This window comes from Rana temporaria, chromosome 1, assembly GCF_905171775.1.
Source record: "Rana temporaria chromosome 1, aRanTem1.1, whole genome shotgun sequence".
NCBI classification, from domain to species: domain Eukaryota; kingdom Metazoa; phylum Chordata; class Amphibia; order Anura; family Ranidae; genus Rana; species Rana temporaria.
This window is the reverse complement of record NC_053489.1, coordinates 471,501,840-471,573,928: the sequence shown is the minus strand read 5'-3', so window position 1 is coordinate 471,573,928 and position 72,089 is coordinate 471,501,840. Positions and strand designations below refer to the sequence as shown.

The window sequence follows — 72,089 nt, the reverse complement described above, 5'->3', positions numbered from 1 at the left end:
AGGTTTTGTTCTGCCCTAGGCCTGACTACATATCTGCACCTCCTAATAGAAAAATGACCCACCCCTTCCTGTCAAGGTCACACCCTGTTTTTGTATGACCCGCCCAGTAATTTTCAGGGGACCCACACACTAGTTCTGGGGGGGAGGGGGGCACTGGATTCCCTTAACCACTTCCATACCAGGCACTTACGCACCTTCCCGCCCAAGCCAATTTTCAGCTTTCAGCACTGTCGCACTTTGAATGGCAATTGCGCGGTCATACAACACTGTACCCAAACAAAATTGGCGTCCTTTTTCCCCAACAAATAGAGCTTTCTTTTGTTGGTATTTGATCACCTCTGCGATTTTTTTTTTTGCGTAACAACTAAAAAAAGACTGCACATTTTGAAAAAAAAAAACGTTTTTTTTTTGTCTGTTAATTTTTTTGTAAATACGTTTTTCTCTTTCAATTACGGGCACTGATATGGCGGCACTGATGGGCACCGATGAGATGGCACTGATGGACATCGATGAGGTAGTACTGACGGGCACAGATGAGGTGGCATTGATTGGCGGCGCTGGTATGCGGCACTGATGGGCACTCATGGGCGGCACAGATGGGCACTCATGGGCGGCACTTATGGGTGGCACTGATGGATACTTATGGGTGGCACAGGTGGGCACTGATAGGTGGGCACTGTGCATGGATGGGCACTGTGGGGTGGCACTGATGGACACTGTGGGGTGGCACTGATTTTCCCAGGTTGCCAGTCAGTGCCCATTTGTGGGCATTTGTGTGCACTACCTCCTGGCGTGGTGGCCATCTGTAAGCCAGAGGGGCCCCATACTCTTCTATTGCCCGGGGGCCCCATGAGTTGTCAGTCCGCCCCTGGTTCTAGTTTAAGCACAAATTTCATAGAGTTTCATTGAGAGGCCTAAGAAAATATAACCATGCCAATAGGCCAGGATACAGCGTGGCTAATATGTATGAATGTGTGCGTTAGAGCACCCCACCCAATGTTAACTAAAAAATTATTTATTTGCAAATAAGTATTATCTGCTTATTTTTTGGGGATGTCTGCACCCCTGATAGTGAGAACATTTGTGAGGTGTCTTCACCCTTTCTAATTCAAATTCATTCACTTCCTGTCACATAGCCAAACAGGAAGTGAGGGTAAAACCTTACTAATATCTTTTCTTGGGGACACAGAGATCAATCTAAATAGCTTCCCATTATGTAAATTGCACTCTAGTATTTTGCTGTGTACACCCCAAATTATTAGGGATCTTGGACTTTGGGGTCCATTTACTAAAGGCAAATCCACTCCTACAAGTGCAAAGCAAGGAAGAAAACAAAACAACTTTGCTTCTACAGGATTGGATGTTAAAACCATCAGTGCTTCCTCTCTGATTTTCAGCAACTATGCTTGTACTGCAGAGTGGCTTTGCCTTTACTAAACCCCAAACTAAATAATCATTTGGGGCAGGGATCCTCAAACTACGGCCCTCCAGCTGTTGTAGAACTACACATCCCATGATGCCTTGTAATGCACTGACATTCACAGACATGACTAGGCATGATGGGAATTGTAGTTCCTGAACAACTGGAGGGCCGTAGTTTGAAGACCCATGATTTGGGGTGTACACAGCAGTGCTGGAGTGCAATTTGCTTAATGGGGACACTAGTTAGATTGACCTGTGTCCAAGAAAAGACACTGGTAGGGTTTTAACCTCACTTCCTGTTCAGCTGTGTGACAGGAAGTGAAGCCAATTTTAAGAAAAGGGACACAAAGCTCAACACCAAAAAAAAAAAAAACACAAGCAGGGGTTCTAACACTCACTTGGCTTCCCTCAAACACCCACAATTAGAATAGGATTGCCTTGCGCTAGATTTAAGCACAGTGCTGTAAATCAGCACTTCAAGCCTGTCCACCAATAGCAACCCCCCCCAGGCCATGTTTGCAGGTTTTCCTTCATCTTGCACATGTGCTTTAAAAGACAGTCTGGACAGCAATTCTTGATAAGAGAAATCCACAAAACATGTCCTGTCGGGGGTACTTGAGGGTTGAGGACCACTACAGTTAAAAGAAAATACTTACCAGTTTTTGTCTTTAAAGTCATGGGGAATAAACATGGCAAACATTTCATGATTACACACCAGGAAAGAAGCTTAGACAAAAATCACACCTAATTTGTTAGGCCCTAACCTAGTTCAGCTGCAGCTGTCAAAATATGTTGCATGAAAAAGTTACAAAAAACAAACTTCAAAATTTTAAAGTAATTTTTATTGGTCAACAAAACAAGGAAAGAAAAAAAAAACAAACAAACACACAAACAAAAATACATTTCAAAACTCAAAATAAACAGATTTAAAGTCGCAACATCTTCACAATTTTTTCATAAAATAAGGCAGCAGAGACAAATACATCAAAGTGAACATCATTTAAAAATAAACAAAAACCATTGGCAAAATAAAAACCCATGCAACAAACCACATTTGTGTTCCACAACAGCATTTCTGCCTGCCCCTATGAGGGCAGCTGAGGACTGATCGATGCACGGTTTTTATAACATGTGCTAGTAATGAAGCAATTGAAATCACATGAACAAATTGCAGTCTCTAGTGTGGGTGAGCTTACACCTGGTTAATTAACCCAACCCACGCTCTATGACCATCCAAGGGATTTTCACCTTTTAAAAAGAAAGGATTTTTTCTAAGTGTTTGAGCATGCTCAGTTCATCACACATGTAGGAACCAAGCTGCAATGGCATGAGAGTTTTTTTTTTTTTTTTCCCCTGATCTCATGCTTTCCAGCCTGGCCTGGTCATTGACCAGCAATATGGTCCAGGGCTCAAGTGGTTAAAAATTAACAAAACACAAAAGTTAGCCCAATTTTTGGGGATAATGTGAAAGATGATGTTACACCGAGTAAATAGATACCTTACATGTCACGCTTTACTATTGGAAACACTCCTGCAATGGGGCCAAAATTAATTCCGTGAATATCCCCATAGGCGACCTTTTTCTTTTTTTTCCAGGTTACCAGTTTATAGTTACAAAGAAGGTCTAGTGGTAAAAGTATTGCTTTCGCTCTAACGCACGCGTCAATACCTCACATGTGTGGTTTGAACGATGTTTATATATGTGGGCGGGACTTGCGTAAGTCCCGCCCACATATGTAAAAATTATTTTTACTTTTTGCTATAATAAATATCCCCAAAAATATATATTCTAAAAAATAAAAAAAAACTCAGTTTAGGCCGATACGTATTCTACATCTTTTTGGTTCCAAAAAATCGCAAATAGCGTTTAGTGTTTGGTTTTGGCAAAAGTTATAGCGTCTCCAAAATATGGCTTTTTTTTGTTTTAACTAGTTATTGCGGCGATCAGCGATTTTTATCGGTACTGCGACATTATGGCGGACACATCGAACACTTTTTTGGAACCATTGGCATTTTTCTAGCGATCAGTGCTGTAAAAATGCATTGCTTACTATAAAAATGCCACTGGCAGGGAAGGGGTTAACACTAGGTGCGAGGGAGGGGTTAAATATGTTCCCTGGGTGTGTTCTAACTGTAGGGGGGGTGGGACTGACATGTGTAAATGACAGATCGCTGTTCATGAAGGGGAACTCCAGACCCCAAAAAAAAAAATTAAGGTGGGTTCCCTCCAGGTGCATACCAGGCTCTTAGGCTTGGTCTGGAACATAAGGGGTTAAACCCGCGCAAAAAAAAACAGCGTGGGGTCCCCCCCAAGATCCAAACCAAGCCCTTATCCCAGGCACGCAGTCTGGTCAGACAGGAATGGGGGTGGGGACGAGCGAGCGCCCCCCCCCCCTCCTGAGCCATACCAGACCACATGCCCTCAACATGGGGGAGTGTGTGCTGTGGGAGAGGGGGGCACTGCCCCCCCACCCCAAAGCACTCTTGTCCCCATGTCGATAGGGACAAGAGCCTCTTCCCGACAGCCCTGGCCGTTGGTTGTCGGGGTATGCGGGCGGAGGGCTTATCAGAATCTGAGAGGCCCCTTTAATAAAGGGGCCCCCAGATTCCGGCCCCCCACCCTATGTGAATGAGTATGGGGTACATTGTACCCCTACCCATTCACCTGGGGGAAAAAATTGAAAAAAATAATACACCACACACATTTAAAAATTAATTCATTAGTCAGCCGGGGGTCTTCTGCCGGGGCCCCCCACCACCACCCCATTAGGCCCCGGGCTTCGCCATCTTCTGCCGGAACCCCCTTCACCAGTGAGGCTCCTGCCTTTGGGGGAGGGTCTCGGGCTTCTACGACGGTTTCTGCGGGGGGGGGGGGTGCACTGGCACCCCACCCCCGTCTTCAGCGACGTAATTCACCGGGACCCCCTTCACCAGTGAGGCTCCTGCCTTTGGGGGAGGGTCCCGGGCTTCTACGATGGTTTCTGCGGGGGGGGTGCACTGGCACCCCACCCCCGTAATTCACCGGGACCCCCTTCACCAGTGAGGCTCCTGCCTTTGGGGGAGGGTCCCGGGCTTCTACGACGGTTTCTGCGGGGGGGGGGGGTGCACTGGCACCCCACCCCCGTCTTCAGCGACGTAATTCACCGGGACCCCCTTCACCAGTGAGGCTCCTGCCTTTGGGGGAGGGTCCCGGGCTTCTACGACGGTTTCTGCGGGGGGGGGTGCACTGGCACCCCACCCCCCGTCTTCAGCGACGTAATTCACCGGGACCCCCTTCACCAGTGAGGCTTGTACGGTGTCTTCCGCCGGGGGGCGACACCCGCGGGCTTCTGCGATGCCTTCCGCTTCTGCCTGTCTCCTCCGCGGAGCACAGGGCTTGTCTCCGCTGTCTTCTCCCTTCTCTTCCATTCGATGTTGACACGACGAGGTCTGGCGCTGGAATGCCGTCTGAGCAGCGGGCATGGACTTATATAGGGCAATGCCACCATGTGACCTCAATCCATGTGACATCACATTCCCATCATGCCCAGGGAATGTGATGTCACATGGGTTGAGGTCACATGGTGGCATTGCCCTATATAAGTCCATGCCCGCCGCTGACACGGCATGTCAGCGCGGAACCTCGTCGTGTCAACATCCTATGGAAGAGAAGGGAGAGGACAGCGCAGACAAGCCCTGTGCTCCCGGAGGAGACAGGCAGAAGAAGGAAGAGAGAAGAAAGAAGACGGAAGAAAGCCCTGGCTCCGCGGGGGAGCCAGGCAGAAGAGGGAGCAGAGAAGACAGAAGAGAAAAGACCAGGGAGTTGGCGCACCCCCGGCAGAAGACCAGGAAGACCGGAACCCTGGTGGAAGGCACCGGAAAGACCGGGGGATAGGCGCCATCCCCCGGCAGAAGACCCCGAAGTCCGGATGCCCCTCCCTAATGTAAAAAAGCTTAAATGGGGTGGGGGCATCCGGCGGAAGGCTCCGGAGAGGACCGAGGGATGGCGCCCTCCCCCGGCAGAAATCACCGAAGCCCAGGGTCCCGGCGGAAGATCGGGAGAGAAGAAACCCCCCCTTGTAAGAGAGCTAAAGAAGAAAGGGGGGGCTCCGGAGCTGATTAATAAAATATTTTATTCTGTGTGGTGTTTTATTTTACTTTACATTTCCCCCATGTGAATGGGTAGAGGTACGATGTACCCGGTGGGGGGTACGATGCCCCCCAGAGGTACGATGTACCCGGTGGGGGGCCGGCATCTGGGGGCCCCCTTATTAAAGGGAGCTTGCAGATTCCGATGTGGGGGAGGGGGGCACACACTCCCCCATGTTGAGGGCATGCGGTCTGGTACGGCTCAGGAGAGGGGGGCCGCTCGCTCGTCCCCACCCCCATTCCTGTCCGTGCCAGACTGCGTGCTTGGGATGAGGGCTTGGTTTGGATCTGGGGGGGGACCCCCGCGCCGAATTGGCGCGGGTTTAACCCCTCACGTTCCGGACCAAGCCTAAGAGCCTAATGTAGCCCTGAATGGGGACCCGCGCCGATTTCAAGTTTGAAATTTGGCGCGGAGTTCCCCTTCATGGCTGAAAACAGCTCGGAGATTCCCGTGCGCTGCGTCACGCAGCGCATTCACGGGTACGCCGCTTGGTATTTACCAAGATTTTCACGGCGTACTGACAAGGCGCACGGGAAGCGCCGAAATTTCTCTCTGCGCATGCCCAGTATGCAAATGAACCTCCCGAGGTTCAGGCGCACTGTGCAAGCGTACGGGGATCTGTTTTCAAAAAACACTTTCCCTTTCAATTCGGCCCGCCAAACACTTTCAAACACATGTCACTTCACTTCCCCTGCATCCCCCCACCTCCCCCCTAATAAACTCCTGCCCAAACCCCCGCAATTTACATTTCAATGTGCCGTGCGCCAGGTCTGTACTGGTGCACAATGCACCCTCTCCTGGGCGCACGGAGCACATTAGTAACTAGGGAAATACACTGCACTAGCAGCGTATTTCTTTAGTAAATGGCAAAACGGCTGCTACTCCTGCTTTTACTCCATGAGTCATGGAGTAAAGGCTTGGTAAATGTGTCTCTGTACATCACAGAAGCAGAAAACAGCATGCAAAAACGAAACTAAAACTGTAGGTACATTATATGATTGATTTTTAATCATTTTTAAAAGGAATCAGTTAACTATTATGTCTCTATACCCTGTAAACCAGGGGTCTCAAACTCAAATTACCTGAGGGCCACAAGACAAGTTTTCATATGCCATGGGGGGCCGCATGCAAACTTTCAAACTTCAAAAACAACAGTACTGGTGTCAGCGAACACATTATTAACCCCCAGCACTGGTGTCAGCGAGCGCATTATTACCACCAGCACTGGTGTAAGTCAGGGTTTGACAAATTTGCTTGGAATCTAGGAGCCAGCTAAAAAAGTTAGGAGCCAGAAAACGCGCCCCGTCCCGACGAGCTTGCGCGCAGAAGCGAACACATACGTGAGCAGCGCCCGCATATGTAAACGGTGTTCAAACCACACATGTGAGGTATCGCCGCGATTGGTAGAGTGAGAGCAATAATTCTAGCTCCTCTGTAACTTAAAACATGCAACCTGTAGATTTTTTTAAACGTCGCCTATGAAGATTTTAAAGGGTAAAAAAGTTTGTCGGCATTCCACAAGCGGACACAATTTTGAAGCGTGACATGAATTTGGGTATGAATTTACTCGGCGTAACATTATCTTTCATAATATAAAAAAAAAATGGGGATAACTTTACTGTTGTCTTATTTTTTAATTAAAAAAAGTGTAATTTTTTCCCAAAAAAGTGCGCTTGTAAGACCGCTGCGCAAATACGGCGTAACAGAAAGTATTGCAACGATCGCTATTTTATTCTCTAGGGTGTTAGGATAAAAAATATATATAATGTTTGGGGGTTCTAATTAGAGGGAAGAAAATGGCAGTGAAAATAGTGTAAAATGACATTAGAATTGCTGTTTAACTTGTAATGCTTAACTTGTAATACCAACGGCCACCACCAGATGGCGCCAGCTCACATCTGGTGGTAATAACTTGTAATACCAACGGCTCACCACCAGATGGCTCCAGCTCAAAAAAAAAAATTTTTTTTTTTTTTTTTTTTTTTTTGCTCCCCTCACTTCCACCCTGCCTGTGGGCCATTTATAACTGGTCCGCGGGCCGCAAATGGCCCGCGGGCCGGTACTTTGAGACCACTGCTGTAAACAGTCATTTCACCTTTACAACTCCTTTAAGCTAATATAACATAATGAAAAGTACAATTTCTTTTTCACAGGGGCAATAAAGCTGCAGCAGCTTAGGGAATTTTATATGTGTTCTTTTAAAGGATAAATTCTCCTGGGCCTCGCTGTGGTTTAGCACCTATCATCTTCAGTGGTCACATTGAGGCTTGGAACACATGCCATATACCAAGTTGTGTGTGGCTGTGCAGTTAAGTGATGTCTGGAACTTGACTCTATCCAAGCCTCACTGCGGTTTAGCCCCTATCATCATTTGTGGTCACATTGAGGCTTGGCTCTATCCAGGCCTCACTGTGGTTTAGCACCTATCATCATCGGTGGTCACATTGAGGCTTGGAACATACGCCGTATACCATGTTGTGTGTGGCTGTGCAGTTAAGTGATGTCTGGAGCTTGGCTCTATCCAAGCCTTGGGGGTGGTTTAGCACCCATCATGGTGGGTGGTCACATTGTGGCTTGGATTTATCCGGGCCTCGTTGTGGTTTAGCACCCAGCTTCATTGGGGGCCACATTGAGGGTTGGAACATGTGCCGTATACCAGGGCTCAAAATTTCAAGTCCTGAGCTACTAGCCAGGCCTCAAGAGTTACTCGCCACCAGTCGCCACCATTCACTGCCCTGCGCCTAATTGCACCCGTAAACACGCCCTCGTAGATTATCTCATGGAATGACAATGTTTTATGCAGAAGTTGCAAAATTAAATATTACCAACAACAACTTTAACAAAATGGGACAGGGCACTGGGGGCAGACCAGAGGGACAGGGCACTGGGGGCAGACCAGAGGGAAAGGGCACTGGGGCAGACCAGAGGGACAGGGCACTAGAACTGGGTCTCTTCCCCATTCTCTTGCTGTCTCCTCTGCAACTCCCATCCATCCTCTCTCTCCCTCCCATTCATCTCATCATCAGGAGCCTGTGTGTGTGGCTCCCCACTTCCCCCTTTTATTCAGGCTGGCAGAGAGGAGCTGCAGCACAGCGGGAGGGAGTACAATCCAGCGCTGCGATCCACACAACTGCACAGCCATTGACACCATAGCACAGCGCACACTGACAGCGCACAGCACACATTGAGACCAGTCTGTTCACAGTGCTCAGGCTAAACTGTTGGACACTTACATAGAGCACAAGGAGAAGAAAACTGCACAAACTAGAAGGCTGCCGCTCTCATGTCAGGGCAACTTTCAGTGAGCGCTGCACCGGAGTGGTAATTTTTGCAATCCTCCACCTCACTCATTACTTTCTGCTCTCCAGCTACATTGGTCGGGGCCCGGGGGAGGGGGGCAGGCTCAGAGAGGTCATACTGTTGGGTCCCATGGCTTAATGAGAATTGTAAGGAGAGCACCTGTGTACTGCTCTGCCTGTGCGCGGCTCACCAGACTACTTTTCCCGAGCATGCACCTTTCCTCTTTGGCCGCTAATCTCATCAGGACTCTAAGTGTAGGCACAGATTGAAGGGAGATTGGTCATGCAGCCCTGTCATCACTCGCCCCCAGCTTAAATCCACTCGCCAAATGCTAGTAGGCGAGTGGAAATTTTGAGGGCTGCCGTATACCATGTTGTGTGTGTCTGTGCAGTTGAGTGACGTCTGGAGCTTGGCTCTATCCAAGCTTGGTGTGGTTTAGCCACTATCATTGCTGGTGGTCACAATGAGGCTTCGCTCTATCCAGTGCCTCGCTGTGGTTTAGCACCTATCATCATTGGTGGTCACATTGAGGCTTAGAACACACGCCGGATACCATGTTGAATATGGCCACATGTCAATATGTTATATACAGGTTTGTTTAATTATTATTGATTGAGTGAGTGTATATTATTGTGCAGTACATGGGTGTGGACTCATACCCCAGTTTAAGCCTTTGTAGATGAAACGCGTCGGATTTGATTAGTCCTTTCTATGCCATTGCACCCTTTTTGAATTTTATGCTTTTGTAATCACAGAGGAGATTTTTTTACCTGATGCAATACATCTTGGAAAATATATAAAGCTTTTTTATTCCAAATAAACCAGTAACCATAAGTTTTTTCACTATGTGGTGGCTTTCTGTTGTTTTTTATGGATGCTGTTAACCACAAACCTACCAAACGGTTCTGTGGGGGAAGGAGGTTTTCCTGGATCAAGGTTGCCTGAGGTGGCTCAGCTGAGGAGGAGGAGTTGCTTAGATATCACATGCCTGATTGATGCTACCTTCTGGTGAACATATTTAATCTTCTCCCCTGGGGGGTGGATGCATACACACTGCGGTGACACTTTTAGTCCTACACTTTGCACAGTGCACTGTCAATCAGATGATGGTGTTACAGTTTTTCGTAAATGCGAATCACAATTTATTTTGTATATCACAGCATGTTGATATGTCAATACTCAACATTTAATTCTTAGCACTGCACTGTTTTCACTTTAAACAATCAATTTACCTTTTGAAGAAAAAATTTGCATTAATTCATTTTTTTTTCTGCAGGAGCCTGGAAAGCATTTCACCCGTGATCTGTGGATCAGGAGTGCAATGTCAGGCCTCTGCAGACAAGCCCTGCAGCTTTCTGCCCCTACCTTCATATGGACTGTCTGTTTGCAATGCTGGTGAATGAACTACAAGAGCGTTCTTCAGAGCCCTTGCAGCTCATTCAGAACTACAAGCCATCAGATGTGGTACCTGTAGTTCATTCATTCACAAAAACTGTGAAAGAATGAAGCGGCACAGAGAATACATTGCACAGAGCAGGTAAGTATAACATCTTTTTTAATTAAATGGAATAAAGATAACTTTGGTATCACTTGAAGCACCGATAATGCCACTGGCTCTGTGAAACTTGTCCCTCTTTTGTGAAAGTGTAATGTGGATTTGTCCAGCAGCTCCTCACTAACCAGGTGGTCTCCCTCTATATCCTGGTTGAAGCACAGCCAGTCTGTGTCTGCAGCATCCTTCCCGCTCCATTAGGCAGCAAGCACTATCAGCATCCATGGCTCTCCTTGATGTCCCAGAATGTTTCCCACTGTGCCTCTTTCCCTCTTAGGTGCAGTGGTGAGTGGTCTGTTAGCAGCCCGATGTGGATGTACTGTAGATGTTCCTATTCAAATGTCTCCTCTGCCAGACACATTATCCCTGTAACAACCTATCAAGGACCAGTTGTGGAGGAGCCACCTCCGGGGATTCCAACCAACACTGCCATATGTTATCAAATTTTCGTGATGCTTTCCTGAGGGAGTATGTATTCTTTTCCCTTATAAGAATCCTATCAACCTCCTGGATCCACTGCCGGCTTATCGGAACCCGGGTAGACAACCAATATCTAAGCCTGCCCTTTAGTTACACAAAGCCATGGGTTTTATCATGCACCATTATGACTAGACACGGCATCCTAACAACCAATGACGTTATCAGTTGATAAGGAGGATGTCTGTTGCCTCCACAGCATCCTTGTTTAACCCTCCTGTTCCCCTCCCTCAGTACTGGGGTCACATTAGCTGACTGATGGAAAGAAATTGAAGGAGAAGAGAAACATTGGAATACTGCTCAGTACCAGTGTGCAAACGCATATTTGCTTTGGAAGAATAAATCCCCTCTAACATGTTGCTGCATTATGTAAAACTATTATGCCTCGTACACACGATCGGGGAAAACCAAGGGGAAAACCGAGAACCTGCTCTGTTGCTTTTCCCCATGTACATACGCCCAGTTTTCCCGACAGGAAAACTGCCATGACAGCTTTGGTCGGGAAAACCGACCGTGGGTATGCTCCACTGCAGTGTTTCCCATAGAAAAACTGCAGAGCAAAAAAACGCCAAGAATCGCGGCGGGAAAAAAGAGAACAGGTTCTCATTTTTTTGCTCACAGTTTTCCTATCGGGAAAACTGCTATGGAGCATACACACGGCCGGTTTTCCCGACCAAAAGCTAACATGGCAGTTTTCCCGTCGGGAAAACCGGTCATATGTCCGAGGCATTAGAACAGTTTTTTACATTTAAGAATGGAGTGCCTCGAGACTGTCCATAATTTTAAAGAGTGCCTTGACTGAAAAAAGGTCGAGAAACACTGCTGTAGACTGAGCTACACAGGTATGTCCTATTTTTCTGTGTGATTTATTTATTTTTCCCCATAAAGAGAAAGTCAAAATCAAAGTGGATATCATGTCAAAAGAATAGATGTCTATATTTTTCTATTCTGAAGTTGCTCTGGTTCGGTCCCATAACCTTTCCAGTGGCCGGCTTTAGTAAAGAGGAGAGATTTCCAACAACGGCTGCTCAAATCACCCATAGGCTTATTATGGGGCCTCTGATGTTGGCAGTCCCTCCTCTACACTGAAGCTGGACTGGAGCACCTTCAGAATAGGAAAGTATAGACATCCTTTCTTTTACAGGATAGATAGAATAGGTTTAAAATGGGGGTGGGAAGAGATTTCAGCTTAATTAGGTTTTGACTTTCCTTTTACTTTATGTCAGACTAATTACAGATGCAAGCATTTTTTTTCCATGAAAGCACCTGAACACATGCTGTGTCTGACTTAGTTTTCTGAGTCTGATGCTATGTGTGCTAACCCTAAGGCCCCGTACACACGAGAGGATCCATCCGCTGGAATTGATCCGCGGACCGGCTCCAGCGGATAGATCCCCTGGTGTGTACAATCCAGCGGATCTGTTTCCGCGGATTTTTATCCCCTGGGATGGATTTCCAGCGGATGAAAATTTTAAGACATGCTTTAAAATCTATCCGCTTGAATCCATCCCAACGGATTGATCCGCTGGTCTGTACAGACTCACCGGATCAATCCGTCCGAAAGAATCCCCCGCATGCGTCGTAATGATTCGACGCATGCGTGGAATTCCTTATATGACAGCGTCGCGCACGATGCCGCGTCATCATCGCGGCGACGGCGCGACACGTCATCGCGATGGGATTTCTGCGCGGATTTCGATCCGATGGTGAGTACACTCCATCGGATCAAAATCCTCGGAAATCCTCGAGAGGATTTATCCACGGAAACGGTCCGGTGGACCGTATCTGCGGATAAATCCTCTCGTGTGTACTAGGCCTAACAGTGCCCTGAATGTAAGCAACGACAAGGCTGTTGAAAAGCAGTGTGTAGAACCAGGCAGGTGGCCTGGCAGAAAGTGTCAGACTTCAGATGACCCCACTAACCTTCATGTTGAAGTGCCAGGCTCAAAATAGCTAAAGCTCAATAGTAGGGAAAGCCTGGTATAATCTATGACTGGCATTGGGGTATGTGTGGCATGCTAGGGTACAACTGCCAGTAGCGGGTTGAAAACATCTTACTGCCTTGTGCAGGCCACAGTAGTATAGACCAGTGGTCTCCAAACTGCGGCCCGAGGGCCAGATGCGGCCCTTTGCTTGCCTTTATCCGGCCCTTGGAGCGCTATCCCTCCCAATGATATGAGACACTATTCTGCCATCTGACACCGACAATGGAGCACCATTTCTCCCACTGACACCACTAATGGGGCACTATTCCTCCCTATGATACCATCAATGGGGCACTATTCCTCCCTATGATACCAGCAATGGGACACTATTCCTCCCTATGATACCAGCAATGGGGCACTATTCCCCCCACTAATACCAGATGTTTACTCCCACTGATGCCAGGAAAATTTTCACTCCCGCTGGCCAAAGTCCGGCCCTCCAAGAGTCTGAAGGACAATAAACCGGCCCTTTGTTTAGAATGTTTGGAGACCCCTGGTATAGACAGTTCTTTGCATTAACATATTAAAGCCCCCTTCACTAGTGAATTGTGGTAACGTGCAGTAAAACATGTGTGGTGGTGCACTGAATATTATTCTGAATAATCCCTGTGACAAATGAGATGTCCAACCACTGCCCTCCTCACCAACTTGTGATAAATGTCTGGTCAACTTACACAGGGCTGTCACCTATACACAACAATGACACTCTTAGGCCGCGTACACACGATCGGTCAAAACTGATCGTGTGTGGGCCCCATCGGTCAGTTAACCTTCGGTCAAAAAAATGAGAACTTGCTTTAAAATTTTACCGATGGACGCCTAACCGATAGGTCAAAACCGATGGTTAGTATGCAAAAGCATCGGTTAAAAACCCGCGAATGCTCAGAATCAAGTCGACGCATGCTTGGAAGCATTGCACTTCGTTTTTTTCAGCACGTCGTGTTTTACATCACTGCGTTCTGACACGATCGTTTTTTTAACCGATGGTGTGTAGGCGCGACGGACCATCAGTCAGGTTCGGACCGTTCTCATCGGATGGACTGATCGTGTGTATACGGCCTTAGCCTCACCCTGTACAAAGTGAAAAAATAAAATAACAAATAAAATGTCATAGCTAACTTCTTGGGGTGCTGAAGAACATGGTTCCCTGTTTGGGGTTGCCCAGTCCTCATTATCATTACACTACCCAATGCATGATTACAGAAGCAGGATATTCACCAGAACTAAACAAATTAGACAAGCGTAATTCTTCCTTTCTTTCCTTTGTTTTATCTTGTGTATCTTGTGTTTCCTTTGTACAGCACTTTGAGAAGCTACCTTTAAAGGTGCTATATAAATTAAAGGTTTATTATTATATTATTATTATTATTACTACAGGACTAGTGCATTTTGTTATAAAAGTGTCTTTTCTTGTTTTGCACATTGGCAGCCCTTTCCTAAAGAATGGGCTGCCTTTAACCTCAATGTGCATTAACAGCCCAAAAAGATGTAAATAGGTTTCTAAGGTTTTGAAGAGATGGAATGGTGTAGGGCAGTGATGGCAAACCTTGGCACCCCAGATGCTTTGGAACTACATTTCCCATAATGCTCAACTACACTGCAGAGTGCATGAGCATCATGGGAAATGTAGTGGCAAAACATCTGGGGTGCCAAGGTTCGCCATCACTGGTGTAGGGGCACTTTATTTTGAAGTACATGTAAAACCCAACTGAATGACATTTAGTTTGTTAAAAGGACTGTAGATCATAAACAATTGGCATATTTGCTTTTTAATTAAAATATACGTTTTTACCTTTTTTTGCACCATTTGTTGTATGGCAGTGCTGATGTTCTCATGCAGCCTCTTTGAGCCACTTAATTTCTACATACTTTTGCGCAAGCAATGACTGCATGGGATTTCTCAGGGCAAGTTTATCGATCGGGGGGGCAACAGTGGAGAATGCCTGTGCACAGTGCATCCACTGCAATTTGTAGTCTTCCTAGGGTGATCATGTAACAGAGTGACAAATAAGAGAGAACAATTGGAAAACAGGGACAGTGTTGTCACCCTGTAACAGGAAGTGCCTGAAAAAGGACCTTCATGACCATGCATTATTTTATTGAAAGCTGCAGATTTAAAATTATAAAAAATACTGTTGAAATTGTTTTAACATGTTTAAGCTTCCATTTGATTTTAGTGATTCTGTTTAAATACACTTCAAGAGAACATATCCATTAAAGATACCATTGCTTGACTTTCATATTATGAAACTGTGGCAGGTAAATATGTAATGTTGTGCTAACAGCAAAAATGAGTTTGTAAATTTCTTACCTATAGTGAAGGGAGATATATAACCTTAAACTGCACAGGGCATTTGTCACTGTCAGGGCAATAACGCTGTGGAACTCTCTTTCACAATTGGTAGTGGCAGTGGGGAGTATTGATATTTTTAAAAGACTCTTGGATGTGCAACACAACATACGTGGATATGGGAAATAAGTATAGATGCACACCTACAGAGGTTGAACTGGATGAACTATTGTCTTTAGTGCCGGTTCACACTGGGGCGACACGACAGGCGGCTCAGCCGCCTGACTCGTCGCGTCCCATTCACTGCAATGGAACCGTTCTAATAGGAGCGACGCAAGTCGCTCCGACTTAGAAAAAAGGTTCCTGTAGTATTTCGGGGGCGGCTCGGGGCGATCTGCATTGACTTCTATACAGAAGTCGTTTTGCGACTTGCAGAGTTGCCCCCGAAGTCGTGCCGCCTATGTGTGAACCGGCTCTTATTCAACCTTACCTACCTACTATGTAACTATATTGTTGAGTAAATATAGAAAGGTAGAATAATAAAAAAGGAATGGTGTGTCATTACAGAGTTCAAGGGGGCATGCTTTACATCTGGAGGAAAGGCAATTTACCCTCCACTTACAGAAAGGCTTCTTCACGGTAAGAGCTGTGAAAATCTGCAATAGACTCCCTCAAAAACTTAGGGCCAGATTCACGTAGGTGAGCGGCAGCATAACGTATCGTAGATACGTTACACCGCCGCAAGTTTTCATCGCAAGTGCCTGATTCACAGAGCACTTGCAATGAAAACCTACGCCGGCGGCCTCCGGCACAAGGTGGGCCAATTCAAATGGGCGTGTGCCATTTAAAATAGGCGCGCTCCCACGCCGGACCTAATACGCATGCTCAGTTTCGCAATTCCCGTCGTGCTTTGCGCGCCGTGACGTCATTTTTTCGAACGGCGACGCGCGTAGCGTACTTCCGTATTCCCGGACGTGTTACGCAAACGACGTTCATTTTTAAATTTCGACGCGGGAACGATGGCTATACTTTAAACAGCAATACGTTTGCTGAGTAAAGTTAGGGCAGGTCAAACGACGACTAACTTTGCGACAGGAAACTAGACTAGCAGCGACGTATTGAACGCGAAAATCCGTTGTGAATCGCCGTAACTACTAATTTGCATACCCGACGCTGGTTTACGACGCAAACTCCCCCCAGCGGCGGCCGCGGTACTGCATCCTAAGACCCGACAGTGTAAAACAATTACACCTGTCGGATCTTATGGATATCTATGCGTAACTGATTCTATGAATCAGTCGCATAGATAAAAACAGAGATACGACGGAGTATCAGGAGATACGCCGTCGTATCTCTTTTGTGAATCTGGCCCTTAGCTCATAAATTTTTGTTTTTAAAAAGAGCTGGGTGCATTCCTAAATGTATAAAATATAATTGGATACTAATTTATAGGTCATAAAACCAAGGGTAGTTGATTCAGGGAATGTCTGATTGCCTCATGGGGGGATCGGGAAGGATTTCCCTCCTTTTTTTTTTTACTTCTTTTTAATCTGACTGTAATTATATAACATTTATTTTACAAAAAAAAAAGACTCCAAATTTAAAATGTCGTTTATTAAAATCCAGAAAAATATAGCAATTAACAGTTGTAGAACAAGACAGAATGGTGTAAAATGTAGCATAAACATTAGCAGTAGTATTCAGGCCTTGATCCCTCACTTTTAAAAGTTCCTTGTGAGTCTATACTTGACCTAGAGCATAAAAGAAGCCTTTCCGATTCAGTTGTGTCTCTACGTGTCCATAGTTCACCTCCAGCGTGTATGGATCGTGGCCTGAGCGACAAAGTCTCAAACTTGACATAAGTCTCTTTTAAAAGATCCTCTGCATTAGTAGACAGGGGTTTACGTTGCAGTTTCAGAACTTTGTAAAGCAAAAAGAAGATGACGGGCAGAATAAAGACACAAGCTATACTGCCGCCCACTATTAAGATGGTCATCTGAAAACTGCTCTCTTCTTCATTCTTAAGCAAGGAGTCTGTAGAAAACACAATACATTGTTCTTTCTTTGGCGGTGCTGCTTTCGGGCATACACAGGCCATGTATTTTGTTCCAGGCTGTAAACCATCAATTGTTACTTTATTTTTACTAGGATCTGTACTCAATCTCAGCATTTCTTCTTCACCATATTTGGAATAAAGCACAGTCAAACTTGAGCTGTTGGTGGTGTTGAGTGTTTTCCATGTTAATGTGACTCTATCCTCTGTCTCACTAGTCACTTTCAGATTACGAACAACAGTGTTTGGTTGTAGAAGTGCTTCTTTGCCATCTGAAATGTTTTTAAGTACGTCTCCTTCCTTGTTGGCAGAATTTAGAACCTGAGACTTTTTGTTTGCAGCTTGGCTTTGCACTTTGGTCTTCTGTGGTTTCCTTTCTAGAACTCTTACTGTGGTTGATGTAACAGTAGTTGGCGCTATGGTAGGTTCCACTGTTGTGTCTATTACCGGTAATGTGGATGTTAATGTTTCTGGAGACCAGATTGTGCTTATTGTAACTGTTTCTTCCTTTTCCTCTGCTTGCATATTATTTACTTGGTCTGCTTCTGGTCTCCTTCCAAAACGTTGTGGGGTTAATGTTGTAGTGACAACACCAACTACTATGACAGTTATTGATGCTTCAGATATGCCTGCCAGATTTTTAGCCTTGCATCGATATTCTCCTGCATCTTTATATGAAATGCCATTCATGCTTAGAATTGACCATCTCACTCCATCTGTGGGGGACTCTTGGATAACTGTAAAGTTAAGAAAAAAATCCAAGTCAAATTCAAATGCAAATTATATTATGATTTAGTACCTCATTTGGCATAGGACTTCTGCACCCTTGAATAAAAATAGTCCACATCCAGCAATTTAACACTGGGGAAAACAGCATCTGTACCCTTTTAATATACTGTAAAATATTAATTACAGGTTAGTGCAGGCACCCACATATCCTTGGTTATCTTCAAGAGTGTCTCAAAAACTCAGGGTGCTCTAATAAGAAAATTTTACTAGGAAGTTGATGCATGGCCTTGCAGATTTATATGCATGGCTTTTTTTTTTTTTTATCAAATCATTTTTTTATTTATTTTATATACAAACATTAAAAAAAAAGAAAAAAAACATAACAATAATAGCATACAACCCTAGCCTGTATATATATAAAAAATACACTCCCTTGATCCCCATGCTCCCCCTTCCCCCTCCCCAGTGGCGTCACTAGGGTTGGTGTCACCCGGTGCGGTGAAAAATTGTGTCACCCCCCCCCCCCAGCAGGACAGGCAGTAGGGCATTATGCGCCTCTCACGTCGTCGTCCCCCCCCCCCCAGCCTGCCACAGTGCTAATTGATAGTGTCACCCAGGGCATTCTTCTCAGGGAAAAGGTGCAGGAACTCAAGCTCGCACCACACCTTCCCCCAAAGTAGGGGGGTGGGGGCTTGAGCGTGCCACAGCAACTGGGTGTGGGAGGGTCCTAAATGGTCATTAAATACCATGAGGGTGCTACATACAGAGTGCAGAGTTCAGGTGGGTGCAGGTGGGTGCAGAGTGCAGGTTGCAGGTAGGTGGTGGGTGCAGGGTGCAAGTGGGTGCAGGTTGGTACAGAGTGCAGGGTGCAGGGTGCAGGTAGGTGGTGGGTGCAGAGTGCAGGGTGCAAGTTGGTGGTGGGTGCAGGGTGCAAGTGGGTGCAGGTGGGTACAGGGTGCAGGTGGGTGCAGGGTACAGAGTGCAGGGTGGAGAATGCAGGTGGGCACTGAGTGCAGGTGGGTGCAGGGTGCACAGGGTGCAGAGTGCAGGGAGGTGCAGGGTGCAGAGTGCAGGTGGGTACAGAGTGCAGGTGGGTGCAGGGTGCAGAGTGGGTACAGAATGCAGGGTGGAGAGTGCAGGTGGGTGCAGGGTACAGAGTGCAGGTGGGTGCAGGGTGCAGGTATGTGCAGGTGGGTACAGAGTGCCGGGTGCAGAGTGCAGGTGGGTACAGAGTGCAGGTTGGTGCAGGGGGGTACAGAGGGCAGGGTTTAGGTAAGTTCAGAGTGCAGGTGGGTACAGAGTGCAGGTGGGTAATGGGTGCAGGGTGCAGGTGGGAACAGAGTGCAGGGTGCAGGTGGGTGGTGGGTGCAGGGTACAGAGTGCAGGTGAGTGCAGGGTTGCAGGTGGGTGCAGAGTGCAGGTGGGTACAGAGTGCAGGGTGCAGGTGGGTGCAGAGTGGGTACAGAGTGCAGGGTGCAGGTTGGTATATTATCTATGTTTAGCTGTGACTGTCACCTTGCACACACACCCCCCCCACACCTCACCTTGTGCCGGCGGTGGACTCTGTGGACACCCCTTACACTAAGTATAGACACCCCTCCCTCACTCCACACTCTATGCCCTCTGTGCCCCTCCTCCATCTACGAAAGTACAGTACAAACCTTAGCTCAGCTTACACAGCAGTGTCCCTGCTCTGGTCTATGTACACCTCACACCAGGCTCAGGCTCGGGCCGGCAGTGGACATCCCATCGTAAGCTGTACCCTTTCCTCCCTCCTCCCTCCTACCTGTTGCAGCACTCACTTGCAGCTGGAGAGGAGACTCGGACGAGGATAGCGTGCAGCCGCACCGCCCGGGTGGAGATCGTGACATCATCATGTCTGTGAGATGTCACTGGCTCAGCAGGGAAGTAGGGAGGAGGAAGCTCTGAAACCACATGAGGCGGTTTTTCACCAAATTGTGACCCTTTCTCCCACTCTCTGATATGGTTCCCCCTTATTCCTGATATCCTACTAAATACGTTAGTTTAGCGATATGCTCGATACGATTGCCATGTGTTCCGGCTCTCCCCCTTCCCTACCCTTCCCTGCTTTTCCATCCTCTATCCCCTTTAATATGTTTTTCTCCATCTTTTTTTATGCCCTCTTGTCTCTTTTCTTTTTCTCTATTAATAGACAATTGAAATGCTTGTGCTCTCTATGATGCATCATTTGTTATATTCCCCAAGTTATTACTCTGTATTGATGCTTCTTTAAAGAGTTGATTTACTCTTATTGTACTGTCTATTTCTATCAATAAAAAAAATATATTAAACAAAAAAGTAGGGAGGAGGAAGGAGGACACACGCCAGGCATGGCTGCGGCGCTGGAGGTGTTATTCCAGCAGGGTCAGCGGCAAAAAAAAAAATGCCAGGGCATTCCAGCCATTCCTCACCCTAGGGAGAGTCAGGATGGTGTCATCCCTCTAGCGGGTGTCACCCGGGTGCGGACCACACCCCCCGCACCCGTCTAGCAACGCCATTGCCCCTCCCTACCCCTCCCTCGGTCCTTTCATCTCTCTTGTCATTCCTACAGAATAACAAACCACCTACTCCATATGTTTTCAAATTTCTCTAAACCATCTCTATGTAAGAAAATATACTTTTCCCTAAAAGTTTGCCTTACTTGTATTTTCCATTCCGCTACAGTGGGAGGAAATGTGATACCCATTTTTGTGCTATAAGGTTTCGATCCTGGAATAGACCTCTATTTATTGAAACAGTATATTCCGCCGGAATTCTTGATTCATCCAGTATATCCAGAAGACATCCCCCAGGTTCAATAGGCATCCCAATCTCAAATACATTATTAATCGTAGATACCACCACAGCCCAATACCGATAAAGTTTAGGGCATCTCCATAGCAAATGTATTAGATTAGCTGCACTCCCTTTACATCTAGGACATTGGTCTGTTTCTCTGCATTCCCATTTAATTTCTCTGGTGTATAGTGAGCCCTATGCAGAATAAATAATTGTGTTAAATTTTGTGTTGGAGATAAAGAGGCCTGATGTATTGCTGATAGTGCCAGTGCCCACTGTTCATCTGAAATTGGCCCTATATCACCGGACCAAGCTAGTCTAGCTGGTATATCCACAGTTCCTTTAAATTTATAGAAAAATATATCATAAAATTGTGATATCAAACCCTTTTTTTTCCTATCTTATCCAACAAGGCTGCTACAACTGACTTACTATGCTTCAATTCATGCTTTCAACCCTGTATTTTTAATGCATGCCGGAGCTGTAAATATTGAAAAAAAAAATGATTTGGGATATTATATTCTATTCTTAATTCACTAAAGGTTTTCATCACATCTTCCTGAAATAGCTGATTTAGGTATCTTTTGCAGCGTACACACGATCATTTTTCGGCATTAAAAAAGGTTGTTTTTAAAAAATGTAATTTAAAATGATCGTATGTGGGCTTCACATCATTTTTCGGGTTCTGAAAAATGTCAATTTTTTTTTTCGAACATGCTGCATTTTTTAACGACGTTTTAAATTATGTCGTTTTTCCGGTTGTAAAAAATTATCGTGTGTGGGCTAAAACGACATTAAAAACCTGCGCATGCTCAGAAGCAAGTTATGAGACGGGAGCGCTCGTTCTGGTAAAACTACCATTCGGAATGGAGTAAGCACATTCATCACGCTGTAACAGACAGAAAAGCGCAAATCGTCTTTTACTAACAGGAATTCAGATAAAGTAGCCCAAAGGGTGGCGTCATCCGCATGGAACTTCCCCTTTATAGTGCTGGCGTACGTGTTGCACTTGCAAACTAAAACTTACGGCGACAAAACGAAGCGTAATAGCTTCGTGGATCGCCGTAAGTCCTAATTTGCATACCCGAAGCGGCATTTCGACGCGAAATGCCCCCAGCGGCGGATGCGGTACTGCATCCTAAGATCCGGCAGTGTAATTCAATTACACATGCCAGATCTTCGTCCTAACTATGGAAAACTGATTCTGTGGATCAGTTCCATAGTTAGGACAAGGGATACGATGGAGTAACAGCAGTTACTCCGTCGTATCTCTTTTGAGGATCTGGCCCGATCTTTCCTTTTCAAACTGCAGCTGTGTAATTCTCTGTAAAATGCAATATGGCTACCTGGAGGTGTTCTGTACACAGATTGTGTACGGAACCTTCCCCAAGATACTCCCAAAGGAAATCATGTGTAATGGGATGCAGACCCTGCAATTTTCAACATTAGAGCCCTTCAGAAGCAGCAGCTGATTGATAATTAGAAAACCACTCCCATACAGATGCACTCATCACATGGACACAGACAAACAGACATCTCCAGAATAGGGATGAGCTTTGTGTTCGCCGAAATACGAACGTTACAGGCCGTTCGTAATGTAATGCATGGCAGTGCATTGCAGGCTGATGATTGGCGAAGCATGCACTATGACCCGCATGCTTGGCAAATCACAGCTTGCAAAAAACGGAGAGCCATAATTGGCCAAAGCCAGGGTGTCTTTGGCCAATTATGGCTCAGGGGGTTTAGTACACGCCCCACGCTATAAAAGGCCGCCTGCAGGTTGGTCTTGTGTAGTGTGTTGCAGTGGTTAAGAGAGAACAGAGAGAGACAGAGAGAGAGTGTCATTTATTGCAGGAAGATAGAGCAGGCAGGCAGGCAGGCTAGTCAGTTAGAATTACAGTGTGTAGAGGATATATATGCATCCCAGGTGTTGTATATATATTTATACACTGTATAGTTTAGCTAGATCCGCTCTTCCTAATTTACTGACAGGCAGGCAGGTGATTGTGCTAGCTGCAGTATTCACATGGTGTACTGTCTGTGTCCTCTGCAGTGTGCACCTAAAGCTACGTGGTGTGTGTACTGTCCATGTCCTCTGCACATTGTGCACCTAACGTAAAGCTGGTGTTTCTCATATTTACTCCTAAAAGCAGGGATCTGCTCATATTAATACTACAGGCAGGGTATATTGCTGCAAGTACTTTCACGTGGTGTACTGTCTGTGTCCTCTGCAGTGTGCACCTAAAGCTACGTGGTGTGTGTACTGTCTGTTTCTGTTTGGACAGAAAGTGAGGTGCAATCTTCCGAACAGATGCACACAGACAGCAAAACAAATGTCACAGGGGTGATAATCCTTCTCTATGTTTTCAGAAAAGCTTAAAAATAGATTTTATGGCTGGAGCTACACTTTAAAGAAGTACCAGTTCAAAATGACAAACAGATTCTACTTAACAACAAACCTACAGTCCCTGTCTTGTTTGCACCGCCTGTATACTGCTATTCAAAGTATATAGGGCCAACAGGGCTAGTAAAGACCTGGGGGGAGGGGGGCGGGGAAACCCATGCTATTTTTCTCAATGATTTTCATCCATATTGCAGGGACCAGACATTACATTAAAGCCACAAGCAGTTTTAAATAACTTTTTTCTTATTTTGTGCAGAGACAGTTGAAAACACGTGCCACTTCACAGGCATACTATAGACATCCAGCAGGTACGATATTTAAAGGAATTTTTCAATTATTTTTTTTTTCACTCTAAGCATCATTAAAATCACTGCTCCAGGAAAAAAGACCGTTTTTAAAACTTTTTTTTACATTGATACATGTTCCCTGGGGCAAGACCCGGGTTCTCAAAGACGTTTTACGACAATAACTTGCATATTAGGCTTTAAAATTAGCACTTTTGAATTCGAACGTTCGAGTCCCATAGACTTCAATGGGGTTCTAAATGTAGGAATCTGCAACAAATTTTGTTAAAATCTTTGCAATGTACAGAGAGATCACCCAGAGGGAAATCTTTTTTTCTGAACAAAATTGGAGTTATTTTTTAAGCTGAATACATTGGATATGTTGCTGTGAGAAATATTAATAGGAGGGTTCCACCAAATAATATATTCTGTGGTTTTAACCTGCCTTGTCAAATGACTGCCCTGAATTACTCTTGTCCGGGAATATTTCTCTGGATTATGATGTAATATATTGACTATTTATTGCCTTTTCCCGAACCTAACCTTTGGAATCTCTAAACATCTTGTGATGACTTCTGATAGCTGTCTCGCCCTTTACCAGTCACAGATTCTTCAGTCGTACTTTGCTTTGTTTATTTTGTCATAAACCTCTTGTTAAGTATACAAAGTATATTGCTAAAGAGATACTGTCACAAAATTGCAGGTAAAAGCACAGAAAAATCAAATGTTTTAGACCCCTTTCACACTGAGGTGGTTTTCAGGCGCTTTAGCGCTGGAAATAGCCTCTGCTAAGCCTCTGAAGACCACCTCCCATTTATTTCTGTGTGATTTTTCACACTCGGGCAGTGCGATTGCTTGACTTTCCCACAAGTCCTGCAAGCAGCATCTTTGGGGCAGGTTGGGAGCGCTGTATTTAGCACTCCAAAAATGCCCTGCCCATTGGAATGAATGGGCAGTGTTTTCAAAGCAAATGAAAAGCGTTTTGAACGCGCTGCCAAACAGGAGTTTTTAACCATTTTTTGGGGTTAAAAACACCTGCTAGCGGCTCAAAAAAATGAGCTGCGCTTTAGCGCTAATGGCACGGGCGCTCAGTGTGAAAGAAGTCTTAAATGTTCCTTGCAGGGTGTCATGCACACAACCAATCGGTGGCATACACTGCCCAGATCAGCATTTCTGAAGTGGGCATAGCCAGGTGTTTCCAATCAGCTGTTCCCATGTAACTGCAAATGGGGAGATCACCTGCGGTTAGGATCAGACTCAAACTGTCTGCATCAAGGGGCGCACATTTATTTTGAAATCTAAGTTCACTACTTTTAACTCAGAACTATTGACAACTGCCCTTATCCAAGAATCTGAAAAGTAGGTTTAAAGTTATACAGTACATTATTGTGCAGCCTTACTTATGAATAATTTAAATTTACCCATGTATTTGCCATTGTTTACGTAAGTGTAGCGCACACCCTAAGGAGCCACAATTAGAAAGGGATTCCCACCCTGCACAGCCAGACACACCGCATCTTCACAGCACACTTGAGTCAAAAGAACAGTCCAGTGCTTTGTTTTATGTTTTATTGCGGGGAACAAACTTGGATAGGGATATTATGGGATGCACATTATGGGATTGATCAAAGCAGTAGGGACACAACTATATACAGTCCGTATATACACTTCTCCTCTGCCTCCTGCACACAACTTGATTGCAGAACTACAACTTCCAAGACCAGCTGGCACTGTTTGGATGATCTGACAAAGGTTTTGTCAGACAAATAGCAAACGCCCTTTACAGGCAGGCACAGCGAGCACATTGTTTGTGTAGCAAAGTCCTAGTGCCCAGTTGTCCTCCTCCTGTGGCTACTGATCCCAGCACCACATTTTTAGGCACTGCCAGCCCACCTGGCTGCAGCTGCCCCTTTCTCTAGTCCTCCTGGCCTTAAACTCCACAGTTCTTTCAGACTGACTCTGCATCCATCCCGGACTGCTCTCTCCCAGTCCTCTCAGGCATACCTCTCAGTCTTCTCCTGACTGTAACACTGACTAGCCCACCTGGCTGTCTTCCTCCCTAGAGATTTGCCCGGCAGTTTTCTCTGCTGTCCTTCCCCTGCGCCTCTGGTCAGAACACCTCTGTGTGTTGTGAAGAGGGTCCTTTCCGCACCTGAGCCCAGGCCCGAGGTCAACCCCCGGAAACATGAGACTATTGCCTAGTACACACGAGAGGATTTATCCGCGGATACGGTCCTCCGGACCGTTTCCGCGGATAAATCCTCTGATGATTTTGATCCGATGGAGTGTACACACCATCGGATCGAAATCCGCACCGAATTCCCATCGCGATGACGTGTCGCGCCGTCGTCGCGATGATGACGCGGCGACGTGCGCGACGCTGTCATATAAGGAATTCCACGCATGCGTCGAATCATTACGACGCATGCGAGGGATGGGTTCGGACGGATCGATCCGGTGAGTCTGTACAGACCACCGGATCGATCCGCTGGAGCCGATTCCAGTGGATAGATTTCTTAGCATGCAAAGAAATTTTTATCCGCTGGAAATCGGTCGGCCCGAAATATATCCGCAGATAAATATCCGCTGGATCGTACACACCAGCGGATCTATCCGCTGAAACCGATCCGCGGATCAATTTCAGCGGATCGATCCTCTCGTGTGTACGGGGCCTAACATGCAACAAAAAAATCTGATGGTGTGTATGAGACTTTAAAGTGATACTAAAGGCTTGTTTTTTGTTTTTTTTTAAATAATGTCATACTTACCTCCACTATGCAGCTCGTTTTGCACAGAGTGGCCCCGAACACCCTTTTCTGGGGTCCATCGGCGGCTCTCGCGGCTCCTCCCCACATTAGATAACCCGTAGGAGAAACGTTCTCCCGAGGGAGTTATCTTGCGGGCACGCTCCATAGACGCCGAGTGCATGACTTGTCCCCGTCCCCCGGTGCCCGCATCATTGGATTTGATTGACAGCAGCAGAAACCAATGGCTGCGCTGCTATCAATCTATCCAATCAAAGCTGGGACTCCGTGGAGAGGAGGATGGCGGGGACGCACCGAGAAGATGAAGGAAGTAAAACAGGGGGTGGGGGCGGTGACTGCCAGCTGTTTCTTCACCTTAATGCATAGGATGCATTAAGGCGAAAAACACAAGCCTTTACACCCGCTTTAATCAAGTTGTTTCAGCACAAGATTAAGATTAAAAACACTCACGTGATATGTTAATTCAGCGCATAAAACATGTACTTCAATGTGGCCACAGACCACACAGATATGAGCGAACAGCTCACCGTTCACTAGGCATGTCATCGATGTTTCTGAAGAAATTTAGGTTTGGAAAACACGCGTAAAACAGGCAAAGCCTTCACACTGATAGCATTATCATGCTCAAATCGAGTCTTAAAGAGATGGGTGATATCTGGAAATGTTTGGAGGAGACAGGACCATCATTCCAATCCCATTTTGACCTCATTATAAGTTGTTTTGAGGTGAGCAGTTTGGAGTATCACAGTATACCCCGAAGATTGCACATTTAAACCGTTGGGCCCAGATTCACGTAGGGAGCGCGTATTTGTGAGCGGGCATAACGTATCCTATTTACGTTACACCTCCGCAACTTTGACAGGCAAGTGCAGTATTCTCAAAGCAAAGTTGCGGCGGCGTAGCGTAAATAGGCCGGCGTAAACCCGCCTAATTCAAATGTGGAACATGTGGGCGTGTTTTATGTTAATTTATTGTGACCCCACGAAAATTACGCTTTTTACGAACGGCGCATGCGCCGTCCGTGAAAGTATCCCAGTGCGCATTCTCCAAATTTACCTCCCCAAAAGCCAATGCTTTCGACGTAAACATAAATGACGCACAGCCCTATTCACGAACGACTTATGCAATTGACATAATCAACGGAAAATTCAACGCTGGCCCGACGTCCATACTTAACATTGGCTGAGCCTCATATAGCAGGGGTAACTTTACGCCGAAAAAAGCCTAACGTAAACGGCGTATCTGTACTGCGACGGCCGAGCGTATGTTTGTGAATTGGCGTATCTAGCTGATTTACATATTCTAGGCGTAAAAATCAGCGTACACGCCCCTAGCGGCCAGCATAAATATGCAGTTAAGATACGACGGCGTAGGCGACTTACGCTGGTCGTATCTTATACAAATTCTGGCGTATCTGATTCTTTGAATCAGGTGCCAATATACGATGCCTCAGACTGAGAGATACAACGGCGTATCTGGAGATACGCCGTCGTATCTCCTATGTGAATCTGGGCCTTGGAGTTTTGCAGGAAGAGTTGTCATCACTATTTGTAACTTGCATTGGGACTTTACTACGTTATCAAGATATAATTTTTGATGTGGCATTCACCATTGTTGTGATTTTTGGGACTTTTATGTTTAGTTATATAACATTATACAACTTTATTAAAAAAATAAAATGTGTTTGTTTTTTTCACAGAATGTATGCCTTGTATATAGCATAGATTGCACTTTAGCACATATTTTTATTGTGGCACTGCATTATTTGGTTATTTGACCTCATTGTATTTGCCCTTAGTAAATCAACACCAAGGTGTCCAAGCCCAAGCCTCAAAGGGGAGGTAATAGTGGATTTTAGAAAATCGTCACTCTCAAGTGAATTTGTCCAAATTAGGAATTCCTATTTTAGTAATATGCACATATAACTGCCTCCAACATAGCTTTGGAAATCACTAAGATTGTAAAATAGGCTCAAAGAAATTTGCCCCATATCAAAGCTTCCTATTATGAAACTGTACTTATAAAATGTAAGTATGGTAAAACATATGACACGTTGTTAAGGAGAGGAGTCGAAGATGGTTAGTTAGTCCTCATGCCCACCTCAGTAGTAAATTCTACAGTGTAACTGCCAGCAAGAGTATTGGAGTCACACATGGGGGGAAGATACAGGCACGCCTAATGTTTTACACAGCCTCTAGGACTCAATAGTAACATAAAATGAGTGAACCACCCTTACCTGTGTAATTAGTATTTGTGTTGTTTACTCTGCTCCATAATAACTGTGGCGTGGGATAACCAGTGGCATCACACCTTAAAAGAACATTGCTGCCCAATGGTGATGATATTTTAGTAGCTGATGTCATGACAGAAGGTTTGAGACATTGCTCAAGTTCAGCCTTTTGAAATAAAATTCCAGTCAAAGATTCAGGCCCACTACATACAACTAAAGGGTCCAGGAATATCACATGTGGATCCACGACCTTTGAAAGTTCAATCAGCTTTGAAATCCGACAGTCACAAAACCAAGGATTATCTTGTAGACCTTTAAAATAAAACAAAGAAAGAAAAACAATTGAATTTTCCAACTAGAACAATTAGGTGCCAATCTGTACAATTGCACAAGTCTAAACATACACTATAATATTTAATGCAAAAACCACACATAATAAATGTTGCAATGGTAAGCTAGACAAACATATAGTTATATTGTAGAATTACCAGTTTAATAGTCATTATTTGATTTTTTAGGTAAAGCGGGCAGTTGCTAATACCCCACAGTACTTTACATCTGACCAAGATCTTGGCAGGAAGATCTCTCTCCCACAACCTGGCATGTCATAGTATTAGTTGGGTTTCAGCCATAATACTTGAATTTTCTATGGAATAAGCTGGAATCTACTTTCATGTACATAAAAAGTATGCAAGGCATTTAATATATAGCAAAACCTTGAATTGTGAGCATAATTCGTTCTGGAAACATGCTTGTAATCCAAAGCACTTGTATATAAAAGCAAATTTCCCCATAACAAATAATGGAAACTCAGATGATTCGTTCCATAACCATTTATTCATAGACCCTTCAATTTATAGTCCATATAAAAAGGCTATAACAATGTGATAGGTTGTGTAACCATAAAATGTCCATCTACAAATGGCAGCCTCCACAGAGGCGCCTCTAAGGCCCCGTACACACGAGGAGACATGTCCGATGAAAACGGTCCGCGGACCGTTTTCCTGGGAGCTTTTGGTCTGATGTGTGTACACACCATCAGACCAAAATCCCTGCGGACAGAGAACGCGGTGACGTAGAAGACACCGACGTTCTCAAACACGGAAGTGCAATGCTTCCACGCATGCGTCAAATCAATTCGACGCATGCGCGGGATTTCTGGACGCTGGTTACACGTCATAACCAGCGGACATGTCCGATTAGGTGTACTAACCATCGGACATGTCCCACGGACATGTTTCCAGCGGACAAGTTTCTTAGCTTGCTAAGAAACTTTTGTCCGCTGGAAACCTGTCCGCTAGGCCGTACACACAGTCGGACATGTCCGCTAGGCCGTACACACGGTCGGACGTACACACGGTCGGACATGTCGGACACGGTAGGCCGCGTACACACGGTCGAACATGTCCGCTGAAACTGGTCCGCGGACCACTTTCCGTGGACATGTCCGACCGTGTGTATGGTAGTAGTCACAATAGCTACTGTATAGCATGTTTAATGCTCCAAATTTGGATCAACCCTAACCCTATGTATTGACTCCAACCTTACCTCACACCACTCCTTAGATAAAATGGCCAAATCCCTACTGTCATCCCCCATCTATAAAAATGCTTCTTCCAAATGCTTCTGCACACTTTTATCTCAGATATATCAGACATCTTTTTTTATTATCAAAATTTGTATTAATTTTTTAAGCTTTCCGTTTAACATTATCCACTTAAGGACCGGACCTTTAGGCAGCTAAATGACCCAAGGGGTTTTTACAATTCGGCACTGCGTCGCTTTAACAGACAATTGCGCGGTCGTGCGACGTGGCTCCCAAACAAAATTGGCGTCCTTTTTTCCCCACAAATAGAGCTTTCTTTTGGTGGTATTTGATCACCTCTGCGGTTTTTATTTTTTGCGCTATAAACAAAAATAGAGCGACAATTTTGAAAAAAATTCAATATTTTTTACATTTTGCTATAATAAATATCCCCCAAAAACATATCTAAAAATGTTTTTTTCCTCAGTTTAGGCCGATACGTATTCGTCTACCTATTTTTGGTAAAAAAATCGCAATAAGCGTTTATCGATTGGTTTGCGCAAAATTTATAGCGTTTACAAAATTCCGTGACTGCGACATTATGGCGGACACTTCGGACAATTTTGACACATTTTTGGGACCATTGTCATTTTCACAGCAAAAAATGCATTTAAATTGCATTGTTTATTGTGAAAATAACAGTTGCAGTTTGGGAGTTAACCACAGGTAGCGCTGTAGGAGTTAGTGTTCACTTAGTGTGTGTTTACAACTGTAGGGGGGTGTGGCTGTAGGACTGACGTCATCGATCGGGTCTCCCTATAAAAGGGATCACTCGATCGATACGCCGCCACAGTGAAGCACGGGGAAGCCGTGTTTACATACGGCTCTCCCCGGTCTTCAGCTCCGGGGAGCGATCGCGACGGAGCGGCTATAAACGAATAGCCGCGCCGTCGTCCCGGATCGCTCCCCGAGGGAATCCGACCGCCGCAAGTACCGGGGGGGGTCCCGATCGGACCCCCGACCCACGTCTAGGCAGGCACGTACAGGTACGTTGATGTGCCTGTCCGTGCCATTCTGCCGACGTAAATGTACATGAGGCGGTCGGGAAGTGGTTAAATTACAATGTTTCACACCATTATACAATAAACCTCCCTATCTGTATCCCATACCCCCCCCCCCCCCCCGGGGAAATAAAATAAAAAAAAAGAGAAGAAGAGAGAAGAAAGAAAAAAAAAAAGGAGAAAAATCGTCCCCCTCCACCCTCACTTATTCCCCGCGTCTCTCTCCCCTCCCCCCCCCTATAATAAACAAAAAAATATATATATTTGGTGACCCCTTAGATATGAAGCTTCTAAAAAGCCATTAACCCCTCTAAAGCTCATCACTCATTATTCCTTATAACCCCATCACCTTCCCCTTAAAACACTTTTACCAAGTGTTCAAAATCTGAGGCCTCTAAAAAGCCGTAAAACCACTAATAACTTACCCCCCCTTTTTTTATCCTCCCATCCCCATTACACACTCATAACCCCCCCCCCCCCCCAAAAAAAAGAAAATATATAAAACAAAAATTATTTTCCCCTATCTTTCCCTTTTTTTCCCTTCTCCCCTTCCCCCCATAATAAATCCCCCCCCCCCCCCTCAGTGCCCCCCTCTCTTAAACCTATACAGGTGGGGGTTAGGGGCAGAATTCACATTAAGAGCCAAGAGAGAGAAAAAGAAAAAAAAAGACAGAAACTCACAAACACCCCCCCCCCCCTCCCCCACAGGCTTTCCACTTACATTTTCCTGCAGCTCCTTAAATTATTCAATCTCTAGTGAGCGTTGTTCCCATTCTGACCATATTTCTCTAAACTTTTCGTTCCTATCTTTAACCCTGGAAATCCATCTTTCTGCCTCCATAATTAAATTCACTTCTCTCTTCCATTCAAGAATAGTTGGCCTTTTATCCTGTTTCCATAATCTAGGTATTAATAATTTTGCCGCATTTAATAAGTGGGGCGTAATACTCTCCTTATATAATCCCATGGACCTTGCTGACCCGTGAAATAAAAAGTTTAGAGGTGTCAATTCTATTTCTTCGGGAGATAGCCTTCCAACCCAAGGGGCAATCTCTTGCCAAAATCCTTTGATCTTTGAGCATGACCACCACAGGTGGAGTAGGGTACCCTCCTGTCCACATCCCCTCCAACACCTATTGTCCGCATTCCTATACATCTGTGCCAGTCTTACTGGGGTTCTATACCACCTAGATAGAAATTTATAAGACATCTCTTGAATCTGTGAACTTACAGATGTATAGTGTGCGGAATCAATACGTTTTTTAATTTGTAGCGTGGTGAACCTGTGGATTAGCTCTTCTTCCCATTCTCTAATATAGTAAGGTGTTGTTTTTATCCGTGTCCCTAGGATTAATCTGTACATTTGAGACAGTAAGTGTTTGGCCCTTATTATCTTTGCACATCTAGTTTCAAATATGGTAAGTGAATTAAGAGGCCTTATCCTAGTTTTCCACTTTTGAAAGAAACCCCTTAATTGATGATACCTCCATTCCACCATTGGGACTGTTCCCAAGCTCCGCCTCAATTCTAGTAAGGAAGTCAGAGTTCCACATGGGGCAAATTTGCCGCATGTGGTGTCCCCATCCCTCCCCCAGGCCTTAATTGATCCTACTTCCTCTCCTGGGAGGAACCACGGGAATCCCTCCAGGGGAGCCAAGGGGGATATCCCAGGGGCATAGTCTCCTGATTGATTGATTTTATCCCATATCCTTAATGTATTATCAGTTAAAGGTGACATCCATTTTGAGAGCCCTCTTTCTAACTTCGGAATCCAAGGTGCTCCTGCTAGGTTCCTTCCTGCCATTGTTTGCTCTAATTTTACCCATATTTTATTTGAGTGGTCATGATTCCAATTTAGTATACGTACTAGTGCAATTGCCCTTTTATCCTGTTTCCATAATCTAGGTATTAATAATTTTGCCGCATTTAATAAGTGGGGCGTAATACTCTCCTTATATAATCCCATGGACCTTGCTGACCCGTGAAATAAAAAGTTTAGAGGTGTCAATTCTATTTCTTCGGGAGATAGCCTTCCAACCCAAGGGGCAATCTCTTGCCAAAATCCTTTGATCTTTGGGCATGACCACCACAGGTGGAGTAGGGTACCCTCCTGTCCACATCCCCTCCAACACCTATTGTCCGCATTCCTATACATCTGTGCCAGTCTTACTGGGGTTCTATACCACCTTGATAAATATTTATAAGACATCTCTTGAATCTGTGAACTTACAGATGTATAGTGTGCGGAATCAATAAGTTTTTTAATTTGTAGCGTGGTGAACCTGTGGATTAGCTCTTCTTCCCATTCTCTAATATAGTAAGGTGTTGTTTTTATCCGTGTCCCTAGGATTAATCTGTACATTTGAGACAGTAAGTGTTTGGCCCTTATTATCTTTGCACATCTAGTTTCAAATATGGTAATTGAATTAAGAGGCCTTATCCTAGTTTTCCACTTTTGAAAGAAACCCCTTTTATTGGGACTGTTCCCAAGCTCCGCCTCAATTCTAGTAAGGAAGTCAGAGTTCCACATGGGGCAAATTTGCCGCATGTGGCGTCCCTATCCCTCCCCCAGGCCTTAATTGATCCTACTTCCTCTCCTGGGGGGAACCACGGGAATCCCTCCAGGGGAGCCAAGGGGGATATCCCAGGGGCATAGTCTCCTGATTGATTGATTTTATCCCATATCCTTAATGTACAGTCCTGATCAAAAGTTTAAGACCACTTGAAAAATGGCAAAAAATCATATTTTACATTGTTGGATCTTAACAAGGTTCCAAGTAGAGCTTCAACATGCAACAAGAAGAAATGAGAGTGAGACAAAACATTTTTTGAGCATTCAATTTAATGAAAACAACAAATAAACTGAAACAGGCTGTTTTTCAGCTGATCAAAAGTTTAGGACCACACCTCCAAAAAAAACCTAACCCCCCCCCCCCCCCCCCCAAAACAGAAATCCAACTTCCAAACATGAACTCAGTAATGAGTAGCTCCGCCATTATTGTTGATCACTTCAAAAATTGGTTTCTGCATGCTTGATGCAAGCGTTTCCATGAGGTGAGTGGGAACATTTCTCCAAGTGGTGAAGACAGCCACACGAAGGCCATCTACTGTCTGGAACTGGTGTCCATTTTTGTAAACTTCCCTTGCCATCCATCCCCAAAGGTTCTCAATTGGATTTAGATCAGGGGAACACGCAGGATGGGCCAAAAGAGTGATGTTATTCTCTTGGAAGAAGTCCCTTGCCCTGCGGGCATTGTGTACTGTAGCGTTGTCCTGTTGAAAAACCCAGTCGTAACCACACAGACGAGGGCCCTCAGTCATGAGGAATGCTCTCTGCAACATCTGGACATAGCCAGCGGCCGTTTGACGCCCCTGCACTTCCTAAAGCTCTATTGTTCCACTGAAGGAAAAAGCACCCCAGACCATTATGGCGCCCCCTCCACTGTGGCGCGTAGAAAACATCTCAGGTGGGATCTGCTTGTCATGCTAGTAACATTGGAAACCATCAGGACCATCAAGGTTACACTTTTTCTCATCAGAGAATAAAACTTTCTTCCACCTTTGAATGTCCCATGTTTGGTGCTCTCTTGCAAAGTCCAAACAAGCAGTTCTGTGACGTTCAAGGAGACAAGGTTTTTGAAGAAGTTTTTTGTTTTTGAAGCCCTTCAGTCTCAGATGCCGTCTGATGGTTATGGGGCTGCAGTCAACACCAGTAAGGGCCTTAATTTGGGTCGAGGATCATCCAGTGTCTTGACAGACAGCCAATTGGATCCTCCGGCTCAGCGCTGGTGAATTTTTTTTGGGTCTTCCACTTGACTTTTTTGTTCCATAACCCTCAGGATCATTTAAGAAATTCAAAATTACTGTCTTACTGCGTCCCAGCTCAGCAGCGATGGCGGGCTGTGAGAGACCCTGCTTATGCAGTTCAGCAACCCGACCACGTTCAAAAAGGGAGTTTTTTTGCCTTTGCCATCACAACGTGTGACTACCTGACAGAAAATGACAATAAATCCACATCTTTGCACAGATTTGGCCTTTTAAAGGCATGTGGTCCTAAACTTTTGATCAGCTGAAAAACAGCCTGTTTCAGTTTATTCGTTATTTTCAATTAATTGAATGCTCAAAAAATGTTTTGTCTCGCTCTCATTTCTTCTTGTTGCATGTTGAAGCTCTACTTGGAACCTTGCTAAGATCCAACACTGTAGAAAAAAAATTGTTGCCATTTTTTAAGTGGTCTTAAACTTTTGATCAGGACTGTATTATCAGTTAAAGGTGACATCCATTTTGAGAGCCCTCTTTCTAACTTCGGAATCCAAGGTGCTCCTGCTAGGTTCCTTCCTGCCATTGTTTGCTCTAATTTTACCCATATTTTATTTGAGTGGTCATGATTCCAATTTAGTATACGTACTAGTGCCATTGCCCTATAATATGATATTACATCTGGCAACCCCACTCCACCCTCTGACTTTTCTCTACACAAAATTTCATAGGCTAATCTGGGGCGTTTATCGTTCCATACAAAGGATACAAAAGCCTTCCGTATGCCCTTAAAAAAACTATGTGGGAGGAAAATTGGCACTGTATGTAAGACATAAATTATTTTAGGTAGTATGTTCATTTTTATTGCATTCACTCTTCCGAACCACGTTAAGAACTGCCCCTTCCATTTCTGAAGGTCCTCTCTTACCCCTTCCATTAAGGCACCATAATTCAGATCATATAGAAGTTTTGGGTCAGGCGTTATATGCGTCCCTAAGTAAACTCGTGATTTTTTATTCCATACAAAGCGATTAGCTTCTTGTAGAGTTTTCGCCATACTTAAAGGTACATGGCTAGGAAATAAAATAGACTTCTCCAAATTAATTTTAAAGTTGGATAGAACCCCAAACCTAGATACTTCTTCCATCAGATCAGGTAATGAAGTCTGTGGTGTAGATAAATAGGACAACAGGTCATCGGCATATGCCGATACCTTATGTTCGTCCAGCCCTATACGCGTTCCCATAATTCCATTATTTTACAGAGAAAGGGTTCCAATATCATCGCAAATAGTAAGGGAGACAACGGGCACCCTTGTCTCGTACCATTGTATATTTGGAAATAGTCTGACAAGGTGCCCTCTCAATCAGATGTCAATCAGGAACTACACACCACAAGACAATGCACCACGAGTCACTTTTAACACCCCCACTAGAATAGATCACATTTTTATCCTATGCTCATCCCTTCTATCCTTCAGTGGAGATACATCCTACTTCATAGACGGATCATGACCTGGTTTCCATGACCTATTGACACCTCGTACAAAAGGCTCCTGGTTACCATTGGTCCATCAATGACTCCCTGTTAAATGTCCTTTACTCCTGCTTTCCTTTGCACATAGCCCTATGAGAATACTTTACCCTTAACTTTAGCATGGTCACATCTCAACCTAAGCTTGCTATACACGACTAGGTTTTTAAAAAAAATTGTACGAAAATCCCCATTACATTTGACGGCTTAACAAACAAAAATCACATGCACTGTTAGAAATGTGTTTGAAAAAAAATGTACATCTTGTTTGTTTGAAATTTCTCCTCATTATGGTCAAAAAGGAATGTTGATATGACTCCACTAACAATTAGAAATTCAAATGAACATTCTCAAAATTAAGAAAATGTGAATGAAATTCTACTAATATGAAGCCAGCTTTATGTTATGAAAGACTCATCGGGTCATGATTAGGGTTGCTTTATACAACTAGCTTTGCAGTGGAAGAAAATACCCACAAAAAAAGAAAAAAAAAATTGACTCTTCATGTCTCTCTATGTCGAATCTTCATGTCTCTCTATGTCGAATCTTCATGTCTCTCTATGTCGAATCTTCATGTCTCTCTATATCAAATCTTTTCTCTCTATGTCGAATCTTTTCTCTCTGTGTCGACTCTTCTTCATGTCTCTATAATATCGAATCTTTTCTCTCTATGTTGACTCTTCTTCATGTCTCTATAATATCGAATCGTTTCTCTCTATGTCAAATCTTTTCTCTTTTATGTAGAATAATATTGGACTAATAGAGTTAAGGTTAGGCACTTTCGACTACAACGAAAACGAAAATAAAGCATTTGTTTATGTCGGATCTTTCAGTTTTCGTTATCGTTTGTTAAAACGATAACGAAAATACCTGAAATTGGAACGAAAATACATTCGGACAAAAATGAATGCACATGTCTACCTAACATCCTTATCTCCCTCCTCCCTCTCCCTCATACCTTGACCCTACTCATTTGTGCTCCTCATCACCTACCCACATCCTACAAGTGCCAAACACCCTTCACCCATTACAGAAACTCCACCCAGGCCTTCTCTTTACTATCTGAACTTGTTATTGCATTTTTTACAAAAAAAATGTTCACCTGTTCATGTAAATTTTAGTTGTGTCATGTTTATTCGTAAATATCAAAGACTTTTGTAGATCGGTGACTTTAAATCTTTCAGGAGCCACGTCAAATGTGTTTGCATGCCCACCATGGCACCTGTGTCTTAGGTTGCTATGAACCACTGTAACAAAAATGAAACGGTGATGGACTGGATATTGGCAAAGAGGGCTTTAAACTGTACTGCATAAACATACACGCTTAGCGTGTGGGTCACGTTTTTCTGGCATGTCTGTTTAATGGATTTGGATTTAGGCCCCTGAAGTATAGTACAAAGGATTGCAGAGTGGCACATTTCATTAATTAAAAGGTTTAAAAAAAAAGGTGAAATAAGGATGGAGCATTAAGATCCACGTTGTTTGAAGTGATGAGTGTCTGCATTAAACACATGACTGAGATTAAATGATTTCTGAAGTACAAGACTACTAATTGGGAAATCCCTACTAATCCTGACTCTCATAGCCTAGTTAACTCTGTACAATCTATAGTGCAGACAACTTTGTAATTTGGCTTCATGGAGGTAACATTTTTGGAGAATATGAACATAATACCATATTCCACATACTTTGTTTTATAGAACAATTTTACTGATCAACTAGTAATCACAATAACACACAAATGTATAACAAACAGATACATTAAAGTGTTACTAAACCGACAACAGTAAAATCAGTCTGTATATGCAGTAACGCATGCTTGTTATACTCACCGTGGAACCTAAGGGGTTAATCATCTGCATTGTGTAAAAAGGCTGTTTGATCCTGTCTTCTCTGATCCTCCCCTTCTTTTACTGTCACCAATCACTCGACTGTTAGAGCAGAGCCTTAGGGGCACTCTGCACATGCTCAGTTTGGTCTGTATTGCTAGAGAGTTTTTCTTTTTCTTTGGGAGGGTGCATGTGATCAGCACAGGGTCAATCAGTACTGTCCAGACAGAAGGGCAGGGCTCATAGGACAGTCAGAAGAGAATGAAAACTCCTCCTACAATCTTTAACAAGTTCTTGGCCAGACACTGATAGAAGTCACAAGACTGCTATAGACTGCTGATGAGAAAAGGCATACCTCCCAACTTTTTGAGATGGGAATGAGGGACACCTATTAGCAAAAGTATGTAGACATAGGACACGCCCACTGCCACTCCCCTTTAAAAGGGGAATTATACAAAAAAATTATTAGTTAAACCCACAAATGTTTTTTTTTCCCACTACTATTTCTTTATACTGGCTATTTGAAATTTACTAATTTAGCAATTTAGAAATTGGATGAAAGGTTTAGCACTAAGAAATACTTTTTGATAGATAGGTAGTGCATTTTTTTATACAGCTGTATAGTTCAGACCAAAATGAGGGACAAATGAGGAGGAAAAAGGGACATTGTTCAGAATGAGGGACAGTACCTCGAAATCAGGGACAGTTGGGAGCTATGGAAAAGGTATTTAGCCGTTTATATTTACTAAAATAAATGCATTTGCATGTTCTGTGTACTATAGGAAACCAGATATAGTCAATGCAGGGCCCTGGGTCTAGTAACACAGTAATTCTTACTCCATTGGGTAGAGAACTAAAAGCTGAACTACAGTTAGATGTACAAAATATAATCGTATCTGGTTATGATTATAATTATAATTATAATTACTAAAAGTGCCAACCTCGTGTAATCTTCTATACAACAGGACTGGCAAAGGGAAGGCTAGCACTCTGAGCAATGTAGGCTCAACTATTGCTGAGTGTTGTCAGTCTCCTGAACTTGCTTACAGGAAAGGAGAGCAGGGTGCATACCTTATCAGTATGCTTTGTCTCTATTAACCAATCGGCATGCTAGGGCAGGCGAGTGACAAAGCTGAATTGCCTGAATGTAGTGGATAAAATTGTGGTTACCCACCCTGCTATTCTGTCTGGCAGACATTTTTTAAAAGTGCTATGATAAAACAACTCAGGAAGAAGGAACCTGTAATAAAAGATGTATAATACGTACAGTCAAATATTTGCTCTCTTATACAGCTGCAAGCGCCAGTGATATTCAATGCTTTCAGGTATGTTGGACAGTGCTTTCCCTGCTTGGCATTGTAGTTTCACTTGCCAGCTGCTATGTTACTATTGTTCTCTGTAGTGATGAACAGGGGGACACACCATCGAACACAGATAGCATGTAAGGGGACTTTTGATTGGCCAGATGTTGGTGCTAAAATGTACAAGACCCCTCCCTGCTTCTTCTTGGTTAGGATAGTGTCCCACTGCTGGTAGCTAGAATTCTTTGCCATATTGCCCCCAACTCCTTGCCATAGGTCTACCCACGATATCCCCGGCCATGAGCCTTTTTATTCAAAAGAAAGGAATGTCCACACCAAAGATGTATTTTTCTACAATTTAAAGGGGTGGTTCACCCTAAAAACTACTTTTTCTTATTCCACTGCCCCCCCACATTACAATCCGATTAAGGCTCTTATTATTTTTTTCATGCTGTACATACCTTAGTACAGCATATTCACCCGTGCATCTGGGTTGCGAGTCCCGCAGGAGTGGGCGTTCCTAACATGTGTGTGATTGACGTTTTGCCCAAAAACGAGCTCCCCCCGTCGCGTAAGCCGCGTCACGATTGGCGAAAGGAGCCGAACGGCGATGCGCATGCGCAGTATAGCGCCGACTCGCCGTTCGGCTCCTTTCGCCAACCGTGACGCGGCTTACATGATGGGGGGGAGCTCGTTTTTGGGCAAAACGTCAATCACCCGCATGTGACGAACGCCCACTCCCGCGGGACTCGCAACCCGGATGCACGGGTGAATATGCTGTACTAAGGTATGTACAGCATGAAAAAAATAATAAGAGCCTTAATCGGATTGTAATGTGGGGGGGCAGTGGAATAAGAAAAAGTCGTTTTTAGGGTGAACCACCCCTTTAATGTTCCTAATGGCCATGACATACAACACCACTTGACATACGGACAGGTGTCTTTGGCACAGGACACCATACACAACAGTGGACATACTGTAGCAGTCATTTGTGAGTGGAACATCAACACATCCCTTAAAAGCCATCTTCCACGTGTACCTCCTCTCCTCTTTTTGGGAGCACCACATTGTTGGGACCCATCTCTTTATATACTAGATTCTGTAGCATTCTGCTCTATTCAAACCAAAATTAACAAGGTGAAAGATCCTGTTCTTTTAGCTACGATTAACAAGGCACTTCCGTAGTATACCAGTCTTTTTTCTCTCTCTAGGTCCTGCTCTATAGCTTTACCCACCTGGGCACATTCCCTGATATTTTTTATTTTTTACCCATTAGTGCTCACTTCAGAGGGCTCTGACTTGGCCCATGAGGCTCTCTGCTCATGGCTCACGTAGTATTAGAGTCAGGAGGTCCCGCAGTTGCGCCTACTGAATCCTGTACACTTCTCCTGGAGCTTCAGCACTGTGCAGGGCCTTTACAGTAACTGAATACATATGTATACCTTTAGGGTGTTTGGCTCCCATGCCCCATCTACCTCAGCTTCTCCCTTCCTGGCATTTATATGGGCACTAACTTCACCCATAACATCACTACAGGAAGGCTGTGTCTAAAAGGGGACCTATCATCCAATTACATAATTCCCTATTACCACACTATTTTGGGACAGAGCTACCTACTGGCAGACTAACCAACTGCACCTGCTTATAAATGGCAGGGCCAATTAGAGATGGCCTGGCGGTTCGGCCAGCGGTCGGTTCGCGGCAAACTTTGCTCGTTCGTGGTTCGCCGAACAGGCGGACATCTGGCGATATTCGCGCCCGTCCGCAATTTTACATTGAAAAGAACTTTGACCCATGACACATCCATCAGGTGGTACAGGACAGCCAATTGAGATATTTCAGCACATGGACATACCCCCTACCTTATAAATAGACCTGATCTGGTGGCCATTTTACATTCTGCTTTTTGTCAGTGTAGGGAGAGGTTGCTGTGTGGAGCAGGGATTGACTGCAGTGACACAAATCGTTAGCTAACAGGTCCACAAAAGTCCTTTTAAGGACTGGTATAGGTGTACTATTGTTTGTTGTGCAGTATATAGGGGTGTAATACACTTATAATATACTTTCTAACATAGAAAGCATATTATAGTGGATTTGTATTGTGCACTGTGCAGCATTGTGACTGGTGTATTTGGGTACTGCAGATTTTTTTCTGTTTTGCTGTTTTACCTCTTCCTACACACAGTGACAAACGATACTGGAAAAAAAGTTTTATAACTGGTGTGATACATTCTGCTTTTTGTCAGTGTATGGAGAGGTTGCTGTGTGAAGCAGGGAGAGACTGAAGTGACACAAACCGTTAGCTAACAGGTCCACAAAAGTCCTTTTAAAGACTGGTATAGGTGTACTATTGTTTGGTGTGCAGTATATAGGGGTGTAATACACTTATAATATACTTTCCACTATAGTGGATTTCTATTATGCAGCATTGTGACTGGTGGTGTATTTGGGTACTGCAGAATTTTCTTTTCTGTTTTGCTGCGTTACCTCTGCTACACACAGTGACAAAAGTGGCACAAGGTGCGTTCGATTACATCAAAGGACGCACCAGACTTGGTTGAGTGGCTCACCACCAATACCACCACCACCATATACCCTCCGATTGAGTCACAGGAATTATTTTACGATCCATCAGAAGACATTTCCGATGCGCAGCCATTCTTGGCATTGGATCAGTAAGAGGAGGTAGCAACAGTCGCCACTCAGCAGTCTGACGACAGTACCCAGATCAGCCCAAGGAGGCTGGTCCCCGCTGTTGCTGCCTACTCCGAGATCTCTAATGTTAGTGGTGGGGAAGGTGACATTGATGATGACGTGTCTACAGACGTCATGTGGGTGCCCACAAGAGAGGAAGAGGAGGGGAGTTCAGAGAGAGAGATGGACCAGCAGATAGGGAGGAGAAGCAGGCCGAACTTACATTGCACAGGAGGGACAAACCAGACTGCTAATGTATCAGGAGCGAGCCATCAACCATGTACGGTCACATCTGGCGCTCCCAGGACGCCGGTACATTGCTCCGCAGTGTGGGCTTTTTTTAACGTGTCTGCTGCTGACAATAGTGTTGCCATCTGCAGCCTTTGCAGTCAACGCATAAGTCGCGGTAAGCCCAACACTCACCTAGGGACGACCGCCTTAAGAAGGCACCTGGCCTCCCATCACTGAGCCCAGTGGGAGCAACGCCATCAGAACCCACAAAGCCACACTCCAGGCTCTCATCGTCAAGCCTCTTCTCCTTTTTCTTCTCCTCTATACTCACAATTGTCCTCCACTCCACCTTCCATCATGCCGTCCTCACGTTTTTCTGCAAAAAGGCAGGCTTCTGTGGCCCAAATGTTCGACCGTAAAAAAAACGATGACGCCGGATAACCCTCTTGCCCAACGGTAGCCCGTCAACTACTGCCATATAAACTGGTGGACTCGGAGGCCTTTCGAAAATTTGTGGCCATTGGAACACCACAATGGAAGGTCCTAGGAAGAAAATATTTCTCAGAGAAGGGCATCCCAGAGCTATATGGCCATGTTCAGCGGCAAGTGAATGTATCTCTGGCACAGTGTCGGTGCCAAGATACATCTGACCACAGACACGTGGTCTAGCAAACACGGGCAGGGAAGGTATATAACTTTTACTGCCCACTGGGTGAACCTTCTGAAGGCTGTCAAGCATGTAACCCGTGGCACCCACGTAGATTTGGTTTTACTGCCACGTATTGCATGCAGGCATGCCTCTTCTTCTCCTCCTCCTTCTCCATCCTCCCTCTCCTCCTCGGCTGACTCCTCATTTTCCGATGCTACTGTCTCTTCCGCTGCGCCGCCCAAGATCCCCAGAACCTATTCGACATGCCAGATGAGACGTTGCCATGCTGTGCTGCATCTGTTGTGCCTGGAAGACAAGAGCCACACTGGTCCTGCACTCCTTTCAGCTTTGCGTTCACAGGCAGATCTGTGGCTAACACCGCTCAATTTGACAGTTGGTAAAGTGGTGTGCGACAATGGTGCCAATCTGCTGAACGCGCTGAAACAGGGCAAAATTACACACGTGCCATGCATGGCACACGTCCTGAACTTGGTCGTGCAGCGATTCGTTGCCAAATACCCTGGGGTCCAGGACGTCTTGCGGCAGGCCAGGAAAATCTCACCCCATTTCAGAAGATCTTACACGGCCATGGCTCGCCTTGCTGACATTCAGGCGGCGACACAACCTGCCCGTCAGACGTCTTATTTGTGACTGCCCGACGCGATGGAACTCAACCTTGTATATGCTTGATAGGCTGCTCCAGCAGAAACATGCAGTTAACGACTACCTGTACGAACTCTGCGGCAGGACAGGTTCTGGGGAGCTTGTTTTTTTTTTTACTGCGCTAGTGGCAGCTCATGCGCGACTCATGCAGACTTCTGTGGCCATTTGATGAGATCACCAAACTGGTCAGCCAGGGCGCCATCAGTGACAGCGTACCTTACGCGTTATTTCTGGAGCGTGCATTGTGTCGTGTCATTGATCAAGCCGTCGAGGAGCAGGAAGATGAGGAAGTCTCAATGCTGGATGAATTCCCATGGGGGCTACTCCACATGAGACAAGTCAACAACAGATCCGGGGGTCGTCTTATACGCCGGGTATAGAAGCTGCTCGATCGATATCAGCTGCCAGGTGCTCTGTACGGCTGCATGTATTCTGTATATACGCCGCTTAGCCAATCCCGATGCACTCTGTTGATGACAGAGCATGCTAAGCCTGCTCGGATTGGAGTAATAACCTCTGCCAATCCCAGCAGGCTACATTATGTAGCCTGCTCGGATTGGCAGAGGTTGTTATCCAATCCGAGCAGGCTTAGCATGTTCTGTCATCAACACAGTGCATCGGGATTGGCTAAGCGGTGCATATACAAACTACTTACAGCCGTACAGAGCACCCGGCAGCTGATATTGATCGCAGCTTCTTCATTTAATTAAAACCCATTAGTTCCACACAAGGGGGTCGTCTAATACGGTGAGTAGACCACAAAACCACCGTTTTTAGCAGCATATTAGGGGGTCGTCTTATATGCCGAGTCGTCTTAAACACCAACAAATACGGTAATAAAAATGCCATAAATCTATCCTCTACTTTGTAGACAATATATCTTTTGCGCAAACCAATCAATGTACGCTTATTGCATTTTTTTTTTTTTTACCAAAAATATGTAGAAGAATACATATTGGCCTAAACTGATGAAGAAATTTTGGGGGATATTTATTATAGCAAAAAGTAAAAAATATATATATTTTTTTTAAATTGTCGCTCTTTTGTTTATAGCGCTAAAAATAAAAACCGCAGAGGTGATCCAATACCACCAAAAGAAATCTCTATTTGTGGGGAAAAAAAGGACATCAATTTTGTTTGGTACAGCATTGCATGGCCGCACAATTATCAGTTAAAGCAAAAAAGTGCCGTATCGCAAAAAATGGCCTGGTCATTAAGGGGGAAAATCCTCCGGGGGTGAAGTGGTTAATGTATTTAGGTTGCTGTTTGCCTGGAGTTCAGACAAACACAAACTTAATACTTTGATTTCAGACAAAAAGCAGCAGATGAGCCAGTCTGTCCATTGCTGATTTCCAGCACTCTTTAAGTACATACTTACCACACATCTCTTAAGAAGTGTAATACAATTAGTTTACACATTGCTAAGAAAATCCCTTAATTTTCTAAGGTACAGAAGCTATAGAAAACCCTCATTGCTTTCAGTAATCCTCTACGGCAGGGGTGGGCAATTATTTTGAGAAACTAAAAATATTTTGGAGGGCCGGGCCAAAAGGCTAAACTCAATACTGCATAAAATCAATTGTATTTCTTTATAAAAAGCAGTAAATATCATTGTTGGACAACTGGTACGAGTACTTGTTATAGACATGGCACGGGAGGGGGACAGAGGCTGGGGACATGGTACAGGAGGGGGACAGAGGCTGGGGACATGGCACAGGAGGGGGACAGAGGCTGGGGACATGGCACAGGAGGGGGACAGAGGCTGGGGACATGACACAGGAGGGGGACAGACGCTGGGGACATGACACAGGAGGGGGACAGATGCTGGGGACATGACACAGGAGGGGGACAGACGCTGGGGACATGACACAGGAGGGGGACAGACGCTGGGGACATGACACAGGAGGGGGACAGACGCTGGGGACATGACACAGGAGTGGGACAGACGCTGGGGACATGACACAGGAGGGGGACAGACGCTGGGGACATGGCACAGGAGGGGGACAGACGCTGGGGACATGACACAGGAGGGGGACAGACGCTGGGGACATGACACAGGAGGGGGACAGACGCTGGGGACATGACACAGGAGGGGGACAGACGCTGGGGACATGACACAGGAGAGGGACAGACGCTGGGGACATGACACAGGAGTGGGACAGACGCTGGGGACATGACACAGGAGGGGGACAGACGCTGGGGACATGGCACAGGAGGGGGACAGACGCTGGGGACATGACACAGGAGGGGGACAGACGCTGGGGACATGACACAGGAGGGGGACAGAGGCTGGGGACATGGCACAGAGGCTTCAAATAAATTATCATATCACTTCTTCACATCATCAGTATGCTGTGTCTTCCTCCTGTGCCCCTTTCACCTCTCCACAGATCTGACCTGTGGAGAGGTGAAAGGGGCACAGGAGGAGGACACAACATACTGATGATGTCTAGGTAGGATAGCACTTCACACTCTGCTGCTGGACTGAGGAGGACTCACCAGACAAGGCCAGGGCAGTGGCACTGAGGGCAGGCAGCAGGCGTCGCGAGGAGTCCTACTCCAACGAAGAGAGTGGAGACCAGGGTCCACTCCAGGTCCGGGCACCAGCATGGCGGCTGGCCGACTGCTACAGTCAGTCAGTCGGGCGGGCAGAGCAGGCAGGCAGGCGCACTGGTCGGTCTCCGTCTGCCTTCACTCAGTCCACTCCGTCACAGTGGGGGTGCGTCTGCAGTGTGTCCACTACATCTGCTGCTGTGTGCTATCCCGCCGGTGCCGCTCTCCACAGAGTCCACACATTCTACGATGTTCCTCAGTTTCCCCGCGCTGCTCTTTTGAATAGGCTGGCAGCAGTGTTGTTAGCGCGAAAATGCGCTTTGATAATTGGCTGCGCGGCGGGTGGTGGTGGGCTGGGCGGTCAGAGAGGGCGAGGCTATGCATAATGTAGGAGGACTAGACGCTGCCTGCGCTGCGGCTCACATTCGGATTTTTTTGCGGGCACATTTCCCTTATTACGGACTTTTACGAACAGGGAAAAAGTGCCTTTTATTTACGTACTGTCCGTAATTCTACGGACGGTTGGCAACACTGCCCGGGGGCTGGATTAAAAGGTCCGCCGGGCCGTATACGGCCCGCGGGCCGTAGTTTGCCCAGGTCTGCTCTACGGCCTCTGAGTAAGTCATAAGTATGGGTTACCACAGTTTGAATTTAATATTAGATGTTTGTTTTAGGAGACAATCCACCTAAAATTTCAGCCTACCTTTTCCCTAAGGGCCTGGTTGTGATATAGTGGTTTCTGAGCCGAACCATTTACTAAAAGTAGAACCTCCATAGAGTTTTACTTTTCCAAATCTTACAGTTATAAAAAAGATATACGCACTTAATAACACCTGATATGCAAGTACCGTATACAAATTTTCGTAGACCTCCTTATGTCAGCCTACCATGGGTCAGTTCCGCCCCCTCTGACCCCTCCAGGACAATCTCTTTCCTAGCCCATAAAGGGTAGCTGTCTGCCTCAGTCAGTGTTCTTTTTTCGTCCTCGCTGCGGATGCCTCTTAAAAAAAAAAAAAAAACGAAATAAGAAGGAATGGAACTTTTTAAACTTTTTCTTGTGCTTTGTGTAGCCTGCTTAGGTTTAGCCTCTTCTGAGTCAGAAGAGCCCCGTGCTGGGCTGTAAATCTCCCTTAGTGCGGGATTCCCATGTTGATGTGATAAGAAGTTGGCAGTATAAACTACTGTGATAGATCTTTTACCCCTATTTTGGCAGTATAAATGACTGCCTTGAGGGTATGTGAGGCTATGGCTCTGTTCTCATGATTTTCGGGGGGTTCCAGAGGCATGCTGGTACCTGTTGTCCCACACCCGGCCATTGCAGTGTACAGGATGTGGCAGGCACTTCCATGTGTGACGTGAATCGCCACCCTCAGGGGGACGGAGCTACCGCAGGCCGCCGGGCTTAGCTGCTTAGCAACCGGAGGACACTGCACCATGATTGGCAGTCACCGCAGGTCATAAGTAGTGTTGCTCACGAATATTCGTATTGCGAATATTCGGCTCGAATATGGCATATTCGAGTATTCGCGATATATTTCGAATTTCGCGGTGAATATTCGCAATTCCGAATATTCGCATTTTTTCAATTTTATTTTTAAAACAGATCACATCCTATCAACGTCTAAAAGCATTGCTGGTATGATTAGAGACCCTGGGCCGAGTAGCTAAGCTGAGGCGATCCTTTTATGTTGCCGAATTGAAAAAAAAAAAATTGCGAATTTTCGCTAATGCGAATGCGAAAATGATTGCGAATTTTCGATAACTGTGGTAGGAGAACTCTGATTGTCTCTGATGCAAAAGGGGGGGCTTTGTGTATGTTTCTGTTATGAATATTTGTATGTTTGATATTATTTTTTTTTGTAAGAAGGAAAAAATTGCGCATACCTTAAAAAAAGGGGAGAATACAGCAGCAACTCAAAAATGTTATACAACATAAATTAATACAAGACAGAAAATGGAGTCGCTCTACAAGAATAAAAAATATGTCTAGTGACAAGACATGTGGGCAAATTATAAAATAAGCAAGCGCAAATAACTTGTGAAATACACAGTGAAACAAATACAGTATATAAAGAAATATAGTCCCAATAATAGAAAAATAATCTTTCATAAAAATGTCTTTGATATGTGAAGTGAAAAAAAGTCCAAAGCATGCAGCATGAACGTGTTCAATCTTCAAGGTGTTTGATTGACAAACGGCTGTGACAGATGGATAGAGTAAAGAATCACCACCAATGCAAAACACTTTTTATTTTCTATTGTAAAATATCACGAATATTCTGAGCCAATCAGAGTGCTCCTTCCGCATTTGCCGAATATTCGCAATTATTTTGTATTGTAAAATATCAAGAATATTTTGAGCCAATCAGAGTGCTCCTTCCGCATTTGCCGAATATTCGCAATTATTTTGTATTGTAAAATATCAAGAATATTCTGAGCCAATCAGAGTGCTCCTTCCGCATTTGCCGAATATTCGCAATTATTTTGTATTGTAAAATATCACGAATATTCTGAGCCAATCAGAGTGCTCCTACAGCATTTGTCGAAATTGCGCAGTAAATATCGCATTCGCATTTTGCGAAATTTCGAAAAAATATCAAGAATATTCTGAGCCAATCAGAGTGCTCCTACCGCAATAGCGAAAATTCGCAATCATTTCATTTCGATAAAATATCACGAATATTCGAATTTAGCGAATATATCTCGAATATTCGACTATATATTCGAGATATATCGCGAAATCGAATATGGCGTATTCTGCTCAACACTAGTCATAAGGGAGGCTATTTTGAATGCTCCCCTCCCTGGTTCTGCTCCCAAGAGATCAACTGCTCCAGCTCTGCTCTTGGTGAGTCCTGGTGGATATCTCTATCTAAGCTATATTGACTTGCTGGCTGCCGTGGCATCTCATTTGACACTGTTTTATTGCAGGATTACCTAATTCCCTGCCTGCCTCTAGCACTGAATAAACACATGGAAAGGTTTTTATTTTTTAATTCTAATATTTATTTATTTATTTATTTATTGCACTGAAAGAGAGCATTCTTCTATCTCTTGGATAAAGAAGAAGAAGAAGCCCTCAAGGTGTGACATATCTGATCAGATGAGTGGCCTGCAGCGGGATAAACTTCCAGCAGAACGGCACTCCAGGTCACCTTCCCCTGTACCTCCCTATAGTAACTCGAATTCGAGCCAAGAAGGGTCACTGCACAGAAAAGTGTCCAGGAAGAGCAAATCAGGAAGTAAGCCCAGGTAAAGATCCTTATCCTTTTCTAGAGCCTCCAGAAAGATAAGTAGAGAAAGCCTGTTGGGCGTGTGAGTCCGTTGCATTACCAGGGAAGTTGGTATGCACTTCTTTCTTAAAGGAGGCCGCCCGGGACAACACGGCGAATGCTCATCAAGTAAAATCTTACATTACAGCAGCAGTCAAAGAAGGAATGAAAAGGCTGCGTCAGTCCTTACGTCCTTCCAAATGGTCCAAAGAAGGGTTCAGAGAAGCGTCTGCATATCGGCCGGGTAGGCCGTTCATCGGACAATGGAAGGGTGCTGGTCCATCTTTACATAGTTAGTCAGGTTGAAAAAAGACACAAGTCCATCCAGTTCAACCATAAAAAAAATCTCGTACAATCCCATATACCCAATTCTATACCCACAGTTGATCCAGAGGAAGGCAAAAAATCCCAGCAGAGCATACTCCAATTTGCTACAGCAGGAGAAAAAATTCCTTCCTGATCCCCCGAGAGGCAATCGGATTTTCCCTGGATCAACTTTACCTATAAATGTTAGTATCCAGTTATATTATGTACATTTAGGAAAGTATCCAGACCTTTCTTAAAGCAATCTACTGAGCTGGCCAGAACAACCTCTGGAGTCTATTACACATTTTCAGAGCTCTTACTATGAAGAAACCTTTCCGTATTTGAAGATGAAATCTCTTTTCCTCTAGACGTAAAGAGTGCCCCCGTGTCCTCTGTGTTGACCGTAAAGTGAATAACTGAACACCAAGTTCACTATATGGACCCCTTATATATTTGTACATGTTGATCATATCCCTCCTTATTTTTCTCTTCTCAAGACTGAATAAATTCAGTTCCTCCAGTCTTTCCTCATAGCTGACTTCCTCCATGCCTCTTATCAGTTTGGTTGCCCTTCTCTGCACTTTCTCCAGTTCCCCGATATCCTTTTTGAGAACTGGTGCCCAAAACTGAACTACTTTTTTCCAGATGAGGTCTTACTAATGATTTGAACAGGGGCAAAATTATATCTCTCTCTCTCTCTCTCTCTGGAGTCCATACCTCTCTTAATACAAGAAAGGACTTTGCTCGCTTTGGAAACCGCAGCTTGGCATTGCATGCTATTATTGAGCTTATGATCTACCAAAACCCCCAGATCCTTCTCCACTATGGATTCCCCCAGTTGTACTCCCCCTAGTATGTATGATGCATGCACATTCGTAGCCCCCAAGTGCATAACTTTACATTTATCAACATTAAACCTCATCTGGCACATAGTCGCCCAATTAGACAGAGCATTGAGGTCGGCTTGTAAATTGCAGACATCCTGTAAGGACGTTATTCCACTGCATAGCTTGGTGTCACCTGCAAAGACAGAAATGTTACTTTTGATCCCAGACCCAATATCATTTATAAAGGTATTAAAAAGTAAGGGTCCCAACACTGAACCTTGGGGTACACCACTGATAACCTTAGACCATTCAGAGCAAGAGTCATTAACCACTACTCTCTTTCTCGAAGGCTGTCAAGCCCAAAGCCAATCAGGCAGCAAAAACCCCAGACAAGCTCTTCTGAAGGTGTCTCCACCCAGGCCCCTCGGGTGGGAGCGAGGCTGTCTCATTTGGGAAGGGTCTGGGCGGACAAGGTACAAGAAGATTCGAGGTACAAGGAAGATTCGAGAAATTCTAAGCAAGATGAAGATTGTGATGTTCAAATCATTTCTGATAGCGAGGGAGTGCATGCAGTACTTGAGTCTACTGTCCTCCATGATCCCGGTAGTACCTTGGGCCAGATGGCGGAGAAGGAGATTTTAATACAATTTCCTCCACCAGTGGGATTGCCACTCATTAGGTTAGAAGGTCGACATGCCAGTTCCAATAAGACTTTTACTGGCCTGGTGGACAGTTGTTCAACATTTGTCTCGTGGAGTACCACTCGAAGCTCCGGAGCCGATAGTCTTGATGATAGATACCAGCATTTTAGGCTGGGGGGCTCACTGTTTGGACCAGCATGTTCAAGGTCGGTGGAAGGCAGTGCCAGAGCAGAATTCAAATCTTCTAGAATTGGAGGCTGTTTGGTGCCCTCTGCTAGTGTTCCAGCCAATGTTACAAGAGCAAGCTGTCAAGAACCACAGTGGCTTATGTGACCAGGCAAGGTGGCACCAGAGTCTGCCACTTCTCAGGGTGGCTTGACAGATCTTTCTGTGGGCAGAAAAGAACGTCTGTTCTCTTACACCTGCTTATATGCCAGGGTCCAAAAATGTGTTAGCAGATCGGCTGAGCTGCAAATTCATAGATTAACCACTTGCCGTCGCCGCACCGCCGAAATACGTCCACAAGGTGGCTCTCCTAGGCGAGACCACGTAAATGGACGTCCTGCCTATTAGCCGCCACTAGGGGCGCACGCGCGCCGCCGGAGGCGCGCGCGCGCGCCCCCCGCTCGCCCCCGACTCCCGTGCGTGTGCCCGGCGGGCGCGATCGCCGCCGGGCACACGCGATCGCTCGGTACAGAGCGGGGAACGGGAGCTGTGTGTGTAAACACACAGCTCTCGTTCCTGTCAGCAGGGGAAATGCTGATTTTCTGTTCATACAATGTATGAACAGAAGACCAGTGTTTCCCCTAGTGAGGCCACCCCCCCCCCCACAGTAAGAACACACCCAGGCATACTTAACCCCTTCCCCGCCCCCTAGTGTTAACCCCTTCACTGCCAGTGGCATTTTTATAGTAATCTAATGCATTTTTATAGCACTGATCGCTATAAAAATGCCAATGGTCCCAAAAATGTGTCAAAAATGTCCGAAGTGTCCGCCATAATGTCGCAATACCGAAAAAAAAATCGCTGATCGCCGCCATTACTAGTAAAAAAAATATTAATAAAAATGCCATAAAAATACCCCCTATTTTGTAAACGCTATAACTTTTGCGCAAACCAATCAATAAACGCTTATTGCGATTTTTTTTTACGAAAAATATGTAGAAGAATACGTATCGGCCTAAACTGAGGAAAAAAAATGTTTTTCTATATATTTTTGGGGGATATTTATTACAGCAAAAAGTAAAAAATATTCATTTTTTTCAAAATTGTCGTTCTATTTTTGTTTATAGCGCAAAAAATAAAAAACGCAGAGGTGATCAAATACCACCAAAAGAAAGCTCTATTTGTGGGAAAAAAAGGACGCCAATTTTGTTTGGGAGCCACGTCGCACGACCGCGCAATTGTCTGTTAAAGCGACGCAGTCCCGAATCGCAAAAAGTACTCTGGTCTTTGGGCAGCAATATGGTCCGGGGGGTAAGTGGTTAAAACGAATGGGGCCTCAATTCAAAGTATTTACAAAGGATATTCAGAGTCTGGGGAACACTAGTCATAGATCTGATGTCAACGGAGAAGAATTTCCAGCTTCCTCACTACTTCTCCCAATTGTGGCACCCACAGGCCTTCCAAGCAAAGGACTTTTCCTCCAGTTTATGTATTTCCTTTGCTCCCATTGATTCTCAAAGTTTTGTTGAAATGCCGTCGGGAGAAAGAAGAGGCAATAGCGGTGCTACCCTTCTGGCCCAGGAGGACATGGTTTTCGTTGGTGTGGAGGATAAAACTGTGCCAGTCAATTCCACTACCTCCTTGTCAAGAAGATCTTCTACAGCAGAAAGAGCTCTATCATCCATACCCAGAGAAACTGAAATTAATGGCATGGAGATTGAAAGGAGATCTTTTAAACATTTGGATCTGTCTGATCGGGTAATGTGTACCTTTTTGCAGACTCGCAAGAAAACGACTAATGCTACCTATCACAGGATTTGGAAAGCTTTTGTACAGTTCTCCACAGAGAGGAATTGGGATTCGATGTCTCCTTAAGTTTCTCATATATTAGAGTTCCTTCAAAGTGGTCTGGAGAAGGGCTTGGCCTACAATTCCTTGAAGGTCCAAGTTTCTGCCCTCTCGGCTATGTCTAACAGAAGGTGGGCTTTGGATCCTCTGGTGGTGCGTTTTGTGAAGGCAACAATCAAGGTCCGACCTCCAGTGAATTTTTTTTTTCTCAAAATAGGACTTTTGGAATCGAGATCCTTGTTAGCCCCTCCATTTGATCCAGTTTCGTCATGTTCTCTGTTTCATCTGACATTAAGAAATATTTTTTTGACCGCAATTGCTTCGGCAAGGAGGGTGATCGAGTTGTGCGCTTTCTCAGCCAAGGAGCTGTATTGCCTAATTTTCAAAGACAGAGTGGTACTAAGGCCTGTGCCAAGTTTTCATGGCAGTTCCCCCGAGAGTTGTGTCGTCTTGGAATTATCCAGATGGCATACAAAGTTCAGGGGTTTTCCACCACCCTTGGAAATGAAAGTGCATTTTACAAGAGGCATGGCAGCTTCCTGGGCAGCATATGCTAAGGTTTCTGCGGAGGTAGTGTGCAGAGTAACAAGCTGGTAATACCTTTATCCAACATTACAGAGTGAATGTGGCTCTTCAGTCAGCGGAGGCTTTCGGATCTACTGTTAATCCTGTCAGCCATTAAAATATTTTGCAGCATTAAGTTTCAGTCTGGTTGTTTTTGGCTAAATTAATCTCTTGCCCTCCCTTTTATATAGGTTTGCTTGCTATGTTCCATGGTAGGCTGACATGAGGAGGTCCAGGAATAAGGAAAATTGTTTTCTTTACTTACCGTAATTTTCCTTTCCTGGATCCTCCTCATGTCAGCCGGGGACTCCCACCTAAAGTCCGTCGCAAGGTGGGTATTTTTGAACACTGACTGAGGCAGACATCTGCCCTTTTTGGGCTAGGAAAGAGGTTGTCCTGGAGGGGTCAGAGGGGGCAGAACTGACCCATGGTAGTCTGACATGAGGAGGATCCAGGAAAGGAAAACTACAGTAAGTAAAGAAAACAATTTTCCCTAATTATGTCTTGAATGAAATTCTCCTATAAATCACATTTAGATTTTTTTTATGTAACGTGGATAATATGGGCATGGGGTTCAGAAATTCAGAGGATTCCCACTTCAAAGTGAGAGGGAGCAGATTTACTAAAGCAGGACTGCACCCTAAGTGTGCCCCACCCTGAATACTTTTCTCTCCGTCAATGGGCAGGACTCATACTAGGTTTCAGGCTGATCACCTCCCACTCTTTGCCTCTCAGGTTTATGATGGCTTAGACCAGATCAGAACACTAGCGTCGCTTCAGCTGTAGAGAGCAGTCAAATCCCATCTTTTTCTTTAATACCTATTTACACCTGAGCATTTTGCAGCTCAACGCTCCAAAACACTCAACAAGTCAAATCCTATATTTTCAATTGTCTCTTTTCATATTTGAGCATTGGCACCTATACCTCAGCACCTGAAGCTTGAAACGGTACATGAGCTACTTTTGAGGCAGAATAAGGTATTTTGGCTCCACTGACTTCAATGGAAGCACGCGTAAAAACGCACCCCCATTGAGTTTTTAATCTCCTTTTTCAGGTGCTCCCATAATTTTGGTCTGTGCCTTAACGAAGCTCCAAAATGGCACTTTATGATAAAAAAATGTGCTAAAACATGCAAAGAAAACTGCTTCATAAAACTGCCTACATACGCTACACTGAAGTGTAAAAGGTAACTAAAGCCTAGTACACATGGGCCAAATGTGGATTGGCATCGACCAGTTTAATAGAAACTGGCGGACATTCAGCCCATGTGTACATCTGATCCGACAGGAGCCATGATCGAAAAAGGTCTGCCAACCAGCTCCCGATCAGTGGTCTCTTGTGGAACACAAAAGAACAGCAGGGGAGATCACTGTACTAACTTTGGATTGTTAGTACAGCGGCTCTGACCTGAGCTGCCAGTTTTTTTTCATTAAAACCCCCAAAAATTGTGGTGTGTGCAAGGCTTAAGGCTGGCCATACATTATATAGGTTTCTGATTCAATTTCCTTTAGATTTACCTTCAACAATTTCTGGATGCATATAAATTGAAAGTGCTTAGATTTCAGCTCATATTATATGGTTTTGGTAAATCTAAAAGAAAATTTTACAAGAAAATTGTAAAATGGATGGCCAGCCTTAGGCATCACAGGGGGAAAACTTTATTCTATTCAGCGAAGAACAGATCTGGTCAAATTTCTCCTTAATCTCCCTCTTTCTGTCTCCCTAGACCCTGAGGAACTCTACAACATTGGCCTCTCCTCAGCTATTGCCAACCCCTTCCTTGTGTAGTTGCCCCATTACCTCAGATTGGTGACCTTTTTTGATGTATAAGCGATTAAAGGGTCACTAAAGGAAAACATTTTTTTAGCTAAATAGCTTCCTTTACCTTACTGCATACTGGTTTCATGTCCTCATTGCTCGTTTTTGCTTTGATGTTGCTGTAAAACTGCTCTGATCTCCACACTTCCTGGTTGTCTGGCTCCTTATAACCATCATACTGGGAGGTTTTCACGATGGTCTAAGCCATGGGTCTTCAAACTACGGCCCTCCAGTTGTTCAGAAACCACAATTCCCATCATGCCCGGTCATGTCTGTGAATGTCAGAGTGTTAAAATGCCTCATGGGATGTGTAGTTCTACAACAGCTGGAGGGCCGTAGTTTGAGGACCCCTGGTCTAAGCTGTCATTACTGTGTGTCTAAAACTTAACAGAACCAATCAGATTCATTTTAAAAACAAAACACTGCCCTGGATTTGTTTGTTTTTGTTCTGTGGGTCTCTCTAGTTCACAGGAACATGAAACCAGTTTAAAAACTAAAGTGAAACTACAGGCACATCATATGATTGCATTTAATCTATTTTTAATCATTTTTAAAAGGAATCAGTTAACTTTTATGTCTCTATACCCTGTAAACAGTCATTTCAGCAAAAAAAAAAAATTCCTTTAGTGATCCTTTAATTGAATCCCCACAAAAATAGTTCATTTCTAAACATCCACTATCTAAAACTGCAACTTTTTTTCTTCAACATCACAATCTTTCAACTAACTAAATGGTTTAAAAAGCTTTCTCATATTGCAAGGTCTTTTACTACATAAGGAGAAAATGTGCTTGCCCTCCTTGCCTTAGATCTGCAGAGCCGGCAAACCTACAAACCAACATGGGAGCATGGCTAGCAGTGGCACGTTTCCTGGGATGGGGCAGCCCAGGTGCCTGCTACATGGAGATCTTTTATCTTACTCTTTAGAAGGATCAGAGGGCTGACCTTTACTGATCGGGTCCTTGTCTCCTCCACCCACATTGGCAAGCTCTCTGTTAACTAGGGATGAGCCGAACACCCCCCCGTTCGGTTCGCACCAGAACCTTCGAACGGACCCACCGTTCGCACGAACATTTGGAACCCCATTGACGTCTATGGGACTCGAACGTTCGAATTCAAAAGTGCTCATTTTAAAGCCTAATATGCAAGTTATTGTCGTAAAACATCTTTGAGAACCTGGGTCTTGCCCCAGGGAACATGTATCAATGGAAAAATAGTTTTAATAGTTTTACTCCTGAAAAAAACGACCGTTTTTAAAACTTTTTTCCATTGATACATGTTCCCTCGGGCAAGTCCCGGATTCTCAAAGACATTTTCACAGGCATACTATAGACACCCAGCAGGTACAATATTTAAAGGAATTTTTCTTTAATTTTTTTTTTTTTATTTAAGCATCATTAAAATCACTGCTCCTGAATCAGGAGCAGTGATTTTAATGATGCTTAAATAAAAAAAAATATATATAAAAAATTAATTTAAATATTGTACCTGCTGGGTGTCTATAGTATGCCTGTGAAGTGGCACGTGTTTAGAACTGTCCCTGCACAAAATTAGATTACTATAAGAAAAAAGTAATTTAAAACTGCTTGCGGCTTTAATGTAATGTCTGGTCCCTGCAATATGGATGAAAATCATTGAGAAAAATAGCACAGACACAGACAGTACACACACCACGTAGCTTTAGGTGCAAACTACAGAGCACACGGCCAGTACACACCAAGTAGCTTTAGGTGCAGACTACAGAGGACACGGGCAGTACACACCAAGTAGCTTTAGGTGCAAACTACAGAGGACACAGGCAATAAACCACGTAAGAATACTGCAGCTAGCACAATCACCTGACTGCCAGTAAATTAGGAAGAACTGATCTAGCTAAACTATACAGTTTATATATAAATATATGTACAACACCTGGGATGTATATATATCCTCTACACACTGTAACATTAACTGACTAGCCTGCCTGCCTGCTCTATCTACCTGCAAAAAAATGACACTTTCTCTGTCTCTCTCTCTGTTCTCTCTTAACCACCGCAACACACTACACAAGGCCGACCTGCAAGCGGCCTTTTATAGTGTGGGGCATGTACTAAACACCCTGAGTGCATGCTTGACCAATCATCAGCCAGCAATGCACTGAATTATGGTCTGTGAAACGTAACTCGAATTTGGCGCGAACGGCCCAAAACGTTCGTAATTCGACGAACGATCGAACATACGATGTTCGATTGAACATGAGTTCAACTCGAATATGAAGCTCATCCCTACTGTTAACCCTTTAAAACCAAGGCTTTAAAAAGTGTTACAACAAACAAGTGAAGTCGCACATCAAGTGCCGTATTACAGATACATTGACTTTTTTGTTTTAGATAGAGTTAAAATTAGAATCTCTTTCAGGGTTTGTTATCATCTCCATTAAAAGGATTTTCCCTCACTTTATATCCCACTGACAATGGTTTTACCAGACAGGAATAGAGAGAAAGTAGCAAAAGTTACGCAGACAGAAATGCAATGCTAACGGGTGTTCTAGTCTTTCCCACTTCTACTTAAAAATGTATTTTCTATATTGTTGTTAAGGAGTTACCCTAACTTCCTGTCTGGTAAGACATTGCCTGAAGGAAAAGTAGGGGAGATATCTCCAATGGTGCTCAAAATAGCAATAATAACTAATCAGAGGTTGTGATCCTTCCCCATTTATTCAATACTGAGAAAATGTTTTGGCTTGACATGCACTTCCCTAAGACCCCTTTCACACTGAGGAGTTTTTCAGGCGGTACAGCGCTAAAAATAGCGCTGCTATACCGCCTGAAAAACTCCTGCACTGCAAACTCAATGTGAAAGCCCGAGGGCTTTCACACTGAGGCGATGCGCTGGCGGGAGTGAAAAAAAATCTCCTGCCAGCAGCATCTTTGGAGCGGTGAGAGGAGCGGTTTGTATACCACTCCTCTAACCGCTCCTTCCCATTTAAAACAATGGGAAACCGTGGCAATACCGCCCGCAATGCGCCTCTGCAGAGGCGCATTGCGGGCGGTATTAACCCTTTATCAGCCGCTAGCGGGGGTTAATACTGCACCGCTAGCGGCCAAATCCCGCGGCAATTTCAACGATATAGCTGCACTATACCACCACCGCGGCTCCCGCCCCAGTGTGAAAGGGGCCTAACTCATATTGAAGCTTTGGCATCAATGCTGTCTAAGTAGTTTCCCTGGAAAAAGTATAGAAATAAGGAGGTCTGACAGACATGTCACCTGTCCCACAATCCAGCGGTGTGCTCGGTCCAGCCGTTTTTACTCTATGCCCTCTATTTACCCGGAGCCGGCATCTTTACTATGGGCACCCGGCTGTGATAGCTTGTGGCTTCACAGCCAGGTGCCCACTGTGCAGTGTCCACTGTCCTCTGGAAGACTTACTGTATATTTCGCAGCAGCTGTAACTGATTGCAGGTCCTTATTTGAGGCATGAATATAAGTATCTATATTTAAGGCCAACAGCTCAACATTTATTATTTGGACTGGCCTGGGGGGCAAATGCCTCCCCTGGTAAGTACACACTCCAGTTTCCACTAAGTTGCTTTTTATAGTTAATTTTATTATTATTATTATTATTATTATTATTATTACAAATAATTTGTGTGATAATATAGAGGTAAGTGGTGTCAGATGTCAAATACTGTAGGTATGCCTACATCGATTTAAATTTAGTAAGACTGCCAAATATTTTTCTTAAAGTGGTTGTAAAGGCAGAAGGTTTTCCTTCTGTGTGCAGCAGCCCCCATCACCCCCTAATACTTACCTGAGCCCATCTAGATCCATTGATGTCCACAAGTGCCTCAGCCCTCCTGAACTTTCCCTCCTGATTGGCTGAGACACAGCAGCGGCGCCATCGGCTCCTGCTGCTGTCAATCAAAATTGGTTAGCCAATGAGGAGAGAGAGAGGGGATGGGGCCGAACCCCTGTTCCTTGTCTGAATAGATACACTGAGCTGTGGCTCGATTTGGCAGCCCCCATAGCTAGCTGCTTGCTGTGAGGGGACTCAGCAGGAGGTTGGAGCCAGGAGCACTAAAGAGGGACCCGAGAAGAGAAGGATCTGGGCTGCCCTGTGCAAAACCACTGCACAGAGCAGGTAAGTATAACATGTTATATATATATATATATATATATATATATATATATATATATATATATATATATTTATATATTTATTTATATTTATATAAAAAAGACTTTAAAGTATGACTTAAGGCAAACCTTTTTTTTTTGTGTTGGTTTTGAGACATTAGAACGGTTCTCAGTTTTTATTGCTGTCTGTGCCATCCGGTAATTGTCCCTCTCTATTTGTCCCATTTACCATTATCATTGAAAGTGAAAGTAAAAGAAAAATTTTAGGTTGTCCTCGGAAAAGTAATAGAGGGGAAATCTTCCAATCGGAACACTAGTTCTGGTGACCTGGGGGTCCCCAAGAAATTCCCTTAATTGAAAGTGATTTCCTCTCACTTCCCGTTTGGCTATGGGACAGGAAGTGAAGGGAAATCTCTGCAATGAGACTCAGTTGGCGAAAAAAAAATCTGACACACGCACACACGATCGGAATTTCCGACAAGAAATATTCGTGTGTAGGCCCTATCGGACATTTTCTGTCGGAATTTCAGACAGCAAAAATATGAGAGCTGGTTCTCAAATTTTCCGACGGTTAATGTTCTTTAACTTCCGATCGTCTGTATGCAATTGCGACGCACAAAAATCCTATGCATGCTCGGAATCATTGAACTTCATTTTTCTCGGCTCAACATAGTGTTGTACGTCACCGCATTCTTGACGTTCGGAATTTTCGACAACATTTGTGTGACTTTGTGTATGCAACACAAGTTTGAGACAAAATTCCGTCTGAAAAAAATCCACGGAAATTCCGATCATGTGTACACGGCATTACTCTATGCAACATGAAAAAAAAAAGTTTTGCCTATAGTTCTACTTTAGATATGTGTTCCCCTTTAATTATTACAGTATGTACAGAGGATATTAGCATAACTTACCGAGTATAATTCTCTGGGCATACAGGTCTGTACTCTTGGATATTGGCTCAGAGAAAACTGGCCAAATATCCAGCAAATCTGAAGGCAGAGTGGTGAGCTTATTGCTAGATACATCCAAGTATGTAATGTTTTTTAAGTAGCGTGCAGCCTCTGCAGGGATGCTTGCTATCTTGTTGTTATGTAGGTCCAAAGTGCGCAATCGAGGCATCTCTATTAAAGATTCCCAAGGAAAAACAGATATCATGTTTCCATCCAGACGTAATTCATGCAGCTGTTTCAGATTGTAAAAACTACTTGAGTCTATGCTAGTAATACTGTTGTAGGTCACCCAGAGATACTTCAGATCGACAAGGTAGTAAAAGGCTTCAGTGGGAATCCTACGAATGACTGTCTTTTCAACCCGAAGTTTTACGGTATCAACAGGAACATTCACAGGTATGTCAAACATATCGGGATCATTACAAAGAACAGACCTAGGAAGATGAATAAAAGCATCACAATTAACCTGATGGTGTTTAGGGCAGTAGGTAAAATGAGTTGGTTGCCTTACCTTGCTGACACCTCACTTTACAAGGTAGGTATGGTTTTTCAACTTTATCCCTAACACTATCTAAATCCCTAATGAATATGTATAACCCATTTTTTTACATTTTGAATAGAATAGGTAACAGAAAGCAAGACATAAGCGTACTGGAAATGTAACCTTTCCCTGCTTCAAAAAAATGTTCGTATATACTGTATTTATTGGCGTATAACACTCACTTTTTTTACCCTGAAAATAGAAGGTAAACTGTGCCTACGTGTTATGCCGCGTACACACCATCACTTTATGTGATGAAAAAAAATTAAAATGACCGTATGTGGGGGAAAACTTTGTTTTATGTCTTGTGAAAAACGGCAAAAAAAAATTGAAGCATGCTTCAATTTTTTATGTCGTTTTTCAAAACGTAGTTTTTTGTGTCAATTAAAATGATAGTGTGTGGGCAAAACGACGTTTAAAACGACGTTTTTAAACCCGCGCATGCTCAGAAGCGAGTTATGAAGCTAGCTTCAATGGAAAAGAGTGCTGAACGTAACCGCGCTTTGCTAGAGCATTTTGAAAAAACGATGGTGTGTAGGCAACGTCGTTTTTGAAAATTAAGTTTAAAAAACGTAGTTTTATTTCATGATTTAAAACGTTGTTTTTTTTCATCACATAAAGTGATGGTGTGTACGCGGCATTATACGCAGGGGGCTGTGGAAAGTTTTTTTCATGAAACTTCCCTCTTAAAGTTAGGGTGCGTGTTATACGCATGTGCGTATTATACACCGATAAATACGGTACTTACAGCAAGTGGTAAATTTGGTGTTGAGACCAAGAGTAATGCCGCGTACACACGACCGTTATTCAAAAACAAAGTTTTTCTAGACGTGATTCCTTTCAAGCCTGCCTTGCATACACACGATCGTGATAAAAAATGCTTGAGCAAAGCGCGGTGACGTACAACACGTACGACGGCACTATAAGGGGGAAGTTCCATTCGAATGGCACTACCCTTTGGGCTGATTATGCAAATTTCCCTTCTCATAACTTGCTTCTGAGAATGTGCGTTTTTTTCCCCGTCGTTAAAGCCCACACACGACCGTTTTTAATAGAGCAGGTTCCAAATTTTTAATGCCCATTTTTCTTGGCGTGAAAAATGATCTGGAGCCTACACACGATCGTTTTTCACAACCAATTTAAAAAAGGGCATTTTTCTCGTCATGAAAAACGGTCGTGTGTACACGGCATAGGTTTTAGGATGAGGTTTAGAGTTGGGGTTTAGGGGGATTAAGTTATATATTTAAGGATTGGGTTAGGTGTTATGGTGAGCTAAAGTAATAAAAAGAGAACATTTTAAGAGTTCATTTAAAACCTGACAATTTTTTTATTTCATTTTGGATGGAGCAGGCAATAGTTGGAACCTTTTTTTTTTAAATATGTGTCTGTGATGGGTGAAAACGTCTATTTATTTCTAGTTAGGACAGGAAGTGAAGGGAACTCTCTCAATGAAGATACAGACACAAATCTGATTTATTTCTTCGTAACAATGCAATTTTTAAAGAATTCAGAACAAAAGTGAAAAAAGTGAAATTACATGCTCGAAAACAAACCTTGCATGCCATACACCACTCCAAATATTGAAATATTTTATACTTACTTTTGTTCCACCTATGCCTCTTTGGATAGCTACTACTGAAGATAAAATTTGGTAAAAAAATATCAGCTGGTTGTATTCTTCTGAGGTATAAATGGACAGGAAGTCCTTGTGTTTTAACATATTGCTCCCTGTTGTGCACTCTTCTTTTAAAAAGTCTTCTGTTTTGTTTGCTAAAAGTTATGGACTTATAGAATAAAATATTGGAAGCCTAATGAAGAAGAGTTATGCGAAGAACAATCAGTACAACCACATAGGGCTGCTATAATCATACTGATGGTGGAATGGAGGACAGCCAATATAATGGATTGCAGCAGCAGGACTGTGTTGTATTGTAACATACCCACTTTATTTGGAGCCTTTATGGGAACTTGTTCTAGTGGGCAACTGATGTATAATGGGCCGCATAGCTTCAGCTGAGGGTGAGGCTGAGGGTGTCTAATAGGCTACTTAGGCCCCGTACACACGGTCGGTTTGGTCCGATGATGATCGGACCAAACCAACCGTGTGTATAGGCTATCGGTCTGGTTCCCTTCGGTCCAAAATTTCTAAACATGCTTCAAAACCAGCCCATGCTCAGAATCAAGTCGACTCATGCTTGGAAGCATTGAACTTCGTTTTATTCGTGTTTGACGTCACCTCGTTCTGACCCGATCGGATGTTGGACTGATGGTGTGTACACATATAAGGCCGTACGGCCACTTCAGAGGTGAACCGATGAAAACGGTCCGACGGGCCAGTCTCATCGGTTTGGTCCGACCGTGTGTACGGGGCCTTACTTGCCCAATACATTTGGTATTTTACAATAAAATACAATCAAGTACAATTCCTCTCCTCATTCAGTATACAAAGGTGTTACTGTGGCATGCATTCTCAGAATTAAAATTCTCTCAATTTCATGTGATTAGTGGCTATTCTATAAATATCACTGCAAAGAGCAGTGTGCCATAACCATCAACCCATAGAAACCAATGAGAATTTAGTCTACTTTGAGCTAACATTAAAAAACTGTTTTGGGTAACATTACACATCATTATTACTCATTGTATTACTCTTTTTAAATATACAGTATCTCACAAAAGTGAGTACATCCCTCACATTTTTTTAAATATTTTATTATATCTTTTCATGTGACTACACTGAAGAAATTACACTTTGCTACAATGTAAAGTAGTGAGTGTACATCTTGTATAACAGTGTAAATTTGCTGTCCTCTCAAAATAACTCAACACACAGCCATTCATGTCTAAACCGCTGGCAACAAAAGTGAGTACACCCCTAAGTGAAAATGTCCGAATTGGGCCCAAAGTGTCAATATTTTGTGTGGCCACGATTTTTTTCCAGTACTGCCTTAACCCTCTTGGGCATGGAGTTCACCAGAGCTTCACAGGTTGCCACTGGAGTCCACTTCCACTCCTCCATGACGACATCACGAAGCTGGTGGATGTTAGAGACCTTCCATTTGAGGATGCCCCACAGATGCTCAATAGGGTTTAGGTCTGTAGAAATGCTTGACCAGTCCATAACCTTTACCCTCTGCTTCCTTAGCAAGGCAGTGGTTGTCTTGGAGGTGGGTTTGGGGTTCGTTATCATGTTGGAATACTGCAGCCCAGTCTTTGAAGGGAGGGGATCATGCTCTGCTTCCGTATGTCACAGTACATGTTGGCTTTTATGGTTCCCTCAATGACCTGTAGCTCCCCAGTGCCGGCAGCACTCATGCAGCCCTAGACCATGGCACTCCCACCACCATGCTTGACTGTAGGCAAGACACACTTATCTTTGTGCTTCTCACCTGTTTTATGCCACACACGCTTGACACTATCTGAACCAATTAAGTTTATCTTGGTCTCATCAGACCACGGGGGACATGTTCCAGTAATCCATGTCCTTAGGCAGGAAACTGTTTGCAGGCTTTCTTGTGGATCATCTCTAGAAAGGGCTTCCTTCTGGGATGACAGAAATGCAGACCAATTTGATGCAGTGTGCAGCGTATGGTCTGAGCACTGAAAGGCTGACCCCCCACCCCTTCAACCTCTGCAGCAATGCTGGCAGCACTCATACATCTATTTCCCAAAGACAACCTCTGGATATAACACTGAGTGGAACCTGTCCTGTTAAACCGCTGTATGGTCTTGACCACTGTGCTGCAGCTCAGTTTCAGGGTCTTGGCAATCTTCTTATAGCCTAGGCCAGCTTCATGTAGAGCAACAATTCTTTTTCTCAAATCCTCAGAGAGTTCTTTGCCATGAGTGCCATGTTGAACTTCCAGTGACCAGTATGAGAGAGTTAGAGCGATAACATCAAATTTAACACACCTGCTCCCCATTCACACCTGAGACCTTGTAACACTGAGTCACATGACACCAGGGAGGGAAAATGGCTAATTGGGCCCAATTTTGGACATTTTCACTTAGGGGTGTACTCACTTTTGTTGCCAGCAGTTTTAGACATTAATGGCTGTGTGTTGAGTTATTTTGATGGGACAGCAAATGTACACTGTTATACAAGCTGTGCACTCACTGCTTTACATTGTAGCAAAGTGTAATTTCTTCAGTGTTGTCACATGAAAAGATATAATAAAATATTTACAAAAATATGAGGGGTGTACTCACTTTTGTGAGATACTGTAATTGCATATATTCTAGTAGTCCTTGTTGCCTCTATGTAGCACCCAAAATATAATTAAAAACTCCTTGACTATATAAAGGCCACTTTTGCATTACATACAGATACAAAATAAAGGAGACAAAAGCCAATAAGAAACAAGTTGACAATGCTAAACATAACAAAAGCAATAACATAAAACTGATGGAGAATGTCTCCTTTTCTCGATATGTTAAACTGGTTAAACCCACATAATGTACTTATTCCAGTTTTATGGAGCCATTTTAATGATTGGGCAAGCTTTCTTTACTGTAGAAAAGGTTTTTGGAAAATATTGTGTTGTATACATTTGTCAGCTAGACAGATGCCTACATTTTTTTTCTAAGACTGGCAACAGATTATCAGGTATGTACATTGTTGTAGTGAAACTCCCTGTCAGGTGCTTGTTAAGCTAGCAGTGTAACACAGCTTTGCTTCTATGCTATGTTACATAATACACCATCTCATCAATGTCATAGGTAGGTCTATACTGCCACTTAAAAGGAAAAGACAAGTGTGTTTTTCCATGTTCAAAAAAGAAATAGATTTGTTTACTGTGGTCCCAATAATTATGTATTTTGCTAGTACATTGATTGCTATGGAAGTGTAATGTATTCATTAGTTTTATCATTACCAACTTTGTTCAATAGGTTTACAAAAGCAAATTATACAACTCCTGCATTAGACCATTTGAGGAAAAAAAATGCAAGTCTAATGCCCTGTACACACGATCGGAATTTTCAATGGGATAAAATACAATGGAATATTTCCCGTTGGAATTCCGTTCAAGCTGTCTTGCATACACACTGTCAGACCAAATTCCGTCCGTCCAAAACGCGGTGACATAAAACACTACGACGAGCCGAGAAAAATGAAGTTCAATGCTTCCGAGCATACGTCAACTTGATTCTGAGCATGCGTGTTTTTTTCTCCGTCAGAGTTCCACACAGGCGATTGGAATTTCCGATAGGATTTTTTTTCATAGGAAAAAAATAAAACATGTTCCATTTCTAAACTCAGGTGGAAAAAAGTCAGATGGGGCCCACACACGGTCGGAATATCAGATGAAAAAATTCCGTCTGACTTTTTTCATGTGTACGAGGCATAACTGTGTACTGCATTGTTCATGATAGATAGATATTTTTACTTAGCCTAGATTTGGACTATTATGCCCTGCTCCACAAAAATATAATGCAACATTTTAGACAGTTACACTCTTTAAATTATCCATAAAGCCTATAAAAGCATTTTGCAGAAAAAAATATATACATAAATATGGAATGCATCTTTTCTAAATAGTCAGGTGTAATTTTAGGCATCTACAATGACATTCGTGACATACCTTGTCCCAGTACCGTCACTCCTTCCATGGAAAATACAAGTGCATTGTGATGGACAGAAAGCCTCAAGTGTACTAAAAACTTGTATTAAAACATAAAGGAGCAGAAACATGGTTTCTGTGTGATTAAGGCAAAGTCAAGCAATTTTGAGACTTCATTGTCCAAGTCTTGCAAGTGGCATTCTGAGAAAGGGAACTAGTCGGTTGTATGCTTATTTAGTAATACCAGATTATATGAGATTAAACAAGATCTAGAGTTACTTAACCTTCAAATGTGCTCTTGAAAGGATTGTGGGGTCACAGTCTGCTGGCTTTCCACACACATATCCACGTATGTGTTCATCAGTTTACAAATATAAATGGTATGGATGTGAACTTTTATATCCCCTTAAGGGTGTGCCAACATCCCATAAATATACTTACACAAACACGTGAGAAACTAAAAGGGAATTTTTACGGTACTTAATGGATCGTATCACAAATATTTACTTTTATTCTGTCTCATTAAAAAAATCATAAATGGTATTAATGCTATTCACCAGATATAAATACCTCCACCTCTCCATATGCAAAATCAAAAGCATCCATATATATAAATGTCCCTACCTACACATTCACCCATATTAGTCACACAATACATCACATCATTTTGCAACTGTTATGCCGCGTACACACGATCGGTCCATCCGATGAGAACGGTCTGATGGGTTTTTCCATCGGTTAACTGATGAAGCTGACTGATGGTCAGTCACGCCTACACACCATCGGTTAAAAAAACGATTGTGTCAGAACGCGGTGACGTAAAACACAATGACGTGCTGAAAAAAAACGAAGTTCAATGCTTCCAAGCATGCGTTGACTTGATTCTGAGCATGCGTGGATTTTTAACCGATGGACGTGCCTACTAACGATAGTTTTTTTTCTATTGGTTAGGAATCCATCGGTTAAATTTAAAACAAGTTGGCTTTTTTTAAACCAATGGATCGATGGCGCCCACACACGATCGGTTTGGACCGATGAAAACGGTCCATCAGACCGTTCTCCTCGGTTTAACCGATCGTGTGTACGCGGCCTTATGATATCTATATTTACCAGATTATGGGAAGGCTCAAAATTCTCCATTTGTTTCTTTGACCAACAGTTAACTTCCTCAGGAGAAATGTAGGAGGTGAGTATATCGTTATAGCATTCGCATTCCACTACTCTTTGTTATTTTGTACAAAAATTACAGCATAAAAATGTAAATAAAAAACATTCTTGATATTTTGTACTAAATAACCAAGAATGATTCAGCATTATTCCCAGACCCCACTTCCCTGCGACCTCCAAGTTGCCACTTGACACTTGGGTGTCTAAGGCCCCGTACAGACGACCGAACATGTCTGCTGAAACTGGTCCGCGGACCAGTTTCAGCAGACATGTTCGGTCGTGTGTAGGCCCGAGCGTGCAGGATTCCAGCAAACATTTGCCCGCCGGGCCTTTTCCCAGCGGGCAAATATTGCTGGACTTGTTTTAAAACAGCCCGCTGGAATCCTGCTCGCTCGGACATGTTAGGTCGTCTGTACAGACCTACCGTACATGTCCGAGCGCCCGCCATCCCTCGCATGCGTCAAATGACTTCGACGCATGCGTGGAAGCATTTAACTGGGAGGGCCGCCCACGTTGCTGCGTCATCGTCATGTAAGGTGAAAACGGTCCGGCGGACCGGTTTCATCATACATGCTTGCCCGTGTGTACGCGGCATAACCCTGTCTTTTGTGCCTGTGTTATTCCTCAAATGGCAACCAAAACTTAAAGAAGTATTCCAGATATGTATATTTCATACATAGTTACATTGGTCCAGCTTGAAGCAATATAACTATGCATAGACCAGACCCGGTCAATGCCGCAGGGAGCTGAAACTTACTAAGGTGGACACTCAGTGGCGGTGCAGCCATTAGGGGCGCTCGGCGCCACCTCCTCTCTCCAGCCACCCCCTATTTGTACTATGGATAGATTCATGCATTGCATGAATCTATCCATGGGTGCTGTAGCCACCCCCCATTCAGGTGTCTGGCCACTTTTCGGGCGCTGGGCGTCTGAACTACAGGGGGAGGGGGGGTGGGTTTGAAGCACTTGATCAGAGCCATAGGCTTTAATAGGCTTCAAAAAAGGGGCATTGCATCGCTGTGTTAGCAAAGCAAATGAATATGAGCACAGAGGCTGCATATGATGGGCACATTTGGCTGCATATGATGGGCACAGTTGGCGGCATATTATGGGCACAATTGGCTGCATATGATGGGTACAGTTGGCTGTATATTATGGGCACATTTGGCTGCATATGATGGGCACAGATGGCTGCTTTTGCTGGGCACAGATTCTGCATATTATGGGCACAGTGGCGGCATATGATGGGCAGAGTGGCTGCATATGATGAGCACATTGGCTGCCATTGATATTTTTGTTTAAGTATTTGTCAGAATTTTTCGGTTCATTTGCGCAATCCACCCCCCCCCCCCCCCCCTTGGACAAGCTGGGGTGGGTGACATCATCGCTGGATTTGTTGTTGTTGACTCATTGGGTGCATAGCCCGCATAAATTCTCTTTCTTTAGCCTTAGTTCCCTTTGGTCAATTTTCTCCCTCATCCCTTTCAGTAATCAGTTTTGCCATAGGAATTATATCCTTCTTGCCTTTCCAGAGGCATCCAGTTTGTCAATATTACCATGCCTTCTTAACAATATTGTCGGCAGTGTTTTTTTAGCACCATAGTCTGAGAACATGGGGACAGATTCAGGTATATCTGCGTCGGCGTAACGTATTACATTTACGTTACACCGCAGCAAGTTTTCCGCGCAAGTGCTTGATTCACAAAGCACTTGCCTGTAAACTTGCGGCGGCGTAGCGTAAAGCCGTCCGGCGCAAGCCCGCCTAATTCAAATGGGGCGTGTATAATTTAAATTAGGCGCGTTCCCGCGCCGAACGTACTGCGCGTGCTCCGTTTTGAAATTTCCCGCCGTGCTTTGCGCGAAATGACGTCGCACCGACGTAATTTTTTGAACGGCGACGTGCGTTACGTCCTTTCCTATTCACGGACGACTTACGCAAAAAAAAAATTCAAATTCGACGCGGGAACGACGGCCATACTTTAACATGGCTAGTCTAAATATAAGCCATTGAAATAGCACTCGCAACTTTACGACGGGAAAAACCGACTAGCGACGACATAAGAGAATGCGACGACCGCGCGTACCTTCGTGGATCGCCGTAAACAGCTAATTAGCATACCCGACGCGGAAAACAACGCAAATTCCACCCAGCGGGCGCCGAAGTATTGCATCCTAAGATCCGAAGGCGTACGAAGCCGTACGCCTGTCGGATCTTAGCCAAATGCCGTTGTATCTTTGTTTGAGAATTCAAAATAAAGATACGACGCGGCAAATTTGAAAGTACGCCGGCGTATCAGTAGATACGCCGGCATACTCTCACTGTGAATCTGGCCCATGCTGTTTACCTCTTTTTACACAGTCTTGACGAGTTCCCAAATGAAGACATTTTTATGTATGGTAACTTTCTGTCATTTCTGAAAGTTATACAGCTGCATACCAATACAACGTGTGATTTCACATCTAGAAGCTATGCACTGCATACCAATGGAAAGCTAATCATATGACACAACTGTTATCCACATACCAATGGAACTGTGTTCTTGCATCTATTCTAAAATAGCATCCACTAAATGCGGATGAACAATATTTTGTATATGTGCAATATGAAACACAGTGTTCAGAGCACATTATTTTCTCTTTAATTTCCAAAGCACAGTCTAGAGACAGACCTGACCCATATATTCTAACTGTCAATTCACAAAATGAAGCTTGGGGCTGTGTGATTTGTAAATGATAAAGGAAGGTGGAGATATGACCATAGAACTGTGGTCTCTGAGATCTGCAGAGCTTACATCGGACCAGGCTGGAAGTACAGCGAGTGCTGTACCACACCTCCCCACATTTTGACATGGTAATGAGGGACACCTACTAGCGAACGAACGTATTTAGGCATAGACCATGCCCCCTGTCACACACCCTTAAGGGAGAAGTAACCAAAAAAAAAAGCTTAATTAAATACACAATGGCTTATTTTACCACTACTATTCCTTTATTTTGGCTTTATAAATTTACAACTGCAGCCATTTAGAATTTGGATGAAAAGTTTAGCACTGGGAAGCAATTTTTTAAAGATAAAAATTGCATTTTATATACAACTAGCTGAATACCCGGCGTTGCCCGGTCTTCCTATCTTAACCTTTTGGGGAGGAAAATCATAGTAATATAAATATACCCATCTTTTATATAAGGGTGTAGGTAAGGGTTAATTTAACTGTCATATATTTTTATTTGGCATATAAGTAATATGTGTACCAGGTATTATTGAAATATCTCCAGGCGTACAGAAGTTATGTGGGAACATACATTTCCCATTGATTTGCATGGGACTTTAAACAAAAACCCAGACCCTCACAAATGGGGGTAGTTAAGGGATAAATTAACTATCCTATAGTTTAAGTGGACATATAAGTAACATGTGACCAAGTGTTATCGAAATATCTACAGCCGTTTGGAAGTTATGAAGTAACATGTATTTCCCATAGAGTTGAATGGGACTTTAAAGAAAAACCCCGACCATGGCAAATGGGGGTGGGTAAGGGTTAAACCACCTATCCTATGTTTGTTGCTGACATATAAGTAACATGTGTGCCAAGTTTCATGTTAATATCTTTAGCCGTTTGGACGTGATGCTGGAACATACATACATACACACACACACACACACACGTTGAGTTTTATATATATAGACTATAAACATCAGATCAAAATGAGGGACAAATGAGGGGGGGAAGAGGGACAGAGGGACAGTCCTTCGAAATCAGGTACAGTTGGAAGTTATGCTGTACTTCCCCTAGCAGGTGAACTAGAAGATATGCATAATGAAGATTTTTAACCACTTAGCGACCGGCTCATGTACATATACATCGTCAGTTTAACCACTTAAGCCCCGGACCAATATGCTGCTAAATGCCCAAAGGCGTTTTTACAATTCGGCACTGCGTCGCTTTAACAGACAATTGCGAGCTCGTGCGACGTGGCTCCCAAACAAAATTGACGTCCTTTTTTCCCCACAAATAGAGCTTTCTTTTGGTGGTATTCGATCACCTCTGCGGTTTTTATTTTTTGCGCTATAAACAAAAATAGAGCGACAAT

General features: G+C 44.0%; 1 protein-coding gene across 1 annotated transcript; it reads right to left on the bottom strand.

The window, feature by feature from the left end:
- Positions 1 to 16,748: 16,748 nt before the first annotated feature.
- LRIT3 (leucine rich repeat, Ig-like and transmembrane domains 3) lies at positions 16,749 to 67,039 on the bottom strand. The gene is made up of 4 exons (XM_040329212.1): positions 66,852 to 67,039; positions 60,690 to 61,162; positions 28,426 to 28,731; positions 16,749 to 17,945 (listed from the first exon to the last, which is right to left on the bottom strand). Exons 1-4 carry the CDS (start codon positions 66,959 to 66,961, stop codon positions 16,843 to 16,845), a joined length of 1,992 nt encoding a protein of 663 aa, XP_040185146.1. The 5' UTR covers positions 66,962 to 67,039; the 3' UTR covers positions 16,749 to 16,842.
- Between the last annotated feature and the right edge of the window lie 5,050 nt (positions 67,040 to 72,089).

What these genes read in the sequence shown, in the direction of transcription:
- LRIT3 (XM_040329212.1), bottom strand. Translation starts at nt 66,961, where the DNA reads ATGTTTCTGCTCCTTTATGTTTTAATACAAGTTTTTAGTACACTTGAG. An exon ending in AGTGACGGTACTGGGACAAG is followed by an intron (nt 61,163 to 66,851) that starts GTATGTCACGAA and finishes TCATCTTCCTAG; the next exon opens with GTCTGTTCTTTGTAATGATC. An exon ending in CACAAATACTAATTACACAG is followed by an intron (nt 17,946 to 28,425) that starts GTAAGGGTGGTT and finishes TTAACTTTACAG; the next exon opens with TTATCCAAGAGTCCCCCACA.